Genomic DNA, 60948 nt, shown 5'->3' with positions numbered 1-60948 from the left:
ACTCTTGATCTCTGTGCTGATATTGAGATTAAAAATATCAGCAAAACTGTACTACAAAGATTCATAAACTTGAAAATTTGCAAAAATTTTCCTTTTTGCAATGATTTTAATATAAGAATTTTATTTTGATAACAAAAGTACTTCTTTTTTAGGTTCTCATACTCACCTACTCTCAAAGCATCTTCGATTTTAAAAACCAAGATATTATCACAAACATTCATCTTATAAAACAAAATGCATTTATTAATGCTGTGTGATTCTGCTATGTATTTTTCTGAGGATCTGAAACACTTCAAATAGTTTACAATTCCTCCCACCCACATCAAAACCACCAATGTACAGCAGATATTTTAAAGTGGGGAGATTATTGATTTGTCTAAGGTCACAGAACTAGTTTCAACAGTCCTGACTCTAATGCTCTAGAAAATGCAAACAGTTTGATAGTTTGAGACCCCAGCTTTTACACCAAAACATAAACTTGCTTTAAAATGCCTGATAATACCAAGGATAGGGAAAGAGAGCAAGAAAGAAGAGTATATGTGGTGATTCAGAATGAATAAACAGTGATTACCTCTCAAACTGCAGCTTCAGACCTGCTATTCCAGGCAGACATACTTGGAAGAAACAGGAACACCTGATAAATGGACTGAACTATGCACACACTCTTGTGCTACAGTAAAAAAAGCACAACATTCACAGAAATTCAAATGTTTTAAAAAGCCTGTACGAAAACACTTTTCAAGACTAAAAATATATACATTGATTCCACCTGCATTTTGATTTAAGTTTGATCAGAGAAATTGTTTTGTCATTTCAGTGTTAACCATGGCACCAATACAGGCTTTCAGTCTATGACCGACCAGCTCCTACAGAAAGTACAAACACTTTATATACATTATCAGGTGTCTTTCTGAGGGATATGACCTCAGGGGAAGATATAAATACAGTTATGCTGGCATGGGTGTTTTCGCTGGTATAGCTCAACATGCCAATCTGTTATTAACTCTGCTGGAAAAAGCATCTGTGCGAGTATAACTGGTTTTTATGGGACAAGGCTGGCTGGTATCGCCTGCTGTACCTGGTGTGGCACTACCCTTTAAAGGGATTCTTTCTTGTACTTACACGGGTGACAGCTCATTCCACCCTCTATCTGACAGCCAGTCTTGGCAGCTCCTCTCATGGCACTAAACGAAAAAAATAAAAAGAGAGACAGCCTAGCAAAACCTACATAAAAGTTTCTCTGAAATTTTAAAATGTTTTAAAACTCATTAATTTTTTTAAATTTTATTTTTACTTCGTCTTGTTACCATATTTACAAGCCATTCCTAGCACACACTCAGGAATCACACCCTCATACAAAGAGCCCCGGGAGAATGGATGACCGGAGCCCGCTGAGCAGGAGGCGCCAAGCCGAGGCTGCCTGGGAAAATTAACCCGTGGGCCGCCGGGGCGGCCCGGCCTCAGCTGCTCAGCCCGACCTCCGGGCGAGGGCAGCCGGTGACAGGCCTGGCCCCGCCGGCGCGGGAGGAAACGCCCCTTGCCTCCCCTCTCCTTCGGGGCGGCGGGACTGCCCTATGGCAGGGACTGGCAGGGAGCGGTAATTACCGGCCCGGCGTTGTGCAACCCGCTCCCGGCGCGGCCCGTCCTGCCGGCGGCGCGGGGCCGGGCGGTACCGCCCCCTCCCGGCATCCCTCGCTCGGCTGCTCGGCTCGGCTGCGCTCGGTCGGCGGCTCCGCGCTGCTCTCGCCATGGCCGCCTACAGCAAGTTCCTCACCGCGCGGCACTCCGCCATCGCCGGGGCCGCCGCCGCCTGTGCGCTGCTCTGCCTGCTCGGCAAGCGGCGGGCGGCAGCGCAGCACGGGTGAGCGCGGAGCCGGGCCGGGCCGCGGGGCGGGAGGGGCCGGGCGGGCCGCGGGGTCGGCGCCGGGGGGCTGGATCAGCGGGAGCTGTGCTCGCCCTCACGGCCCTGGGCCCGGCGGAGGAGCAGCCGCGTCCCTGTGCCACACACAGGGCGCTGCCACCGCCGCCCTCTGCCCGGGACGCGGCTCCTGGGCGCAGGGATCAGGCTGCTTCCCCCTCCGCCTTTCCCGGCGTGAGGTCGGTGCCCCTCTTGCGGGAATCCAACCACCGCCGCCTTGTTACCCAAATTATATTGGCTTTTTAAATTTTCCTGACTGCGAACAAGTATTAACAGCTGACTTCTAGGGATGACTGCATAGGCAGTTAATAGACTTAGCTGTTGTTTGAATGCTGCCGTGTGACAATAAGATACACGGACAACAATTTCAAAGTGGCCAGATCCGATGATGTTCCCTGTGAGGTTGCCTTACAGGTATAAGGTGCTCGGGTGTGGATTCGTTAATACCTTGCAAAACACTGGTACCACAAAGTGTGGCCGATGAAAAATATATCGTAGACTCAGTCCTTTCACAGTTTTATTGTATTTGTGATTGTCGGTTGTTGACCATATGCTGGAGACCTGGTATGTTGAGATATTACAGCTTGTAATATCTTGTAGGCCCTACAAAATTGTACTGAAATGGACTTACTCAACAGACTTAAGTAATAACATACCTGAGATTAAGCAACGATCCAATTTTATTTTACCTAATTCCTTTCATACATGATATCTGTAAGAGTTTCAAGAAGTTAGGTAACTGTCACACAACATGGCAGACATTGATATGCTGCTGAAAAGTCATGAATTTGCTACCTTACATTGTTTTCTGCATGAGAGGTAAAACAAGATCCTGCGCTATGGCTGAGGGTTACTCTTCTATCAAACTCAGAGGGAGGGGTGATTTTTTTCAAGTATCTCTGCCTAGTTTAGTGAAACATCACTTTTGAAAAGCAGAAAAGCTGTATGGAAGAGCACAAAAATGATGAGCTCAGATTTTCACACCTAATATAGTGGTATCTGTAAGAAATACTGGGCCATGCAGATGTTCTAGGAGCACCTATGTGTTAAGTCAGACCAAGACTATTCTCTTAAAGTGGACCTCAATTGTCCGCACTTACCTTGCTCTGCCTTCATTGAGGAATGATCTTGGAGCACACAAAGCAGGTTACATTCAGATTGGAGCACGTCTTCAAACACAGATACAGGCCCAATGTAGTTTTGAAGTGCATTTAATATATTCCCACTGTTGGTAGCATTCATTTGATAGAAGCAGGCTAGAACTTGTCCAGAGTAATCTCCCTATACCTGAAATAGTTATTATGTGGGTCCTGGGTTGTCCCCATTAAACTATTTTGCTTTCATGGCTTCTGATGTTGATCTGCAGGACTTGACAATGGCAAGGCATGCATTAGCTTGAGAGTCAGTGTATGGAAAGTAGGTGTTAGCCTTAATGCTGAAGACTGTTTGGAAAATGTCTTTTCTGTGTGGATCTTCAATTTTGCTAGGTACAGTGTTAAAAATCGGAGGCATTTATATGTATTAGATGGACCAAACATTATTACAAGATTAGTGAGAATTGGAAAGGGGAGATAACTTACAAATTACATTCTAGCTCATTCAGCAGATGAATGGGCTTGTGAGAGCCTGACCTGATCTGTCCCTTTTCCTCTCTCTGTACTAGAATCTTTCCGATACCTTGTCCTTTACTTCTGTAATCTTCTCTCTAGTCATTTTTCATTCTTGAATTTGTTAGAAATGCAGTTGCTAAAGTAAGTACCATGCTTGCAAACTTGATTTTTCTCTTGTGTGTACGTGTTGCTTTACACTTTTGAGTTCCTCCACAACTTAGGTCTTATTTACTACTGGTACTGTATTGTGGCCATTGATTCCAAACTCTAACATCCAACATTCGGTTGTTTCAATAATAGCTGTGCTGCTGCTTGAATGCTATTTTGAGGATGATTTTTGCCCACTGGTCTTCGTTCTTTTCTCCATGTTTCCCTGTGAGGCAAACCTTGCCAGGAGCCTTACAGAATGCTACCTATCAAGACTAGGCAGTAGGTAAGCTACATTGCCTATATCACCAGCCTAGACAAAAGCATCTGGTTATTACCATTGCCTCATCCTCCTTTAGTCTCATTAGTTCATGTATCATTCATTTCTTCATGCTTTGTTGCTAATGTAAATTATAGCATACTTTGAAAAGGATTGTCATCGTGCCAAATCTTTAAATTTTCAGCATTCTTGTGCTCGTATATGATGCTGACATATAGTAACAAGTGCACAACCTTTGAAATCTGCAGGGACAGTGTATCCTTTACCTTCTGTGTTGTATATCTCTGTCTCTTTGGGAAGAGGAAGAAGTTGGGAGGGCATGGCTGTCCTAAATTTTTGTACTTATTCCTAGGGAGAAGAATTTCACTTGGCAATCTAGATAGTCTGGAAGAGGACTGGTAGCATATCTGCTGCTTGAGGTTAACTGACTAAAATACGTGAGGTGATTTAGTTTTGTATGTGTGAATTCCTTTGTTAACCTTGGTGTATAATGCCTGAAAAGACTGTGTCATGTTAGTGTGAAGTGAATTTCAGCTTCTTGAATTCTGGAGGGTGAAGTTCTAGTTTTGCGCTTTGTAAGGGCAAAGGTAAATGTTGCAGACCTGAATATAAACAGCAAAACACTGGGCTTAACATTCAAGTGAATCATTGGAGTGTTCTAGGACAGCTGTAAACTTTACCTGCAGAACTTCTTCCTTCCTCACATAGTTTCAGAATACGTACTTACTTATATATACTTTATATTCAAAATAACATTTCACATTTTCCTACTCTTTCATGTGTTTCTGGAGTAACTGTCATTTTTCTGTTTGATTTTGTGTGCTTTTTAAAGTTTTGCTGGAATGTCAGCAATAGGTCTGCTGCTGGTTGAACTTGAAAAGTAAAATAGCATACAAATTGAACAAAAGATGGAAAATCTTTTAGCAAATCAAATGTGTTTGAATGTGTGACAAGAAAGCTATGTGACGGGCTGTTCATGTTGTATGTGTTTGTTTTATATAGAATAACCAGTTGTAGGAATGATACCAGGAAGGAGAGGTAGCAACTTTTACCTACCTTTCTGCTGTCAAACAATAGGGGCAAGGTCCAGTGCAACTCATAGCAAGTAGTGATGTATGAATAATTAAGATGTACGTGTTATGCCAACCTGCCTTTGTAGGTCAAAGATCAGTTAATTAGTGCTGCCTGGATTAGTCATGGATGTTGTTCTCTAAGAGGTATTACACTGCTCATTGATTTTACAGAACTGATAGGTGGTGTCACTTGCAATTTACAATGCATTTTTACCACAATTTTCTGAAATCTTCCAAAGTAGAGTGATACAGAACTGTTTGCCTATAGTAACTTGCTAGTTTTCCATCTTACTTCCTTGGTGTAGAGCACAGAGAAAAATACATTGGTTCTTTCTCCAAGTTGCTCTCAAGAAGTCTGTTTCCTTACAAAAGCTTCATGTCTTCTTGGGAGGGGGGAAGTTGTTATATTTAAATGCAATTATGACTTCGGTTGTAGTATTTGGGTTTTTTAGCGTCATAAGAAGTTCTTTGAGAAACTATGTTATCCTAGGTATATAATGCAGAAAAAAAGCCTGTTTGTTCTCTTTCCCTAAGACTGCCTCAAGCAAGAAGCAACAGAATACTTGCTTAAGATTTGATTGCTTCAGAATTAAAACCTTAAGGGGTGTTACATAAAGGAGCTGGATATTTTTCATTATCCCTCTAATAAGAATTTTTCCTGAGTATCCATGTAGTTTATAATAAAGTACTTACACAAGTAGAGAATGAGCTTGGCTTACTTTCAAAAAGAAGGTGTTTAACTCATACAACTTTCTGCTGGAAGGAGGGACTGAAAGAAGTAAGAGAAGGTAATTAGGGTTAGAGTTCGGAACTACAAGATTAGGGAAAGGGAATAAACAGTTTGCAGTAATAGGAAGGCATTTGTAATGTATGGGAAGGTGACAAAATAAAATTTTTTGGAATCTGCTCCTAGATGCACTGGCCTTTCCTATCACCTAGCTGTGTTCATTAGAATCCAAGAAGATGCTAGGATGTGAACACAATTTAGTATAAATTGAACTTCTAAAACCTATGTGGTGGCATCCCTCCTTTGAGGAAAAAAATGAATAAAGCAAGAATAGTGCATGCTTGGGGCCTTAGAGGTTAGGCAAGCCTAAAGTGAGGGGGAAGGCTCATTGAGGGGAGAGAGGTTGTGTTGTAGACGGTGTATATCAAATAGGATTTTGCACGGTTCATCTTGGGTGATGCATAACCTGTGCTCCTGCCTGTCACTGGGCTTCTCAGCCATTGTCTGCTGACACAGTGGCAGCACATGTCACTCACTCCGTAGATGTCACTGCTTATGGCCCCACAGCCTGTGAATGTGCAGTTTGACAGTGATTGACGTAAGTGCAATCAGAGGTGACAGACACATGTCCAAATGTTTGGAGGCGCTCTCAAACATAACACAGGAGTTTAAATATAGCTAGTGGTAGTTATAACTTGGAACAGATGGTGCATTTTTATTCTGTTTGTGTATATTTAGGATGTTCTTCTGTCATGTTAGTTTGCATAATTTCTTTAGATTCTGAAGATATTTGGGTGGGCTTTGCCAGTGTACTTCACATGGAGGGACCTGTTCTAGTTGAGTCATGGCTGTTTGACAGGAAGGGTGAAATATTCCTGCAGATGAATAGACTGCTTTCATATATGTAAAAGCCTTAAAGGGAACCTGTGTTACTTGGAGAAAAGGTGGCAGGTGTCAAAACCAAAACCATCTTCATACTAACTACATTAAAGTAAGTTTATCCAGGATGTGAATGTGACTGTCCAGTCTGCTGCTTGCAGTAAGTGCTCTAGCAGTGAGGGGGGGGGGGGGGGGGAAACGGACAAAATATACAGATACAATTACTAGAATACATCGAAAATCCAATCTTGTGCGAAAACCTGCCTGGGGCTTAGAAAACCTGTCTTCAGCTGGAGGGTATGGAGGCAGGAGAAACCAGATGACTCAGCCCTAATCCTAGCGTTTAGACTGCCTTTGTTTGGGGCCTGGCTAGCTAATTAGTGGTTTCTCTCTTAATTAAGTTGCGTAAAATGCCTGCAGTCTAAGACAAGATCTGTAAGTGTGTGCAACAGTGTAAAACTATTTTTTTTTCTCATTTTTTAGGAAACTAGCTAGAAATCTTTTTCCACTGCTATCCGTGAGGAAGATCTGCAGCCACAGCTCAGCCCGAGCACAGCTTATGAAAAAATTAATAGCACTAAGGTTTTTCTTATATGTAAGCTATGTTATTGAGATGCATTCTTCTACTGAAACTTAGAATTTCCTCTCCAACAGTTCTGCTTTGTTATCTTCTTCTCAAAGGTTTGTAGAAACTTTTGAGCTTTAGCAATGCAGAGCTCCTGCTTGCAGTGACGTAGCTCACTGTGACCTTCTCAGAGTCCCCTTCTTGCTTGCCTGAATACATTCCACTCACATTATTTTTGGTTATGCTGCAACTAGCCACCAATCTAGAGCCAAGAAAGTTGTGTTCTTGGTTTCTGTATGTGCTCGGAGTGTACTGTGTAAATGGGCATGCTTTTGGACTCTGCCCAGGCTTCTGAGTAAGGTTGCTGCCCTTGACCTGAAATAACTGTGCTGTTGCTCTCTACCCCTCTGTGTGGGGTATGCACTATGAAACGCTGCCTGCCAGTGAGCTACAACAGACTTTTCTCACTACAGCTGTTATTTCTTCACACTGTTGCATTGCATCTTTAGTCATTTGAATTTTATTGTCTTTACAATGTCTCAGTAGTATCTCCAAAACTAACCTGAAAACTGCACAAATAATCGTGAACTATTGCAAAATTGTTTATCTTGTGTGATTTTTTTTTTTTAAGCTGTAGTTGAAAACTGCACAGCGCCATTCCAGCTTGTTAAGGTCTGCAGGATACAAAGGTTGCCTAGAGGTAACAACTCTTTGAAATGCTACACTTAATCCTAAACCAGATATTCTTTCTTTGCGCTGTGTTAAGCAGAAGCAAGTCATCCTAGCTCTGCAGAAGGAAGGTAGCATGACCTGAAATTTGTAGGGTTTTTTTTTTCAGTTAAGGACAATGTAACATTTTAAAGCCCTTATCTCCTCATCACGTCATTAAACAGCAAGTCTTGCTTATCACTCTTTTCATCTGCAATTCCCTGTTACGATTAGCTCAGTGTAGATTGCTTCCTCTGAACTTTGTTCTGGATGGAGACTGGTATTTATAAAGACAGTAATCCTTTAACTTTTTCCTACCTGCTAGTAAATACCACAGAACTAATACTAATACCACTCAGTAAGCCTGAGTTGACTCAGGCCTCTTGAAGGCTTTTCACAGTTTCTCAAATCACTTTCCTCTTCAGTAGAGTTGAGAATGATTCTGATTGAGTAACCAGTTTGTTGCATGTTTCTTTAGAGAGAACAGCCTCACTAGTATGTAAATAGAGTCAAAAGACCGAGTGGTCTGACCACTATTTATTTGGAGACCGGAATTTTATGTTTTCTCCCTCTCCACGGTGCTACATTACTGCCTTTCAAGTTGGATCAGCTGTCAAATGCCTGTACAGAGTCCTGAAACTCTTTATTAGTTTCTTTAGAACATCTTGCTGGTTTGGGCTAATCGTGTTCCTCATGTTTCTCCTTTCAGTGTAGGAGAAAGGTGTTTTGTTGTATTGACTGCTGTCTACTGGGTAATTACTCGCCTATTTACTTCTCTTTAGAGAGTTGCTATTCTGTTACCATGCATGTATGAAGGGCAAGTTTGGTGTAGTCGTGTCATTCCAGGTACTACTGGTATCTTTCTCTGCTTTTTATATCTATGTTTGCTGTAAAAGCCCTGTGCAGTTAAATAATGGGTAGCAGGCTACATCTGAGATGCTGCTTTTCCTGAAACTTCCTTAGGTGATGTATATTCTGTTATACCTCTAGACGCTTTATGTTCTTAAAAAATTTTTACACATTGAGCTCAGACTGGTTTGTTGAGGGCTTTGTGCAGTTAGATCTTGAGAATATATGGTGACAAATTCTACAATTTTTGATTCACTATTAGGAATGTTTTACAACTGTATTTTTTCCTATATTATTTCTGTATATTGTCTGGATAACCCTTTTCAAAAACCTTTTCATAGCCACCCCTCCTTGTCTGTGAGAGCACAAAGGAACAATGGCCTCTATACCAGGGGCGTTATTTTCAGTAGAGAATTTGGCCAGCATGTAGCACTTACCTCCCTCCACCGCTAAGGCCTGTGATGCTCCATCATTAAGTAAATGAGAGGTCTGGAATAATGGAGAGCTTGAATCTATTCCAAGTGTTAGAGCTCTCTGCTGTAACCAGATAGTCTTGCTGTATTCTTGCTGACTAATTGAGGATATTATTTAGTCTTTAAATTCATTGACGATGCAACCACCATTCTCACAAAAAAAGTTGTAAATAGTACAGTGGAGTCTGGAGTAATGCCAGTAGGTATTGGACTGAAAAGGTTTTATTCCAGGCAGAACTATGCCACAGTCTTTATTTGCAAATAAAATGAGAACTAAGTAGGCACATTTGATTGTTGGTTTGTTTTTTTTTTTGCTTCTAGACTTCATATATGATTGTATCCATTCTTTTTACAGTATTAGTCTTGTTTAGAGCTTGCACAAGTTTTTTTAGTAAAAAGAGAACAAAACACTGTTAAAGCTCTTTTCATTAGATTTTAAGTTTACAAATGCTTAATTTTTGTTTAATTTAAACTTTATAAATATAAATTCTAATTAAGTGTGAATTCCTAATTAAATGTAAAATCTTGATTTCCGAGCAATCCTCCTTTCTCTCTAATGGATAAACAGTTTCAGCTCAGTCAGTAATTTCAGCTGCTCAATTTCTCTCAACAGCTACTGTAGGAAAAATGTATCAATAAATACATGAAACATACTCAACTAACTGCCAGAATAATTCCAGTCCTTATCTTCCTAATAGATTACTCTATTAATATATTCACTTCAGATCCTTTTAAAGCGGAAGTAGTTGTGTATTATGAGTGTTGTGACTTCAAACATTGGCAGAACTTGAAGCAGCAAAGCTTATAGGAATTATTACAGCATGTCTGGAAGAGCAGAATGCTTTCATCTTGCATTATGACAAGTCATGAATCATCTAGAGAAATAACCATGTAGTTTGATAAGTACTTATTCATGCTTAAGAATACTACTTTTCTCCTATTGCCAAACCAAATGTGATTGGACTGATCCATATTCAAGTTTTAAAAATATAGGTCAATGTTTTCGACTTTGAAAAATTGCAAGATGTATTGAGAAGTTTCTTGTACCAGAAATACATTGCTCTTGCATCACCAGGATGTAGTCTCCAAGTAGATTGTTTCTTAGACTTTGCGCCCTGTTAGGATTTCCACAGATGTTCTTCCATCACAGCCTGATTAAATGTTATATCTCTTCTGAACTTTCATTAAGTTATTTCTCCTCCAATCTGGCCTCTGCTGCCCATCATGTTTGTCTTTTGCACAAGTAGTCTTACAGGATTTTATCTTCTCTCAGGCTTCCGTCTCTCTTACCTTTAATTAAGTTCTTGCTAAACTGGTGGATCTCCCTTCTTGCTTTCATGGTCTCCTCCTTCCCTTCTCTCATATTCCTCTGCTACCTTGCCTCTTCCTTTCGTAGTAATTAGCTTATTTCTTTTCATTGGTTAGTGACATTCATAGATCTTTCTGATCATCATAAATTAAAATAGGCATGGTTTCATTCTACATATTTTCTTTGCAGAGCTTTAAAGCACAAGTGCGAAATGATGCTATTGCTGAAGTTGTGGGATAGCTGGTTGTGTGCCAGTCTGCTCCTGTTTTGGTGCTGTAGGCTGAAGGAGCAGTGCCTGTCATAGCTGCTGCTTCCTTGTAGTGTCCTAGGTTCTGCCTTCAAAGTGTATGAATGTTGTAGTTTTAAGGCAGCCTGCTCTCAGTGTTTTAATGTCATGTCTAAGAAAGTTGCAGTTTAATATGGTTAGTGGCCACTTTTAAACTACATAAACTCTCCCAACAGCTTCATGTGGGAGACTTCTGATGAGTGAGTGTTCCAAAAGGAAGAAAGACAAACAATAACTGTCTTACATGTCAGCTGGTCTGTCTTAAAAGTAGAGGTGAAAGAATAGCATTGTGCTTTCAAATGCTTGTTTAGCACCAGTTGATAAATATTTTTCTACTAACTGTTCTGTTAAATGCAGGGGAAGAAAAATAGATTAAAAACTAACTTCCCTTTCAATGGACATCTTTGCAGGAACTTGATTTCACAGGAGCTGGCTTTTTTTCCCCTGCAGTACATGTTAATAAACAATCTCTCTGTGTAGTAAAATGTGTTATTTCGAAGTAAAATATAATGCAAAACAAATCTGGTTGATTTATGTAGATAGTGTGAAACATCAAAGTTGGGTTGCTTGGATTGCTGAATCTGCATTCCTGTAGTTTTCATTTGTGGTCAGTGGAACCATGTAGCCATGCTTGTAAAGTATGTGTGAGAAACAGAAAAACACTTGGAGCTTCATAATACAGAGTTCGTGGAGCTCATGATACAGAGCCAAGGTAAAGCAGAACTTGGAGATGAAAAAGTGAGACTTGGTTTCCCTATGTGAAACTGGTTGCTGTAATGAGTGGGGTTTCACTGAAATTGTATAAAAGCAGTACATAGGTTTGACATAAAAGGTAGTCCTGCTGAAAAAAGTGTATTGCTTTGAAAGAAATAGATAGAAATATAATCCCAAGATTTCCTTTCTGTCTTTTGTGTGTAGAGATCAAGACAAAGCAAAATGTGTTAATAACAAATAAAATACTTTTTTTCTTCCCTTTGCAGTAAAAGAAGTGGAAAACAAGTATTGCAGAATAATGAGGTAATTATTTCTTCATGTCAAATGTTCTTTAATAATTTTAAATAAATCTGGTATTTTAAAACTTAGAAGTCATATCACTGTAGTTTAATTTTGGCTATGGTGCAAATATGGTTTGAATGATACTTTCAGACTTGCATTGGTGAAACAAATGGAAGAATCAGGTTAATCACAAGAGGCTGAAGTTTGATGCCTGATGTACACAATGTCCTTTTTTATCTCTTAGTGCCGTATGAATTTGTAAGGACTAGTGTTGTAAGTTTTTCTGTATGCATAGAAACAAACAGCTGTCTTGGTATAACTTGTATTTGTTTTTTATTCAAAAGAAAAAAGTATGGAACAAGATGTTGAGTCTGACAGTTTCTAAAAACTACTTCAAACATCTGGTAGGAGGTTTGGCATTTCCCTGATCTGTGTCTGTTAATTCATTTGTTTGAAAGTGATATACTAAATCCCTTCAAGCCAAGGTTTTTGTTTCATATTCAAATAAAATATGACAGACCAAAAGGCAGAGTCTGTGATTCTGGTGTTACAGTGGTATGAATAGATTCCATGTACTTTCATCTTTGCTGCAAACTTTAAAAAAAAGCTTGCACTGGATAAATAGAAAGGTGTATGCAAGCATCATGTTAGCTTCTAACCACACCTTGACTGTATTATTTATCATAAACACTGATCTTTGGCATAGCTATACCTATTTGTAAAAACCTTAACTAGCTTTCTCTTTTTCTTACCCATCTTGGATACAGTTTTGCTGAATGGGATTAACGGTCTAAAGGAAAAAAACTGATGAGCAAGAAGATACTGGAATGAATATAAGTGCAACACAACTATGGAAATGGGGAAAGGCTGAATAGAGGGGAAGAATAGGTTCAACTCATATCATATATATTTAGTCATTTAGAAATGTAGCCATCAGACATTGTGTTAGTAATTTCTATTACAGGAAAGCAATAATATATGCAGGATCATGCTTCATTAGGACTGGACAGTAGTCTTAGTTGTTTGGATTGCTTGGATTTTTGTGTAAATGATTTTTAATAAAGTGTTGTAATCACCTACTGCATAGCATCCTGTTAGGCTAGAATTTTTATTTGTAGATGTGTTCACATACATTTTTGAAAAGGATGGGAGTATTGTTGACTTTGTGCTATGAAAAACAGGTGTAGGCTTCTTCACAGAGCATTCAGAGTGGATCTTTTCTCTTTTAGGTTTCCTGTCTACCTTGTAATATTGATATAGGCATTGATAGCGTGCTTCACATGAGCCTTGGGTAGCAAAGGCAGCAGGATTATGTTGAATGGACAAGACTTGTTCAAAGTACATGTGCCCTTTTGGTCTGTTTTCAGGACTGAATTCTTCTGTCACATCCTTATGTGAAAGAAAAGAAACGTGGACCATTAATGCTTAAAAAGTAATCAGGTTAGTCAGGACAGAAAATAGGATTACATGGAGTGAACAAATGAAACTGACCCAAATAAAAGGTGTTTGGGTACAGGAGGATTTTTAAGTCTGGTAGATACAGCTAAGTAGGAGTGTGTTGCACCATTTTGTAGAAGTAAAGGAATAAAAAATTGTGGTTTCACTTGAAGCAAGTTTGGGCTGTACAATCAAAGAGTTTAAACCATTGATTGTCTAGACAAATAATGGAAGGCATCTTTAAAAATACTGGCTGATGGTGTCTTTTAGAGACAAGCAATGTTAAGAGATGTTTGCATTACAAGTTGCACTTGGATGTACTTTAGTGCTGTGATCTGCATTGTTTGTGTATCATCTTTAACAGATTTTAAATAAAAAGAATTTTATATCATAGCAGCTACTTCCTATTGCAGTTTGTTTTGATAGCTCTCAATTCTTTATTTAAGTTGTCTGAACAAGTCTTAAGTTGGAGGGAAATATTGTAAATTCTGCAGAAGGAAGGTAGCTGTAAATAAGTTGGATAGGGAAAATATCACATCAATAGTTCAATAATACAAAAAAAATCTCACTGTTCTTGTTTTGTTCTGTGTGCAGCAGAAAGAGGGCAAGAAGGAGCGAGCAATGGTGGACAGAGTGTTTATTGCACGAATATGTCGAATCCTGAAAATAATGGTCCCTAGACCACTTTGCAAAGAGGTAAGCATTGCCTGCAGTAATAAATAAATAAAGCTAGAGTCAAGTTTCTTTTGAAATTATATCAGAATTTAAGCAACTGCATATGCATTACTTAAGTAGGAATAAATTGTGCTATGTATTTTAAAATAGCAACACGTTAATATAAAAGTCTACATTATTTTCAGTTGTTATATCACTAAAAGTTCTGGTTTCAATTACAAGATAAGCCATTTACTGTCAGCTGATAACTACTGTTGTAGAATAACTTTTAAAAGGGCATCTGGGTTTGTCTTGTTTGATGCAAGTCAGTACAGTTCTGTTTGCAAATGCTTCCTCTCTTTAATTAACATGCAGTTCATTCATTATTTTGATTTAGTAATTAATATCTAGGCCAAGCCTTATTAAAAAATGAATTTGTCAAAAAGTCTTTCAGCATCATTTCAGGAAAGCTATGCAGTGTAGAAATCAAAAAAAACCCAAACCCAAAGCATTAGCTGAGCTCAGAAACTTAAGCAATGAACTGTAATAACTTCAACACACATCAGGCACAAGAGCAGTGAATTCCAGTGTACAGAGTGTAGACCAAGCATGGCAGCCAACTCAGCCTGCATGAGCAGCCCAACAACAAAAAAGGAGGTACACGGAAGGTAGAAGCATGGTTGGAAATGCCTGTGAGAGTGCTCACAGAGCTGGTCTTCAACTTCAAAAGGTCATGGCCATTAGAAGAGGTTACTCATAATCCCAAAAAAACCCAAACATTGCTCCCATATTTGAAAACAAGTTTACTGGAAGCTGCAGGATGGTCAGCCTCACCATATTCCTGGCAACACAGTGAGCAAAACTTCTTGTAAGCTAACTGGCCACACAAGGGACAAAAAAGTGATTGCAAACAGCCTGGATTTACCAATGGCAGATCATGCCTTACTAACCTGATTGTTTTCAGTGATGAGAGAACTGTCTCTGTGGATAAGGGAAGAACAGAGGATGTTGAATACACTGGTATCAGGTCTCCCTTAATACCGTGATAGCCAAACTGAATTGGCTGGGTGACTGGACAGTGAAGTGAATGGAAAACTGGCTGGACTGTTGGTCTGACTGGTGACTGGTTCCTGGTGGCCCTGTTTTGAGTGGGGAGTTGAAGTAGATGATGTTCAGAGGTCTCTTGCGACCTTATGGCAGAAAGGCGTCTCAGAAAAGCAGTAACTTTATTCCTGCAATCCTCCATCTTAAAATGTGTGTCCACTGTATGTATCAACCAAATACAGCTTTTTAAAAGGCACACTTTCACCATAAAAATGTAGTAAATACTTTATTAAAAGTATTGTATGCTAATGTGTTTCCAGCAAAGTAGGCAAATACTACATTAGCTAGGACAGCAGGGTAGTACTTTCCTGTTAGATACAGTTGGATGACTTACTAGAAAAAAATGGTGAATTTTATCCATTATTTAACTGTTGCACTTCTGTGGTTGTACTAGACAGGTTATTTGCTGCTTATTGCTGTGATGCTGGTAGTCCGCACTTACTGTGATATTTGGATGATTCAAAATGGAACAGTCATTGAAAGGTACCTGCACATTTGTTATTTTTAAACATTCTCTCTTGTATATAACAGGGAAAGTCGTCTTATCAGAATACATATTCAGACATTTTATAGCTTGCTTTTTTAAAACAATTAGGAAACTGGTGTAGTTGCAATTTGGGGAGGCACCACTATATGTTGGTAAATAAAAATTAAAATTTATTTATTATTTTTGTTCATCAGTAAAATTATTTTATTAAATTAATATTTTTAAACTGTTTAATAAACATTAATTTGGTAACATTTTTACACTGAAGACTCTGAGTGTCCAAGAAGGTACTTCAGAATAGTGGTTTTATGTCTTAGACATAGACATGTTGTGTGGATATTAGGGCTTTTATTTCTTCCCACTGAGCTGCTTGCTCTTTAGATCGATAAAAACAATGCTTTCAGTCTTACTAAGTTAGAAAGTGGTTTTTAGACCTCCAATTATTCTTGCTGGTCTTGTTGCTAATTGAAGCAAGTCAGAATGTGTCTAGAACTGTGAATTCAAAGTGATACTGTGTTTGAGGTGGGACATTTAGTGCTTTGTAGAATGGAAGGACTGCTTTGTTTTTCTTGTGAGAATCTGTGAAAGCAGAGAAGGGGAAGAACTGGTATTCTGTGACTGTGAATTGCTGAGCCCTTAGTGTGGGCAGTTAGAGAGGAGCAGACAGGAGATAACTGCTCAGTCTGCCACTTGCAACTTAGCTTACATGAGGGTGTCAGAGTGGATCCTACAGCTGATGCTACGGGTTTCCGTGATGATTTTTTTTTCCTCAGTGTGGTCCCCTGAGAATTTATCCACTTAAGACATGCAAGTTTATACTTTGCTGTTTCTCTTGTAACTGACTCTTAGCTGGTGGTCATTTGCAGTGCCATCATTGGCCGCAGCAGAAAAGATTTCAAGAAATACTTGTTCAACTTCATTGCTGCAATGCCTGCTGTAAGTGCTCTTCTTGTGCTCACCTTTTAGTAGAACATATTTTGAATGTAAATTAGGAATTGGAGGAAAGGATCTCAAAGGAGTGCCTTAAAACCTATGGAAATTAGTTGTTTTACATGCATGTCTGTATTAAAACACTTTTAATTTTCTGGCTCCAGTGTGTGGGAGACTTTATCACCATATTTCGTAATTGGCTGGAACTATATGTTTAGGTTTTCAGGTTAGTTTTGTTGATGGCAATTTTGACTATAGGTTTGGGATTCTTTCGGCACCATTGATGATGAAGATTTTTTTTTTAGACCTTAATTTTTGTATTTCTTACATTTTTGACAGATTTGTTATGACTTCTTCCATGCTTTAACTTTCCTTCAGCTTGTTGACATTTCTGATCTGCACCAGATAGAATTGTTGCTACCTGATTTGCAATAAATTTTAAAACTAGTTGATACATTTAAGGGAATGGTTGTCAAATGGTGGCTCTTTTCTAGAGTTTATCAGAAGAGCTGAAAATATGCAATATGAACATAATTTTATCTTAAATGGTGAGTTCTACTGGGAACTGGAGACAGAAACCTAAGCAGTGGTCCTGAAGACATTGTATAATTGCTCTTAGGTGTATTTATGGCATTAATGATTTTTAGGGGGAATTAATCTGTTTTAAAGTGTTTACACAATTTATGCTACAAACGGATGTAAATATATTTAATCTTGTTAGCTAAATATTACTGTCTCTTACCTTAGATCTCTTTAGTGAATAACTTCTTGAAGTATGGTCTAAATGAACTGAAACTTTGCTTCCGAGTAAGACTTACCAGATACCTCTATGAGGAATATCTTAAGTAAGTAACACCTTGTCTACAGGTTTTAGAAGTTGATTGAAATCATTTTAAGTACATAGTAAGAAGGTTGCAGGGGGGTTAATAGGTTAAGTATGCTGCTCAGAAAAGGCTTTTGGTTGCAATTAATTTGCACTTGAGGATGAGTGGCTTATCTAGGTTGTATGTGGCATAGATACAAAGACAGCAAAGTTGGCTCATTCGGGGAGAAAAATGCATTGTACTGCTTCTGTGATTGGGTCAGATTCCAAAGTACTTCAGTTGCCTTCATGTGGTGAAGGCTGAATTGGATGCATCAGCTTGAGTAGCTCCTTCTGTCCTTCTGCACTAAATTTTCATTGTCAGATGTGCTGAAGCAGAGTTTGTGAGGGTTTTCTAACTAAGTTCAATAGCAGTGTGAACCTGAGCTTCAGCTAAGACATCCTGGAGCCTAAATACCTAAACAATCCCACAGGATTTAAGGTGGATTTAGTCAGGCAGAAGCACAAGCTATGTTGATTCCATACAGTAATTTAATGCTTGCACTACTTCGCCCCTCAGTTGTATGAAGCAAGGGCCTTCCAGTTATTCCAGATCCCAGGTAATGATTTTTTTTTTCTGCCACTTAGCTATTGTTTTGTTTCAGAGCTTATACATACTACAAAATGGGAAATCTGGACAACAGAATAGCTAATCCAGATCAACTCCTTACGCAGGATGTGGAAAAATTCTGTAACAGTGTAGTGGACCTGTACTCAAACCTTAGCAAGGTAAGTTTTTTAAGAGAGAACTTGGAGTAGTAGCTGTAGACATTTAGGGTGGGGGTGTCAGCTCAAATCAAGTATGTGCATTTGTATGTGGATTGCTTGGAGTATGGTAATAAAAAAACTTTTATGATGTTGTATTGTTTCACACTCTTTGTGGCTTTCATAACCAAAGCACTGTTGCGAGTTGTTACATTTTGTATTAAATTTTCTTTTAAAGAACTTACTGCAATCCTCTGCAGATGAACAGTGATAACTTTGCTCTCTCAGTAGATAGTTTTCAGAAGAAAAGCAATGGCTAGATCTTAGTTACATACGAATATTATTTTGTGTAGAGAGGGTAGTTGAATAAGCTTTTCCCTATTTCTGGTGTGAATTTTAAGGGGATTGGGTAGTGAATGAGATTACTGTTGACATTTTTAGACTAAATTTTTTTGATGCTATGGGTTTCATACAAGCTGAGTGTAAGTAAACTACAAGTTACTTTGTTCAAAAACTTCTGACTACAAAACCTGTAGTTCAGCTGTTTTAGCTTTCAGAGGGAGGTTATAGAACATGGGGATATTCCTTCGATCAGGTACATAGCCAAATATATGGCATTATCTTTTCATTCAGTATTTCTCATAATTACTTCAGTTAAATTATCATGGGTTCTAGTCCACCTTTGATAAGTGAGCAGAGTGTCATTACAGACCTAAAATAGCAAAGTATTCTTTTTATATGGTATGTATTTATATGAAGATCATGATGTTTTTATGTTCAATCCTTGAGCGAGTGTTTTCAGGAAAAAGTCATGTGGCTGAGATTCCTTGTCTTAGCTTTTAGTTTGTACAATAGGCTAGCTAGTATTTTAACACAGAGCTGTAACTGTTCTTGGGGTGATACATGGCTTCTGGACCTTTTAAAATTAGTTTTGTGTTTGTGTTCTAAGGCTTCTTTTCTATGCTTCTCTTACAGCCCTTTTTGGATATAGTTTTGTACATCTTCAAGCTAACAAGTGCAATAGGAGCACAGGTAAATTGAGTGGGTTTTTTAGAATTATAAGCACATTTTCCCTTTGTTGGTTATAGCCTTGTACCTGTTCGGAATCTGAGTAAAACTCTAGGTGGTAATTGTAGATTCATATGTTATTTGAAGGGATATACTGAAAATATGCATTCACACTTAATGTTCCATGTGCTTTAGCGCCCTCTATTTTGAGGCAAGCAAAATAAAACCCAGTATTTTTAGGCATTTGATCAACAATTTGAAGAACCAAGAAAGTTCTTTATTTTCTTCTAGCATTTCTTTGGGAATCCCATTTAGTACATTACCTTTTGACTGCTTAAGTCTTGCATTAATTCCATTTAAGGGTGAAAATAAGTTTTGTTTCTGTGCAGCCTCTATAAAGGGGAACCATTTCTTGCATTGAACTGTAAGACTCAATAAGCTGAATAATTTCAGAAATAATTCTTCAACTTAGTGAAATGATGCATTATCAAGACTGTTCAGGAGTTGAAAAAGAGTAGCTGTGGGTGACATGGTGCAAATTTTGTTGAGACAGACTTGCAGTAAGGCTTAACTAAACCTTGGTAACTTTTCCAGTCTCAGATGTCTTTGTGCTGCTCTCTGTAATAGTTATTATGTGCAGTTTATGCCATTCCACGCTTCAGTGGTATTTAATCACCTGTCATTTGTCTGTGGAAGCTTAGGATCCAAGACTGCTTGAGAGAACAAGGAAATATATATAGATAAAAGCTGACAATGACATTGAAATATTGACTGCTTTGTGACAGTTTAGCAAATGTAAAGAAAAATAAGTAGGCAGAAAGGAGGGAGAAGAAATGAGAGGGGACCAGTAACTTATTAATGAAATAAGCTGGGACAGTAGGAGACAGGTCACACTGTGTGGTGATAAAAACCTGAATAGAAGGCTGGGATGGGAGGGGCATCTGGGAACAGAGAATTAGTAAAATTAGTAAAGCAGTATCTACAACACAAAAGAAGGTGACATGATGGGAATTGCAAATGTAATTGAATTGGCAATGTAGGCACACAGGAGGTGAGAATTAAGGGATTCATGCTTTCTGGGCATTTTGGATACAGATACTATCATTTGAGACCATCTAAGCTTTTATTCTTTTTTGATATTCACAGGGTCCAGCTAGCATGATGGCATACTTGATTGTTTCAGGGTTTTTTCTTACACGTTTAAGGAGACCAATTGGCAAGATGACCATTATAGAACAAAAGTATGAAGGGGAGTACAGATACGTCAACTCAAGGCTCATTACAAACAGGTACACACTTGGATGCTAAGTGACAATACTGTGGGGTAAATGGAATTTGTGTGTTAAAATGTACTTGGGAATTGTGATGCTATCAGGTCTGAGCCAAGTGTTTGCATCTTTATGTATTGTAAAGTAATTTGTATATGCATTATATTCCATAATCAAGACTAAGTGGGGTATTATAAGCCTGTGTTCTACTGTTGTGAAAAAGTACAAACCCTTATTCCATAAGGTAACTGAAAGTGCTGTATTCCCATATTTTATGGCTGATTTTTTTCAAAGACTTTCTTTAAGAAAATGAAATTGCATTATTTTCGTTTGTCTCTTTTTAGTGAGGAAATTGCTTTTTATAATGGAAACTTGAGAGAAAAACAGACTATTCACAAGACTTTCCGCAAGCTGGTAAGCTTCTTTTATCTCTTAAAACATTTTAGCAAAACTTAATTCTGTTGTGGTGATTCTTGACGTGTTCATGTAAATTGACTTATAGTGGCTTGGTGTTTGTGTTGCTGCATTCATTAGATTAAAAAATCAGGTGGTAGGCTACAAGCAGAACAGAAGTTTCTGACAGAATGGCCTTTCTCTTGCCACTTACCTCCTTGTCACCCACCACAATTATTGTTCTCACTATTTAGTTTCATGTGTAGGTTGTTTTGATCTCGAATGCAAGTCCTTGCCAGCAGGACCCTTGTGCAGTGCTTGCCACACTTAGAGGCATAGTAAGGTATCTGAGATACTGAAAAATAACTGTTTGGAACCAAATGTCTAATAAAAGATAATAAAACAGGTACTGATAGAGTTTGAACTTCTTTCTTCTGTAACTTACCAGGTGGAACACTTGCATAATTTCATCCTGTTCCGGTTCTCTATGGGTTTCATTGATACTATCATTGCCAAATGTAAGTGTGTGTGTCTAGTGCTAATGGATATCTATAAATAACAAACTTTTTGCATAAGAAATGTCTTTTTTCTTACTGTTTCAATGAATGTGTAGCTTAATATTTATTCTTAAACTGCAGACCTTGCCACTGTGGTTGGTTACCTGGTTGTTAGTCGTCCGTTTTTGAACCTGTCTGATCCTCGCCATCAGAACAGCACTCATGCGGAACTTTTGGAGGTAAGTAGACCAGAATTGAAACAACCTGTAGATTTTAAATTTTGTTAGTCCATGTAAAGAAACTTTCTTCTACTCTAGGATTACTACCAAAGTGGAAGAATGCTGCTGAGAATGTCTCAAGCTCTGGGCAGAATAGTCCTAGCAGGCCGTGAAATGACAAGATTGGCTGGGTAAGCTTAATAGTAAGAATCTTTCTCATCTCAATTTAAGAAACTAGTTGTAGAATTAAAATAAGCTTATGTGCTTTGTTCCTGCAGCATGCTAAAAATTCAGCAATTAAAAACATTTTATGCTGAAAATGTATTTGAAGATATGCTGATTATGTCCACTAGAAATTTCACATCTAAATACTACCAGCATGCAGTTTGAATGTTTAGTTGAAACCCTGTCAAATGGTCTTAAATCAATTATGTATTATTTACCAAACCTTTTTTTTTACATTGTAAGAAGAAAAATTTGGCAATTACAGAAAAAGGAAAAGGACCTTGTAAATATGATGCATATTAGACAACCTAGTGCAACTCTAAAATGTAAACATTCTGTTTCTATTCTGGGTTGAATAACTTTGTCATTTTAGCAGTTTGACAGAGTGCGCATTAGAGCTTCTACGGATTTCTTTTTTTTTTTAGTTTCACAGCTCGAATCACGGAATTAATGCAGGTTCTGAAGGACTTGAACAGTGGCAAATATCAGCGTACTATGGTATCAGTAGAAAAAGGTAGATGTGATACACTATGCAATATGTGCATCTCAGTGTAGCATTCCAGTCACTAATACTTGTTTCTTTAAGATGCAGATAAAAAGCAGCCTTTGTCTTTGATACCTGGAACTGGAGAAATTATCAACGCTGATAACCTTATCAAGTATGTTTGCAAAGTTTCCACAAGTTCAATATTTTTAATGTAGACTTTTTTGAAGTCTTTCTCTCTACGACCATTAATAGAGGTTTGAGTACCCATTATTATAATTCGCAGTTCTGTTGTACTATAGTTTATTTACTAGTAATTCCACCTCACACCCACTCAGCATTTCTGTTCTGTAAGACAGTCCTTATGCTCTCATATTAGCAGAAGGTATAATCTGTTCTCTGGACTTGGGCTTTTTGGTAACGTTCCTACTGTCCTTTGGAATATGACTTCTCAGGCCATCTTGTTTCCTTTTAGAGATAAATTAGTTATGGATTTTATTCCATGATATAATTCAGCTGTAAAAATCAGGGGCAAGTCTGTGTTCAAAGTACTTGCTTGTAATTCTGCATGCTTAGAGATTTCATTGATGTACTTGTGTAGGGATCAATTCCTTTATTCTTTGCAGTCTGAGGAATGTAGCACTGACATAGTATTACTACTTAAAGGCATAACATACAGCCAGTTAAGAGATCAAATAATCTCAGTCTGGACAGTGTGAAAAGCAGATAGGGAAGTAGAGGGGAAAGAGAGGAAGGAAGGAGGAGAAGAGATGATACAGCTATTTTTATTTTCATCTTAAAAAGAGACAAGGGGGAGGTGAGCAGAGATGTCATTTCATTGCGTGTCCTAGAACTAATGAGATACACTTCACTACTGGGTTTAAAATGACATGCATCCTTAAATGTAGGTTTATGTCCACAAGATGTTTTGGAGACCAAAGGCTTAGAAGGATTCAAAAAACAAATATAGGGGATGAAACCAAACCTGTAGATGTAGATTTTAAAAGTAGAGTACCTTTTTGATTCAAGAACTTCCTTAGCTATTAATAGTTGGAAACTGGGAGAGTGAGTGAAGCACTGCTGAAGTCTTTCCCTGTGCCTTAAATCTCTCAAGGAAACACGCAGTATCAGCTTCTTTTAGGCAACTGGTGGTCTTTTTTTTTTTTCTTTTTTAACTTTGCAATACGTACAGGTTTGATCATGTTCCGTTGGTGACACCTAATGGAGATGTTTTGATTCAAGACCTTAACTTTGAGGTAAGCTTTTTAGTATCATGGGAAACAATATTAATGTAAAGTTTTCAAGGAAAGATGGTAACTTCAAAGGTCATCTGATTTATAAGAAAAGTGCAAACAAATCATCATATTGGTTTAAAAAAAAAGGCAATAAGGTATTTTCCCAAAAAAAGTTTTTATTGTTACAAGTGCAGTTTCTTCCAGCTGCAGTTGGGTGCTAAACCAGTTAGGGAAAAAAAATAATTATTGCTGGAAGTTGCTCATCGTAATGTCAGAAAGTTGTATACAAGCATATGATGATACCAGATTGTCTTATTGTTTGCAGAAGCTTTCAACAATACTTCCTCATTACCATTTTATGCATTGGCTTTGTGATTCTAGGTTCGATCTGGTGCAAATGTACTGATCTGTGGGCCAAATGGGTGTGGGAAGAGCTCCCTGTTTCGTGTTCTTGGTGAGGTAAGGGAACTTTTTAAAACAAACAGGGGAGAATGCAAAGCATGGTTGTTACTAGACTTTTTTGTCAAGTTTTAATCTTTTTCCTTTTGCAGTTGTGGCCTTTGTTTGGTGGGCGTTTAACAAAACCTGTAAGAGGAAAGTTGTTCTATGTTCCTCAGGTGAGACCAAGTACTTTACTTGACAATAGTGTTTTCTTTCTTTCTACTTCGACCATGTTTAGAAGTATTTGACATATCTTTTTGGTTCTGACTGTATCTCAGAGACCATACATGACTCTTGGAACGCTCAGAGATCAAGTTATATATCCGGATACTTTGGAAGATCAAAAAAGGAAAGGGATTTCTGACCAGGTAATGATGATTAGTTCATTAATGCTTTGTCTAGCTCAGGATGAGTAATGCTTCCAATTCAGAAATACTGAAACTGCTATGAAAAGCACTGCATTTAATAGGATTTTAATATTTACCAGGGTTGATAACGTTATAGTATAATCCTTTATAGCTTTTTTCAACTACTTGCTTTTTAAGTTCACGTAAGTTTTATTTGTCATTTCTGTTTCCATAAAAGGTGCTGAAGGAGTACTTGGATAATGTCCAGCTGGGTCAAATCTTGGAACGTGAAGGAGGCTGGGATAGTGTTCAGGACTGGATGGATGTACTCAGCGGGGGAGAAAAACAGAGGATGGCAGTATGTTTCAAAAGCATAAATGCTTAACAAATGCAGAACATAAGTAAAAAATATAACAGAACTGTAAGCTATTTTTGTTTATTAAATATAAATATTTGGCTAAGAAGAAACCCCCATGTGAAAAACCTAAATACTGAGAAAACAACTGAAAACAGTGGGAATTGTACTCAAAATTTAAAAGCAAATACTGGCTTTTAAACATTCTTTCACCATGTCTTGTTCTTTCATTGTATAAACAGAATTTCTAAAATAACTGTCTAGAATAAAAAAAGTATAAGAAAATGTACAACTTTTGGATTTTCAGGTTTCAGTGCGTACCAACTTAATTCCTTATCCACAGTAAATTTTTGGACACTAATTCATAATTTAACTTCCAACACTGCACCACTGCTGGTAATTCTGTATCCACAGTATCTTGTTTTTTGGCTTGCATTCCAGATGGCAAGGCTGTTCTATCATAAGCCCCAGTTTGCAATTCTGGATGAGTGCACCAGTGCTGTTAGTGTGGATGTAGAGGGCTACATTTACAGCCATTGCCGAAAGGTGAGCTCTTTGTTTCTGGAATTATCTCTCTGTACATATAACAAGAAGCACTAAAATATGGTACAAGGTTCACTCTTCCTTGTGCCTTGTGCAGACTAAAAATTTAAAAAAGTCTGAAAAAAGCTTAGAGGGGCATACAACTTTATGCACACTAGAATCCAGTAATTGTTTTGTAGTCCTAGGATAATTTAGACATTTAGCCTAAATGATATGCAGAGAATTCTTACTAACTGCTAAGTAACTTTACTTTTCCAGATAGAGTCTTAGTATGTCATGTTAAGATCAAATAATCTAAAATTGTAGAATGTTTTCTTGTTAAAAGGCTTCCTTTGGCCAGGGAAAAGAAGTGAAAGGCTGGAAGTTAACATTTCCATCTGTTTGGAGATATGAAAAGCCAAGCACTCTAGGAAAATATGATATTAAATATAGCTTTGTGTTTCCTTTTCCTCTTAAACTCACCATTTCAGATTCTCTGTAGTGCCATGTGAAATCAATGAGATTCAATTTTGCACCCTAGTCTTGGAAAGAATGGCTTGAAATAATCTTAGTTATTGAGTAGCAGTATTCTAGAATGATAATGGAGCAAAGCTGTGCTGAAATACGTGCTTCAAACTTAAGGAGCCCTCTGTAGTAGTGAATGGACATTAGGTGAGGACTCTGCAGAAGAGGGAGCATTATTTCATGAGCTGATTTTACCACATTGGTTATCAATACCCTGACAGTTTTTAAAGTCTATTTTCCATATACTACTTCTTCTATTAACTTGAATATTCATTTGTACTTGCCAAGTGGCTAATGCATGTTACTGAAAAATGGAATTCCTGGTTAGGCTGTCCTTGCAGAAAGAAAAAATGTTACCTTGCTTTATCATCAGAGTGATTTTGTACTTGCTGCTACTGTTGGGGATGAATAGTTGACTGAGTTGAAAGGAAAGAAAGGATGGTTATTCACTTTAAATTGTCACTCTAAGTTTATAATTCATTACAGCTTTTGTGGGTTTGGGATTTTTTGTTGTTGTTAGAATTCCTTTATTCACCAGCTTTATTGTTTTACCTGCCTCCTGCCTTGCCTCTTTTATTCAGCTCATTCTATGTTCAACAAACCTTTAGGAGCAAAAGAATGGTGAAATCAGTTAAAAATTATAAATCCCTCCTGATTGCTTTTTCTCCCACCTGCAAAATCTTGTATTAAAAGCTATATATATGTATAGTTAATAATAATGTGGAAGTTTGTGGTTATGAATTTAAGATCTTCATCTGATATAATACTGAAAAATAAATGACACCTAACCCATGAGAAGAATTAACTGTTTTGTGGGTATTTTCATCTTATAGGTTGGCATCACTCTCTTCACGGTTTCCCACAGGAAGTCACTTTGGAAACATCATGATGTATGTAGTCTTTGCTTTATTAAGAATATCTGTGGGTTTTGTTGACTGACTTGATGAAATTGTCTTTGTGATTCAAGGTGTTGTCATTTTACATCCTAATAAGTCATGTTCTGTTTGGTTTATTTTAAGGTTTTACTTTTCATAATCCTGTTTCACTATTTGATATATTCTACTGCTTTTAGTTATGAAGGAATGCTATCCAAAACTTTTATATGTATCTATAAAATATGAGAGGCTTGCTAGATGCTTAAGTCTTCTTTCTTAGACTCAAAGAAATCCTTAAACTAGAATCCAGTAAACAGCATGGAGGTTTTTGCTTTAATTATATCTAATACATTTATGCTTAAAAAAAAAGGTCTCTGATACATGGACATTTTTTATGGCAAACGAAGATTTTACTGTTCTTTTTATGCAGACAGGCTGTACATGTGGGTAAAAATACTGAATTAATACACAGGGATGAATGTGTACCCTAAGTATATTGTCACAAAATATTGTCACATAACCCAAGAGAACAGTGTTAAGTCTAGATGTAGCTGTTAGCAGACTGATGTATGATATGCAAAAATACAGTTTAACATTTTTACAGAGGCAGTTGAATTTAATAAAGTGTGAGGTGGGAGCAGTTTACCCTCTGGTTAGCTGAGTTTAAAGATTTTGCTAAAACTTTATAAATTATTTTAAATGATTTTTAAAAGTACTTAAAAATATAATTTACTTAGGTCTTTATAGACCTGGTAATTTTTGGGTGGTTAATAACATATTGGTTTTTTTCAGTTCTACTTGCATATGGATGGCAGAGGAAACTATGAGTTCAAGAAAATAACTGAAGACACAGTTGAATTTGGATCTTAAAGTCATGAACTGAACTGCTACAGAGACTGATGATTACAGGAAGTGTGTAGAATGTCAGACAATGTACCATAAAATTACTCAGCTTGTTAAGCATTTACTATTAGGTAGGATATTGCTAATTGTGTATATGTTGGTTTAATTATTGATACGTACTAAGAATGTCCTTATTCTTGTGGTTTAAATACCTGCCTAAATTAAATTGGGCTTAAATTAGTGTAACCTGATTCATCCTGGGATGCAAATCATTTGAAATCGGCTGATTTGACTTTTGTAGACCTTCTTTCCCTTCAGTGAAAAGCCCTGTTAAAATTAGGGTTGCTACCTCTCTTGTTCCTGCAAAGCAGTCTTGGATTTTTGCTCTGTTCTACGCATGTTTCAGAGAGATCTCACATGGTGCAGGACATTGTCCCCTCTTCAGATCTGTGCCCTGTTAAATGAAAGAGCCTTTTCCTTGTCCAAGCCTTGTGACGTAGCCAATGTGCCCTTGCTCAAAAAGGATGAACTGAAACTAAAAGACAAAACTAATTCCTTCTGGTGTTAAAAAAAAAAAAAATAAGGTTGTTCTTTGCTGGGATTTGGATTCTCTTTAACATCTGTCTTGCAGTTCTCTCTGCAGCTCAGCTGCCATTCTCTCACAATTTAGCAAAAGCTTCATCCATCCTCCACCCCAAGTGTCCTTTTTCTGTCAGAGAAATATTGTGGTAATGAGGAGTTGTGAGGAAATTGAGGGAGGAAAGGACCGACCCACCAAAAAAAAAGGGAGGGAAAGAAAAGTGATGATCCTTGTATCCAACAAGCTTGTGAATGTTTTTAGCTCTGAAGAAATATTGACTCCCACAAGAAGAAACAGAGAAAAGAATGTGGGTCCACTCATTCCTCAAATCAGTAGAGGTTATAACAGGCTTGAAAATGTTAATCTGTGAAATAGCAGACTGTTGTCCTGTGTTCAGTTCTGTAATACAGCAGTTACTTTTTCCGAGTCCCTCCTTTTCTCCCTTTGTAAAAAAGTCTGATGATCTCACAGTTTTAGCTACCCTTCAGGTCTGAACTTGAAAGCAAGTGATAAGGGTACTCTCTGTTTGGTCTTCTAGGCTGTGAAGCCTGAAACAATGCTTTTATTCTTCATGTTTGTTCTCTTATTGTCATGATGTTTCTTGATTTCTGATATATATTATTTGCCAGTGATTCTCTGTGTTTTTTAAGGATCTCCAGTCCTTGCTGGTTTTCTTGTTCCAGCTTCCAAATCCCCTCAAAGGAAACAAAGTTTTACAACAGTTTACTGTAATTGTTTTTTCCATACAAATGATTACTGTGGTTGTCATTTGACTTTGACAAATGTAAATGTAGCAAGGTGTTTTTTGTGATCAGGGAATAGGAAGGTATAGTTCAAACTGAATTGCTGTTTAGGCTTTAAAACAAAAAAATTCCAATACCTGTTGTACAGTGAAGGTCTAGTAGTTTTTTAGTGTTCCATGTAAGATATAATATAGGAATGCACTACATGAAGGCATGCATAAAATATGCAATACATCTGTACTTTTTGCATCTTTTATCAAGGGTTTAGATTTTAAAAAGCCCCTGCTTTTTATAAAATGGATATGTAATTGGATGTGCTGCTGTTTGTTAATTTTTACCCAGTTTGATTAGTCATTTTCTTTCATGTTGAAATTGCTACCTGTTAATATTTTTTTCCTTTTACCATAGTTCTTGCCCCTACCTGTCAGTATTCTTTTGAAGTACTCAAATGCAAACAGCAATCCTGGTACAAGAATCTAGTGACCACAGTAGAATCAGAATATAACACATCAATGAAAATCATAAAAGCTTCTCTCTGAAGTATAGCATATTCAAGAGAATAAGGTACCAGAATAATTTTTGTGCTTGTTTTACAGGAAGGCAGATAGATGCCTGATTTCACTAATCTCTTGTTTCTGTTCATTTAGATTCTCAAAATCAGCCATACCATAGCAGGTAGCAGCATGCTATGTGTGAGGTTGTAGTCTTTTTTGAATTCTAACCACAAAAGTAGGGATGCCAGATAGGTTGTTGTGTGGGGAGGTTTTTTGGTTTGGGTTTTTTTTTTTTTTTTTTTTTTTGTGGAAGTTCTCAGCACAAATGCAACTTCTTTGGAAGGGATGTTTTAGTAGCCTTTTAGAGAGATAAAGAAAAAAATAATCTCTAAACTGAGGAAGTTGCTATGATCTTTGTGATTAGGGCAGACTTTTGCAGTGGAATAGTGAACTTGGAATACTTTAATGTATTTTTAATGCTAACAAACAAAACCATACACAGCACACTTACATCACCCCCAGCAGCCAATCCCAATTGTACTTTACAATTTTACTGGTTGTAACAGAATTTTGTGTAAACTTGTATTTATTTTTAAAACTAACAACAAGCAAACAAAAAGTCCATCTCCAAAACCAAGGAGGAATAGGTTTGCCTTCAGATGCCATGAAGTTTGTTGAAACTGAGGATGCTGGTATCTCGTTAGGGCCAGGACTTGATGTTTCTAAATATACTGGAAGGAAAGAAATATATTCTTCTGTGCTTGATTGTAAGGGAGGCTTATAAAGAAAATATAAAAAAGAATGTTATTTTAGAATTATATTCTTAAAAGGCCTTACATTAAAGTGTTCGAGATAGACTTGATCTACTGAGAGATTGTAAAAAAATCTAATGAAAATGATCAAAGTCTCAGTTCTGTTGCAGAATTGCACTGTGATACTGTATTTTAGTTATGTTTCTTTAATAGCACAAGTTGGAAGTTCATGACATGGAATTCTGAACTATCTTAGTAGACAACATACTGATGAATACTTTCAGTCTCGAATTGTTGGTGCTTTGAAGATGGTACTGGAAATAGTCAGATGGCTGCATTTCAACGGTGGTGGGAAACATTCCTGTGTGTAAATACTGTAAAGTGTTTTGGAGGGGGAAATGGCGCTTTATAAATGTAAGACATTAAGTGCCTCTGAAATAATAATAATAATAAATCTAAAGATAAAATATATCTATGTTTTTCATGTTTCTTAATGATGTGATGGGAATTCTGTAATAATACAGTGAATGCATATGCAACAAATGTCGAGTTGCTCAATGAGCCGATTGTCTTGTGTTCAGCTTTAAAAACCTGCAGTGCTCTCTGCAATTTGCCCTGCAATCAGCCAGGTGATGCCATCCAGTTTAGGCTTAACCAAGTACATGAGCTCAGTACTTGAAGGACACATAATTACAGCAGTGGGATAATAGATGCATTAATCAGCTTTAAATCTGCACTGAGATTGGCTCAGTTGGCTATAGCGTGGTGCTAATAAGGTATGAGCCATTTACCTGAGAGCTGGACTCGATGATCCTTGTGGGTCCCTTCCAGCTCAGAATATTCTTTGATTCTCTCTGCTTTGTCTGCTGGCCACTTCTTTTCCCTTTGTTGATTTTAGAAGGGCCTGAATAAGATTACCTCAATACTAGTATGTAATTCTTTGGAATGCTCTTTAATCTTTGTAGTTTGAGGATAATAAGTTAATCACTTTCCACCTTTATTGTATTTGTAATTTTTAATTGTTTTCCTTTATTGTGGTAGACATACCAGCTATCAGGATACTTGAAACACAGTAGTGTAAAAGTACAGCCAAGATATGCTTGAATTAACTGGTTTTTAAGTGATCATCGGTTCCTAATGCTAACTACTATGGATTTTTCCTTTTCTTAACTGAGATTAGTTGTGCAACAAGTGTATTGTATAGCATTCTTAAAGGGTAGAGCTCCCTTTGAAGGAAAATGTCTCAACCAAGGATGCAATCTTAGAAATCAAAGTGTCGTTCAATTAGGTTGATGAGTTAGACAAGAGGAAAGAAAGGAGCTTCTGTGTTGTCAACGGGATGTTTAATACTTAAATTTATTTTTTAGATACAATAAGTCAAGGTAGAAGTTAAAAATCCATTACTAAAATTTAAATTTAACTGTCGTCAGTACCGTGAGGTGTCCATCGAAACATCCGTGATAATGATCATCTGAAATCCCACTGCAAAAAATAGTGGGGTGAAAAGGTTGCCTAGGTTTTATAGAGAAAATAAACCACAACTTTTATCTGTCAAGGAAATCAACAGTGTACAAGTTCAAATTTCTGCTTACAAAGCTGCTGTTCAAAGCAGTTATTTCTATGTATGATCTGTTTGCTTCTTTATTAGGTGTACATAGCCAGATGGTTTGTGCCAGTCCCTTTCCTGAGCATGGAAAGAGGTTTCTTGGTTTTACTAATCAGGGCTGTGCAGCTGTGTCAGGAAGAGGTAGGTTGGTTGGTTTTCTCTTCACATGTTGTGGTTTGAGGCTCTTGCCAGTGCTCTGAACACAGTCAGTTTTTTATATGATGCCTGAAACTTCACTGGGAAGTTTAGAGTGGCTGTGCACATTACATGTTCCTATAATATGTTTGTTTATATGTTCTGAGGAAACCCATCCTGTCACGTGCATTCAAAGAGAGGATGAAACTGGTTTTATTCAACCCAAACTATTCTATCGTTCATCTTGAAACAGAAATATAGCCAAGTTAGATTATTATGAAAGCAACTTGTCTTTCATGTTAAAAACCTTAGAAAAATGTCATCTTCAAAGCCTTCTTTGAACTTCCACATCATTTTCTTTCCTTGTATTCAAAAGCAGAGTGTGGTGATAAGCAGCCTGGAACTTCACAGACAGAAGCTGTTTTAAGGGAATAATTTGGAAAGTACAATAAATTCAGGGATTAAATAGGAATAATATGCCTAGGCAAATTCCATGGGGATTGACTTGGGAAACTGAAGATGTTTTGCCAGTAATCCTGCAATGAATGCAATAGTGCAAGAATAATCATCCAGTTGGCATTTTAAAATGGGAGAGAAGGGAAACTTGGTTGCTCCACTCACATGGAATGTATCTTTCACAAACTAATATCCTTATTCCCCACCCATCCCTCATTTTGGGAAACAAGTGGCATCTACACATGATACTGAACCAAAATAGAACAGAACTGGAAAAATGAGGTCAATTCTTTCTAGACAGAACAAAAATGCTGAGACTGGTTTACTTGGGTAGAAATAGGGAACTCCACCTACATGACTAAGCAGATTTTCTCCATTAAAATGACTTAAGAGTTTGGCAAAAATCAAAGCTAATTTTTAAAGCTTGATTATTGGAAGTTTGGGGGATGCTGCTCTGAAAGAGAAGCTCCATGTGTGCAATTGAAGAGACATTCTATGTAACCAAATATACCCTCAGTCTCCTTATCCTGCACAGTTTAGTGCAAATAGGTCCTAAAAAACAATTGACTACTTTTAATCGTGAATCATGACAAGTGTAAAGATGCTCCCCCAAATAAGCTAACCTTTATTTATTTACTTAATTGTAGTATATTACTGCAGGAATATGTTGACACAAAAGCAACAGCTAAACACAGCTATGTCAGAAGCAACTGATGTGACAGACTTGGTAACACACTGAAAGAGGAAGCATCTGTAGAGGGGTTAATAAGCTGCTGTGTTGGGAAAAAATAATGGTTAAAAAGCAAGGCATATGTGCTGGAGGCTTCTTAAAACTTGGACGCAGTATTATATATTGCAACAAGACTTCTCTGAAAAGCCAGGAACCATTTGCAAAAACTTTTTGGAGCTTAGTAGGGAATTAAGGGCCAAGGTCAAATCTACTCAGTTCTCCAGTGCTAACTAAGAGTTAAAAGGGCAGTAACAGGGCTCTATTTTCTGTTTGAAGCATACTGAGGAAAGAAAATCTGGTAAGAAGCTTAACAGTCAGCATGAAAATTTAATTCTGAGCTGCTCCTGAGTTTCTGAGACTAAAGAAGTTTGTCAGGTGAAGGGAATATGGTTTTGTGCAGGGTTTAATACCGACATGCAAACAATAGGTAAGTTCTGATGGATTGTTAACTGGGGCCTTGTTTCCAGCAGTGCTTGAATATTGGATAGCACAGGGTATGTTACAACTGAAGATTCCTGGAGAATCTGTCAGAGGGAAGCACTGAATAGAACGTGGAAGGTGTTCAAGAGCAGGGAGCTGCTCCTACCCTTAATGTCAGATCTTATTGAGCTGTTCAGATTCTCTGTTCCTTTTCATTATTAGAAAAGAGAGGATCTAAAAAATTTCTTGTGCCCTTTGCCTCCAAATTTTGGTGAAATCTGGATTCAAACTGGATCTCAGTGTGTTAGTCATTTAGGAACATTTGGATTGCTAATGTACTGATTATGCCTTTTTTTACCACTTGGTGTCACCTTTTCTAGGCACAAGAAGCATAAAAGCCAGACACGGGTTGCAGAATTCCCGTTGAGGAGGTGGCTCACAGTCCAAGTTGTACGTGCAGGGCCGCTGCTCTGATAGATTACAGTGAGGGGAGGAACGGGGGTGTGGTGTCCACAGTCCCCCTGGAGTGACTCCTGCAGCACTGACATACAGGGCTGTGGTGGCACCCTTGGTGCTTTGTGGAAGCAAGTGATCATGTCAGGAATAAAGTGAAAAGTTGGGACATCAGACTGAGTTTTATGTCTCTGGAGACATACATATTTGGGGTGAATGGATGGTAAAGTATGAAGGCAAGAGAGGGAAAACTTTGTGTGTTAATCCAGAATGTACTCTTTAAATAAAAAAAACCCAACAAACAAACCCACATTTTTCCCTGGAATAATGAGTGCTTCTTATTGGAGTAGGTTTTAAAAATCTCACTTGTCACTCTAACTTTTATTACACTAGCTTTTTACTTGAGTTGTGTAATTACTGAATAGCTAATTTAAAAATTACCATGTGATCTCATTGGGAAATTATTTCTCTGTTCAAAGGAAGGTGGGTTTTCAATTAAACCTCTTTTAATGAAATATATTTTTTTAATTTAACCATGTCAGTACTTTGCTACTTAAATATTTCTTGAAGTAATAAGGTAGAAAACTTAAAAGTAGAATAAAATGCATCAGGGAGTATAAATGAGATCTGGAACTGTAAAGCTTCTTTGTGTTCATATTAATAACTTCATTGCTATTTTAAACAAGACACAAAAAAATACACTTAAATGTAATTAGGGGCAATAACATACTCAGAGTAGTGCTAGTGAATGTTCTGGAAGTTACTGTCTCAATAATAGTGACCAAAGGAAGCTGTAGAGTGTAAAAAAATAATGCTTCCATGCTATTAATGTTTTTGATTTTGATTAGGGATATGGATTTATTGAGGTTCTATATTTTTATTGAAATGAGATCCTGCCTAGCTGTCTGAAGAAATGAGGCAGTAGGTTCATCTCTCTTGAAGAATAAGTAATGGAAATGAGTAGGGGATGGAGGAGAGGAAGGGAAACATCAACAAAGGAGCCAGGGGAAGTCAGGAGCAGAAACATTTCAAGCTTCCTACAGAAGCCAGTCACTGAAATATGTCACTAATAGGGTGCAGATTTTGACAAGATGAGAACAGGCACAATCCCTGCAATTGGACATATGAGACAGGGCCTGGCTGTGAAACCCTGGAGGCAGTCAATGTGGCTGCATGTTTATAACCAGCTACTAGTAGAAGCCATCCCTGAGGGAAATCTTGCTGTGAACTTGGCTAATTCAGGTACAGTTAGAGGCTGAGGACTTACAGGGAAAGATGTTCTTCCTGGGTCCTTTTGGGGGGATGCTGAAAGAGGCTCTGTGGGTTGAATGAGAGCCTGAGCGGGAAGAAGCAGAAGGATCTCACTGGTGGGAAGATTTCTCATTATATGTTGCAAGGAAGAGATCTGCAGCACATCTTTATGCCCTGAGCTTTACTAAAAGCTCAGCTGTAGAGCACTGGAGGGCACTCAACATCAAATAAGGGAAGGCAGCTCTCTGTGGCAGTTTGTAAGGGACTGACTGGGTGTAGACCATGAGGGAGCATATGCCATGGTGAGTAACACCACACCTAAGGGTTGTGGAAAAATTTTCAACTGGCCAGTTCCTGCTTCTGTCTTGTCCAGCAGGTTGCTCTTTTCCTGTCATTCTCAAACATGAACACCCAGATAAACATAAACTATAGAAAGCATGGTTAGTTGTATGTGGATAAATTCTGTGTAATTAGAAGATTATTCAGTTGACTCTTGGGTCTGATAATGTGTATTACAAGGTTCTGAAACTGTGTGGCAATGACTACTAACCTGCAAGATAATCAGCTTTACAAAACTGAACCAAGAGAGTAATCTATCACAGCTGTTTATTCTCACTTCATGCAGAAACTTCGTCCTGAGTTGCCACATAACTAGTGATCCAAGTTAAGCTTATAATCACATTCTTATCATTACATACCTCTCAGCAGCAGCCTTCTCACACTGGAAAGCTGAGTCTGCTAGAAATAGCTAAGCTGTTTGCTGCCATATCCATCATACATACACTTAGGAAGTCCTCTACAGTTGTTCATTATAAGTAATGGCAGTAATTTTATTATCTGTATTGCTGTTAGGGCTGACAGAAAAGTAGCAGAACAGTATCAGCCTTTATTCACTTAAGTGAAGAAGAATGTGGTTTTAAAGCAGGCTTATTACAGTGTGCACTATTACACATTCACTTGTACAAGGAGAGGACATAAATACTGTGTGAGGAAACTATGTGAGTGTATTTATCCACTTGAAATCGTTGGATACCTTTTTCAGATGTCAGGGAGCAAAGTGGAACAGGGGAATAGGGAGCATTAGGAGGAACATGCTTGCAGAAACTTGCTTAGAGGAAGGAGCCAGGGAGCTTATGTGCACAGGAAAAGCCTTCCCTTTCTCACATCCATTCCCTGTGTGTCTGTCTCCACAAACAGAAAAAAACCTCTTCGAAACAGGATCTGTGAGCCCCGTGACTCTGGTTACTCAGCATTGTTGGATGATAACATACTGCAGCTAGGAAACAAGTGCTTCAGGCTTCCAGAACTCGTGTAGTCAGGGGTCACTCTTTTGCCATTTAAGGCACTTGTTTGCATTTCTGTGGGTGTCTCTTCTCCCCTCCTTCCCTCCCCCCATATTCAGAATAAACCAAGAATCTCTTTAAGTAATGAAGTATGATTTATAGCATCATTCTGTGGTTTATGACAAGCAACTACATGGTCTAGTTTAATAAATGCTATGCTGTAACTATAGGCTTTCCTTTTCCCATTAGCTCTTCCCTTTTCTGAGCCCAACACTGAATGAAGCTGAGGAAGCAGAGCGCCACGGGGAAGGGAAGTAATGATGACAACTCTGGAATGTTTTTAAATCTACTCCCACGAGCTCTCATGCTTTTGATTGCCGTTGTAAGATTCCTTCTCCATACAAAGCTTATGCATCAGCAGAAAACGCTTTAAGCATTTATTGCTCAGTATGAAGTAAACAGGGTTCAGGAGGGGGGAATTCTGGTATTTTTCTTCCCTCTGTAAAAAGAGGAATTAAAGAACAAAAATAAACCCCCATAAACCACACTCACACATTCACGGGAGTCTTAAACCATACACAGATGGTATCTATAGCACAGCAGGGATGAAAAATACAAAATACAATTGTGTACATACAGATTGTTAGATTGGGATATTAACTTTGTAAGGTATTTCTTCTCATGAATACAACAGGTATCTTCTTTTAAGGCATGTATGAAGTGTTGAGATCCATAGTCAATTAGTTCCAAGTACAAGATCTTTTTTTTTTCCTATTCTCTTAATTCTGTGTGTGTTTTGTGTATGCTGATCACTAGCATTAGCAGTCCCTATAGCAGGCCCTATAATGCCTTGGTGCCACAAGCACAAGTACAGGCAGCACTGTGGGAATGGAAGGAGAAGCTGTGAATGCAAACCCTGACTAACTGCTCGTGTAAGTGGCCAGCAGAAATGTGACTCAGGACTCTTCAAAACCTCCAGTTTGTGAACTGTGGCTTCTCCTAGTTTTATCCTTACAGGTGCCCTGCTAGTCTACTTTACACACTTGTTAGATTGTGGCAGCTTGCCCACACTGCTGTCACAAAGTAAGTTTCCTAAATATGTATTTAAGTTAGTTCTGGAATGAATACTGTACATTGTTTTGAAAAGGAAAAGAAAGACTTATGTTTCCAGTCACCTTTATTTCACTAGAAAAGTATAAATTACCATCATAAATACAGGTATCACCAGTATAAAAATTAGATTTTCATTTATAAAATAAATACTAAAAGTCAAAGCAACAGGTATCTCCAAATCCCATCACCAAGATGATTTGAATCTATACCACAGAAAACATTCACCAACTGTCTAATTAAAAATGATGCTCAAAATGCAGTAAATACTGCTACCTATTTAGTGCTTGCTGAAGTGAGTTACTACTGACTCAAATCCTGCCAAGCATTTGTTCTAACACCTACTTGGAACTATCAGGTTCCCCTGTCTGTATAACTCTAGGTGTAGTGTAATTGGATATACATTCCAGATAAATAGCAAATACCTGCTTCAATAGTGTTTCTTACAAGTTGCCAGTGTAGTAGTTTCAGTTTGTTTACCTTTATCTACATCCAAAGATAAACAGACTAAGTTAATTTTATCCAGGAAATGCAGAAGTAATAGTAGTAATTTTGTCACATCTGACCTAACAGATTATTTCACCAGTTAATATTGTTAAAAGACAGATAAATACAGGGTTTGTTTCATAGAAACAGAAAAATGTTCCTTTTAGTTAGGTCAAGGACACCTATTTTTCAAAAGTAGTGTTTTTTCCCCTCACAAGTACCGTAAATCTTCTGGCTCAATAAGGCCATACTGATCAAGTCAAACATACCTCTAGTTCAGAATCCTGTTTCAGACAGGACAATAGAAGGGGCTTGGGAACAGTCCAGGAGCAATCCCTCTGCAAAGAGACCTTGACAGTTTAGAGACGGGCAATCACCACTTGTGTGAAGTTCTGCAAGGGAGTGTTGGATTCGGCACCTGGGATGGGACATCCCTGGGCGTACGGGCGGACTGGGGAACGAGAGGCTGGAGGGCAGTGCCACATAAAGGGACCTGGGGGTCCTGGTCAATGGCACATTTAACATGAGTCAGCCATGCCCTGGCAGCCACGAGGGACATCCCTGTCCTGGGGGGCAGCAGGCACAGCATGGCCAGCCTGGCAAAGGAGGGGATTGTCCCGCTCTGCTCTGCACTTGGGCAGCCTCACCTCGAGTGCTGGGGGCAGTTTTGCGTGCCACAATATAAGAAAGACATTGAGCTATTAGAGACGGTCCAAAGGAGGGCAACAAGGATGGTGAAGGGCCTTGAGTGGAGGCTGCATGAGGAGTGGCTGAGGTCACTTGGTCTGTTCAGCCTGGAGAAGAGGAGACTGAGGGGAGACATTGTGGTCTTCAACTACCAAAGGAAGCAGAGGGTCAGGTACCAATCTCTTCACTCTCATGACCAGTGACAGGACTCAAAAAAACCAGTATGACACTGAGTCAGGGGAGGTTTCGGTTGGGTATCAGGAAAATGGTTTTCCCCCAGAGGGTGTTTGGGCACTGGAACAGGCTCCCCAGGGAAGTGGTCACAGCACCAGCCTGGCAGAGGTCAAGAAGAGTTTGGACAACGCTCTCAGGCACACGGTGTGACTGTTGGGGATGGTGCTGTGCAGGGCCAGGATGATCTTGATGATCTTGATTGAGTCGAGTTGGGTCTCTTCCAACTCAGCATATTCTATGATTCTGTGATTGTAACAGGTCACCAGAATGCTCTTCCAGCCTTTGGCCACTGATGACACAGAGCTTCCTGATATGTGGATTTTTCTTCTGGACTGTCTAGTGGAGTTTGTAATCCACGTAAAGTTTGGGCTTCAGAATTCCTGTTTCAGAGAGCCTAAAAGGCTCCACCCAATTACCCAATTTAGTTTTTTTTGTTGCTGGGTTTTTTTTGCTTTGGTACTGCCACTAGTGTCTGCAATATTTTTTCCTCAGACACCATTAAGCAGCTCCTTTTCTCTCACAGCTCTTGCTTTCTTTGCTTTCTTGCGTTTACACAGAACCACTGATAGGACAATGGCAAGAGTGATAACAGCAACTGCTATCACTGCTATGATGATAAAGACTTCTGTTCCATACTCTGTAGGGGAAAAAAAAATCCAAGATTCAGCTATAAGAACCCACAATGCCACAGTGCCACAAACTCTAAGCAGTCGTTCCTCTGAATGAAAAAATGCTTTCAGTGTTTTACAGTCTCACAGAAGTGGAATCACCACTTCAATGTGAACTGAATACATTTTAACATGAATTAATTGAACTGAGGTAAAGCTTTATTTCACCTGGTTCATTCTAGGTTTTATCTACTTAGTTAGTGTGCTAAAGTACCATGCTAATACCATAAGAATAAGTCAAACCATTCCCCTGCCTGTACATTATTTCTGTCCAAGTGAAAATCTATTCTAGGTTATAAGCTAGAAAACACCAAGTGAAGAGTTTTATATTTAAATTGTAATAAAATTGTAATTTATCACTTTTGTGTAAGTTTTCTGGATAAGGAAGTGTCATGGGTCTTTTTCCTTATTTTAGGTCTATTAACAAACTTCTTTATATTCTTTCAAGTTTGGTGCCTGCTTTGCTTTTCACCTAATTCTTATCTCACAGAAGGTAAACAGTAATGAGCATTTTGGACCAAACCACTACAGAAAGCTAATTTGAGTTCATTTGCCATTTTAGAAGAGCTTTTCTAGAGTGCAAATATTCTTACCTGTGGAGAAGAAAGATACAGTACAGCAGTGTGATATTATTTAAATAATATTGATGACTTTATATTGAAGAAAGTGTTATCCAAATGGCTAATCTGAAATGGCTGGCTGATTGACCTATACTTGCTAACTTATTTACCAGTAAAGAAGTCAATCTTCCAACCTCTGACTTTGTAACAGGAAAGAAAGTCTTACTCTCATCATCTGCTTTTGGCATAACTAAAGGTCAGTTCATACAACAAGTAAATGGATATGCAGGTTTCCAGCACTTCTATGTTTTAGAGCTAATCCTTCAAGCACTTACTATAGCACCTGCTATTGGAAGGATCTGAGAAAAACAATGGGAAAGCAAAATGAAGCCGAAGGCTAGTGATGAGATCTGAATCCTCAGACACCAGTCATCAACTCAGACAATTTAACCGAAACAGTTGGGCAAAACCCAAAAACCAGCTCCAACTAACTATGGATGGTGGACTCTTACTTAGTGTGAGTTCCTCCCATGCGTTTCCATGTTCCAACTGTGTATTCTAAGTTACATAGCAAATAGTTTACTTCACAGCAGGCATCACAATGAGAAGATGTGGGGTTTTTATGAGAGCACTAAAGGCTGGTGACAAACGCCACCCGATGCTCACCGTCCAGGATGCTCGTTCCTACACTGGTACAGAGCACCGTGCTCTCCTGGCCGTTCCGGTTTTCTCTGCGGGAGGGAATGACTCCCTGCACATAGAAGCAATAGTTCTTTCCGCTGTCAACGCTTACTTCAAACGTACGGCTTTTTGTTGTTACATCTTTCTGCAAAGGAAAAACGTATTTCAAGTGTCAGCTCTTAAGGTAGCGCAGAAATTGTGTAACTGTACAGAATATAACAATTATTACAGAATAAAAACTAGTTACACCTTACCTTTCCAGAACTTTGATCTTTCCAGTAATAGAGTTTGTATTCCAGGTCATGCTGGAAGATATCCTGAATACTTTGAAAGCTTCCATTAGGAAATAGATATGGTGTAAGTGGATCTTTGAACACGACATTCAGTTTGGAACCTTTTTGTGAATAATCCTTTATCTCTGGTTTTCCAATAACAGCTAAACAAAGATTTTTAGAATTAAAAAACTGATATCATCTTTTATACATGACTCTTTTTCCTTCCTCCCTCCATTACCTTCCCTCCTCAAAACTATGGTAAGTATGCAAAGCCAAAGTAATACAGTGAAGACAAGTATCTTCACCCAGAACATAATGTTAACGAAATGGTCTACTCACTGCAGAGAGAAACAAATGGTAACTAAAACCTTACACCCTCCCCTACAACAGGGAAAGCTTTATACCTGAATATCTTCTCTCCAGTATCAGCATGGCTACTGTAAAAATCTACAGAAAAACCCTTTAAGCTCAATCTAAACCTTGTCTAAATCAACAGAAATAATACTGAAAATAAATTTATAGTAAGATTTAATTGGCAATCCTACTTACTCTGACTATAAGGTGTAAATTTTTCAGAGATTGCAAAAGGTGGCTCTTCAAAGTTATCCATCTCCATGGGCATTACAGACAATATGTGTGCTGTATAGGTCTCCTTTACATTCCTGAGCACATCAGTAACATCACACTCTGTTTCTGACGTCAGTATGCATTTTCTCTTTACGTCAGATGTCCGTCTGAAAAGAGCAAGAAAGAAGTGTCAATACTTTCAAACCAGACACTTACACGTTTAGATATGCTGAAAAACATTTTTCTCCTCAAACTGTATAGATTTCCCTCATCCAGTAGAACAGTCTTACAGGTATTAGGCTGAAAAGGAGAAGAGAAGACCTCAAAAGCCACTGTCCTGTACAGCTGTATTTCACAATTCAAAGCAGAATCAAGTAAATCAAGTATGATCTATATTAACTACAGATATATGCTATAGGACACATATATGAATCCAAAATTCAGTCTTTTACATGAACTGAATAGAAACCTTAACTCATTCTGATTTTGTATTTTTCCGCAGTTGCAGAATGTATTTTAAAAAATATAAGATGCATAAATCACTTTGAAGGTGCTATGCTTGATGCATTTGTAAACTATTGCCTTAAGAAACATCAGTTGTTACGGGAAGCTCTACTGACACTGATTGTTTAATGTGACAACAAAGCCTCCATATATATGTCATTTGGTTTGGCACCTATGCAAATGCCACTAAGCACCAGACAGTAATAGCAAATTTCAATGCAGAATCACAATTTTAAAATATTGACACGACTCATGCAGTTCTCTTGATTTTTAAGTGATAGAAAGCAGGTCCATTTACTTGTGAAATAGCAATGAGACTATGAAAAAAGTGTTAATTTCTCATTTTACTCCCTCACAAGAAGGAATGAAAAAAGATTAGCTATTACTCCTTCATCTTTTCCCTCTTTTTGCTGGTGAATTAAGGAGAAGAAAAATTGGGTGATCTCAGCTGGAAGAGCGAGTGCTGACTGTTTGAATATTAACAAATAGGTTTTCCTCAAAGTAGATCAAGTTTCATTTTTCAGAGTCACCTGAACTCCCTTCTCACTTCACCAGATTTCTTATGTCACAGATAGTTGGGGACAGTGCCACAAGAGATGCACTGAAAAGGGACAGAGGTCTGATCTTTGCGATGGAACAAATGTGCTCTGTAAATGTACATACACAAGAAAGCAAACATTTAAGCACAATTCCTCTGGAACAGCAAGTTCAGTCAAAAGAGGTGCCTCTGCTGCAGAACTACACCTGATTCTATACTGAATCTTGGGCAAACAGATTTCAATTTTTTGCAAGCAAAATGTCTGGAAAGAAACTCCAAATTCAAAAATTTAATAAAATTTGTTCTACTAAGCGTGTGCTTTTAAGTCCATTAATCTAATCACTCTCTTAAAGAATGAAAGAGCACATTAAGCCATTACACTGGTATTTCATCTGTTAGTCATGAGAAAACACTCATTTTTATGCCACGTTTAGAGTCAGTAGAGACTACAGTACCACTTTTCCATTCATATGTAGGAAGTTTGATGATGCATTTTCCCTTTAGGGCATGTTTAATAATGCTCTATGTATTAAAATGGGAGCTAAAACCAGCACAGATTTATTACTGAACTTCATAGAAGGTTTAGTGCAGTTCTGAAAGAGGCATTAGACACTTTACATAAGTTGGCTACGTTTTATGTCCACAATATCTTACAGGTTACATAAAACATGATGACAGAGGAAGTCTGAACAGAGGTAGATGAACAAAGCCCAACAAGACAGAATAATTAATTACTGTGATTCACCGACCAGAATAAAATGCAGACTCATTTATTAGACACCTCCCAAGACTGAAGACACAAGTCCAGACACCTTGAAAGACATAAAAAGGTGCAGTTCTGTCTAATATGTGGTATTTCAGATTGAGCATCAACTCTTTCAAAGTATTCTGGCTGGGTCTCTCCAGCAGCACCAAACCCCAGAACTGAAATACTGATCTAAAGTTCAACTCTCCATTTCTGAAGTGGGCAAAACCAGAAGTCTGAACCAGATATTTTTATAGTTGGACACTAAGAAGTATTAACAGCTGGGTTGGCAATTTTCCTAAATCCTAACATTTGGGCACTTTTCCTCAGAAATATTCCAACATGCTCTCTTTTAATTTTCTTCACTTGCCATTAATGAACAGATCTCGGTGTTATCTACTTACCCGTGTATTTCTACAGTATAGAAGTAGCCTGATGGTTTTGGTTGCCACTGTAGTATAGTTTTAAAATTGATTGAAGACCAAGTTATATTGACTGCTGTTGGCAGTTCTTCATAGCCTTTAAATACAGAAAAGAAAAGGGTGCCATCAGTCATGTTATATATAAATCCTGTTTCCCTGCAGTCACTGTTTAGTTAAATGAAGCAGTTGCCATTTATTGCAACTTGGAAACGTTTTTTCTGGGGAAAAGGCTCAGTCCTGCCCTTACTAAAGGACTGCTTGTCTTAGTAAAGGAATCTCTTCTGCCAGAAGTGAAAAATAAGAAGAAAATTGTTTTCTGTCTTGTAACTCCGAAATTGATGAGTTAATTTGGAGTTCTGTTTAATACTTTCTTTTTGATCCAAGACGTCTGCAGAAGATACAAAAGCTTGAAGATACACATGAGAATGTGCAAGCACTGAACAAATGCGGCGCAGTTCAAAATCATCCCTAGCTGTATCTGCTGCAGAAAGCGTTAGCTCCTACATTCCCATTTACATATTTTAGGAAGATAAAGTCTTTTTAAAAATCAGTGGTTACCTACACACCTACTACATCTGAGCGGGGCCACCCCAGGATGAGCTCGTGTCTCCCTCAAGCAGACGGGAAGCCAGCGACAGCTGCTTCGGGGAAATGCCTGGGACGAAGCCGGATGGGAAAACCCCTCGCACCCTTGTAACCTCTGGAAAACCCTCACCCGCTTGCCTTCTCTACCTCTTCGACAAGCTCAGAGCTGGGAACAAGGGGAGGAAATCTTGCGGCTTCACTGCAACTGCAGCCCCGAAGCCGCCCCCGCTCCCCAGCGCGGCCGCAGGCAGTGGGGAACCCACAGCAGCACCCAGCTCCTGGCGGCCCGGGCGGCGGAGCGCTGCAGGAGCAGGGTCGGCTCGGAGCCGGGACCCGCCACGGCCCGAGGGCGAGTGTCGCTGTCCCCTTCCCGCCAGCGCGGGGCAGCTCTCCTCAGGCTCCCTCAAAGACAGCCTGTCCGGAGGCTCCGAGGGGCCGATCCGAGGGGCCGATCCCTGCCATCCCGCCCGTCCCGCGGGCCGTCACTCACCGGCGGCGGCCAGGCACCACAGCAGCGCGCTGAGCAGCAGCGCCCGTGGCGGGGCGGGGGCGCGCAGCATCCTGGGCGGCGTGAGGGAGCTGCGGCAGGCGGCCGCCGCCGGGCTATAAGGAGCGCGGCAGCGAGAGGCGGGACTGAGGCCTCGCCCGCGGGGCCGCCCAGCGGGGGCGAGGGCACGGAGCGCGGCGGAAGCGGTCGGGCACCGCCGGGTTGAGCAAGCACAGCGGGGGATCTTCGAGGAAAGTGAGGGGAGGGGCGCCGAGGGCCCGGCGTGTCCTGCGGGCTCCGGGCGCGGCACCGCGTCACCCGGCAGAGGCCCACTTGGACGTGAGGGCACACCTGGACGTGCCTGCGGTCCGTGTCCCCCTGCCTGTTTGGTGTCACCAGGCACTTGTTCCACCCCTCCCTTCTCCTCTTGAAATACTGGTGAAACTAGACACCGCTGGATAACCAGCTTCATCCACTGCAAACCTTTAGCTGGCTGTCGAGGGGCACCGCAGCTCGGATGTGGCTGCTCTGTGAGGCAGCCGGTCATGCAGAAGTGATGTTGGATTCATCAACTTTGATCTTGTACATTCTGAGGGGCTAAATATGCCAGTCCTTGCCTCACCACACAGGACACTGGACACAGCTGCTCAGCCAGATCACATCCTCTGTTCCCTCCGTGCGTACATGAACCCTGTCAAGGTTCACCGGTCCCACTAGACAGAAAGTAAGTTTCAGGTGTTCAGGGCTTAGTACCTCACCTCTCCTATAAACCAGGGACTGTTAACCCTTTTCCTATAAGGTCACACTGGAAAGGTATGCCATTTTCAGAGGAACGGGGAATCTGTTTCTGACAGAAGGTTTTCCGCATCTCAACCTCTGTGCCAGGCTCCTGGGCTGTGTGGGGCTGTCACGGTGACCCCTTAAACCTTTACCCAGGGGTTGCATGTTGTGGTTCTGTGTAATATTTAAGCTCTAGAGGGAGCTGTGTTCGCAGGAGTTCAGGACTGCCACAGGAAGGTGGGAAACAGACCATGCAGTAGAACCTGTGTCATAATTCAAGGGGACCCACACATTTACAGTCTTAGGCTGATTCTTCTTTTTATTTTGATGCTGATTTGGTACAATTTACGTGGAACATATAGGTAAGAGAAGAAGACTAATGGGGAAGTTTCATATTTAATTACCTTTAATTTTCATGATTGACGCATACTTGTCTGCAAGCAATCAGTTTTCTCTCATAATGCAAAATAAATGCATATGGAACAAACTACAATATCCATGTCAATCAGAGTCTGCATCGGAATTCATACAGTATGCTCTAAGGTGCACCTAAATCCATGATTCTTAAGTTACTGTCATACTTTCATTAAAATCCAGCCATACACCTTCTCATTTTCCTGCTTTGTTTTTGATCAAATTTCAGTACTGTCTCTGTGTAGCTGTATGGCAACATTACATCAGCCAAAAACATTGCATGCTTTTATCTTGGTGTAGAATACAGATCTTGTGTGTCTAGCTTTTCAAGATGGTGACCTTAGAAGATCACAGTTGATTTTCAAAGGACTTTAAAAAGAAAAACAGTGCTCACATGTTTAAAGAAATAAATGCTTATATAAAACTTTAAAATCACCTTTAGGCTTTAATTCCACTTAATTTCATGTAGTTCAGTCACAGAAGATGAAAAGTGGGTCAGAGGTGGTTTCCAGTTTTTATGCAGGCAATCTCAGGACCCCCTTCTCCTGCCCATTCCTTCGTACTCACATGTCTTCTGTCAAGAGCTCCTACACTTGAGATAGGTGAGGAACCATCCAGACCTTGTCCAGACTAACCAGTGTGATCACAGCTACCTTATTCCAGTTTCCAGCAAGATATTTCAGTGTTCACTAACACTGGGCTTTTAGATGTCCTTCTTGCTCCAGCGTGAGAGAAGGAGGCCACCGGTTTGCCAGAGTAAACTCTTTAAACCAGCTTGCCTACCAGCTGAGGGGAGCTGTGTGGTTGGAGGAAGTAGGATAACTTTACCAAGCTAGCCATTCTGAGGGAAGGAAGTTGAGGGCAAAATTTGAAAGATGGGGGAAAAGACAGAATGCAAGGGGTCAGTGCAGCTAGATCAGGTTGGTGCGATGGAAAAGGGAGAAGCACTGAGGCGAGGAGCTGCTGCTGCCACCTCTGCTCTTCTTTCTCTTCTTTGACCAAAAGCGGATTTGACTACAGAATGAGAACTGCTCAGCACTGCCTGGCTCCAGGCATCAACCAGCATGGGAGAGGAGAGGAACTTCACACAGCCTGACATGGGCTGATGTCTCTGAAGTCTGCTCAGCAGCCAGAGACTTAACTGTGACATTCTGGTCACATTTCCTGCCCACTTTATGGTATCTCAACAGCTCATTTAACACAGAAAAATTGTGCCCTATTTCAAACATATGTTGCTACATGCAGGAGAGCCTTCTGCTGACGTAGAGCTCTGGCAATTTGTCTAGAAACTTAGTATTTGGCTCCCATGGTGGAATGCCAAAACGTAGGCATCATCTCTTTACATGTCTCTAACCGATTTAGTCATCCTGTGCTCATTTTACAATCAGCTGAGAAAAATTTCATTCCTAAGGTGAAGTACATATTTTCCTAGTATAGGCATCTAAAGCAAGTCAAATGAATCTATTTCAGTGTTGAAATAAATGGAACATTTCTATTGATGGAGACCAGGATCTCGCTGTGACTTTTTAGAATACATGAGAGACATGCAAGAGCATAAACCCAGCTGCAAACTTCAGTTTAGACGACCTCTTCCACTCTGTGACATCTTAACTCTAGTGAACTGGATGGAATCACAGTTGCTCCCCATTTGGAAGGTTTGCCAGAATGCAAGCAGATTCTACAGATTTTCTTTCCTTGATATGTATGATATGGGACCAATTGAGAAAAGTGAGGAGAAAATCAAAACTAAATCTATGAAACTCTTTTTCTTTTTTTTTTATAAGGAGGTGCATGTATTTATTTTTACTGTATAACCTGCCAAGTCTCTAAACTGGTTTGCTTAGAGAGAGCTACAAATAATTCTTTGCTTAGCAAAGCAATTGCCACATCATGTTTTCTGTACAGTCATATATAATTGTTGAAGGGGAATGCCTCAGGTGACATCAGTGACAGATTGGTTTCTTTACGCTGATGGTTTTGCAAGACTGTAAGTAAAATTTTGTAATAGTTATTAATGTTTTGAAATTTTGTAGTGCTATAAGCATTCATCACTCCGTGCTAGCATAAAAGTCAGCAATATTGTCATGCCCAATAGTGTAAAATTCATGTGTGAGCAAGATTTGAAATCACTGAGAGCTTTTTCCACAATGAAATTTCACCTGATATTTATCTTGAACTTAAATCTTTGTTTAATTTGTCTAAGTGACCCATATGATTGGGTAAATAATGTAATTATACAATTAATTATATTTCATTAGAAACCGCAGAAATTTAGGTAACAACCTCTGACTTAGTACCTGCTTCCATAAATATCTTAGTATTTCTCTTGCAGAGCTGCTTTATCAAATCCTGTGTTATAAATGCATCCACAGACTCACAAATACCACTGAGAAACAATATTTGTAATTAAGAGGACTTGTATAATGTTGTAAAATTAGTTACTAAGTTCCCTTTTTGATGCACAGAAACTTAATTAGTACAGTTTCCCTGTGGTAAGCAAAGTCATTAAACTAGTGTAATGGAGTGAGGAATCAACTTTTATATCTAAAAGTAGCTGTGTTTATTCCTGAAATCTCCATACCAGTGAAAGTCCCAGTATCATGAATTCCTTGTGAACCGCTGATTTTCTTATTATCTAAACTATCATACATTATTCTGTGATTCTAAAGCTACCATGTGATTTTATAAAATCACATGTAGCTTAACAGAAAATAATAAAGTTTCACTGGGATAGAACTAGTTTAAAATTTAAATCCAGTTCTGACATTAATGGATCTTCCTTTCACTTGATGAAAACAACTAATGAGTAAACAAAATAGACATAAAAATTGAAATTAGCAGAAGAGGTTTCTTACAGGGGAGTCAGAGGTAAAATATTTATTTCTTGTTGATAGTAGAAATCCTGAAGCAAATACTTGTATGTTTTTCTGAAATTCTGCTTTAAAAATTCGTGTTGTTTCCACATTGGTCATACACACATCTCCTCATTTATCATAAGAATACTTTAAAAAGAGACACTAGCACAGGAACAAATCTTGGAGGAGTTTTTGAATCTGGAGGGGCTCTGGGATCCTGTGTGGAAATGATGCCTGCTTGGGAGGCAGGGCAGGCATCCCAGGGAGGGAGGCTTTGAGCCTTTTCCACTCTGAAAATTCTTGTCAACATTGTTTTGGCGTTACCTCCAAGTTCCTGTTTCTTACTCGCAGAATGATGTGTGATATGTTTACTACCCTTTTCAAAATCTTGTTTTGCAGCACTATTTCATGAAAAATAATTTGACCAACATATTTGTGTGCATTTTATTTCTGTGATCTTCAGTGATGTCTTGGGGTAAGTAAGATTGTGTAAATGAAAATCTAAACTACGCTTTGGTTGATTTGGTGCGTGGAAGACTTCAGAAAGCGAGTGACTACAGCAGTAGCACAGCTGTGTTGTGAGGAGTGCCCGGGTGCTGCTGTAGTGCTTGAACAGCTGTGTGTGTTTACTAGTGATGCTCTCCTGCTAGAGGACAAGCAATTACAAAAGTAGTGATAAATGTCTCTGGAGCACAACAGAAACTATGGAGATAGAGACATTAATTGTATCAGTTTCTTCTGTTTGGCTTTTGTTTGTCCAAACCAAAGTGTTCCAAGGTTGAATCTGTTGTCACTGTGATGCTGTCCGTCTTCCCTTTATTCCAGGTGTTCCGTCCCAGTTGTGAAGTTGCCTCTTGGAGTATTTAGTTCACCCTGTTATATCTTAATGACATAAATTAATCCTGTGGTTCCTATACATCTCCCTCACAAGATTTATTTTTCCCAAGTGTTGTTAGGCACAAGCGCAACTACCAGACCTTATTTATTCAGGTTTTCTTCTCGTGCCTGAGTTTGTGAGGAGGAGACCTAACTGAAAAAAAAAACCTAAAAGCAACATAAATATTAAGTGACAATAAAACTTGTTTAAAAGGAGGAAATACATTCAGAGTAGCCTCTTTTTTTTCATATTGAATTCAGTCTCAGCTCATAACTCTTTAAATTTCGGGACCGAAATAAATCCATTTTACTAGACAGTTATTTATAACTGTTAGTAAATCTTATTCCCCTTTCTCACAGATTGTTAAAAAATACTGACTTATTAATATTAGATGAGGCATAAATAACTTCTCAGTGAAGGTAGTGCTAGTCAATTTCAGTGTTCTTTAAAAATATTTGGTATCAGCATGCTTTGAAGGTTAAGCAATTACGTGAGTAAGGTAAACAAAGCTTCAATTTGAACAAATGTGGTCCCTAGACTGTCATTAAACCTATTCTTAGGCACTGTGACAGAGAAAAAGGTAAACAGCATTCCATTTGACTTTGCTATTGTAATGTTTAATCTTCTCGGAAAATGACTTTCTCTTTTGGAGTAATTTGATACAACAAAACCCCCATTCTATACTAACCAGCAAAATTAAACTGAGTTTCTTTAATATCCTGTGTCTTTGTTCTTTGACATTACATTACTTTTTTGATGCTGCCTTTTTTGCTGGGGTGGGAGTGAGTACAGTAAAGATAATTTAAAAATGGATCCGATTAGCTATAGGAGAATAATTCTGGATTTGATAATCGGATATAAACAGCCTGTTATGCCAGTAGAACACTATTCAAATGCTACATTAATTATCTATTTAACTTGACATAATTGCTCACAGCTTACTGAATAATTAAATATCACTGTAAAGTGACATTTAAAAAAAATGATAAAACAATGTAGAAAAGACATAATATCTTCTCAAATTAGTATACTTGTGCCCCTAGTGTCAGACTTGAAATTTTATTTTCAAGGAACAAAGCAAATATCAAAATACATAAAAGGCTAATGCAGAGTGATTTGAGCTGAGTTCATCATCATGACAAGAAAGAGTGAATTTTACTTCACTAAAATGTGAAGTATTTTACTGTGAGATAAAGGGGGATTTGATTCTTACTGTTCTTTGATGCCAGCTAGTATTGATAAAATACTGGCAGAGACCATATCACTTACTAGATATTTTCTGCTGCTTTGGGTTTTAAAAGGAAGTTTTTTCTAGGGACCTAAATGAACTCCTCAAGTTTGCTACAACACATGAAAGGTTGTGGGGAAAAGAGCAAACCTTGTCAACTCAAATTGTAGAAGTCAGTGTAAACACCTTAAAATTTTAGCCCTGACAAAAAAAATACATGCAAAGGGAGGGATATTACTGCTACGAATTAGTTTTTTTTCTGTCTGGTATAGAGGGAATGAAACATCTTAGATCTGATTTAAGGACAAGGTCTGAAGGAGTTTTCTTAAGTATCTCTACACTATTCTTTACAGACATACTCATTCTCTGTCTTTGAATGCAAGAACAATTTTAACTCAGCCAGTTTAAGGACAAGATGATTACAGCATAAACTGGTGCTAACTAAGGCATTACACCCCTGCTTATGAGCAATCCTGTAGCAGCCAGCACCCAAATGCATTCTTTCACCATATCGGGGCTCACGGAGTGCGCTTCTAGTGACTGCGTGAATTGATTTAGGAGTTAGTAAAGACGGGCTGGGGAGAAATGTCCAGTAACCAGTACTGAGCTAGAAAAGCTGTGTGGTTTGCAGCAAAGGGCTGAATGTTGAACCCTGAAAGTCTCAAGGATTTTAAAACAACTGTGTCATTATATTTTGTGTTTTAATGTGTTAAGAGTCAAGTTAGGGTCTCCAGCAAAGCCTGAATGCTGGCATTCCAAACCATTGACTTTGAACATGTAGCTGTTTGATTAGCAGTGCTTAGAGCTTTGGGAGGGTAATTGAAAAGAATGTAAAGTTCATAGAGGAAATATGTTCTTATGTTGAGTGTTTTCCCTAGAACAAAGAAAAAAATATAAACATTTTAATTAAATTAATTAAAAATTAATAACATTGATCAGTTATGATCAGAATGTGTACTTTCAGCTTATTTTATTAACAGCTATATAGTCTAGGATTTTAAGCTTGAAAAACTGATTTTATTTTAGTCCAGTTATCTTGTTCTTTCCCCATGATATTTAACTTCAAAATAACATCAGACCAGTTTTTGTTTCCTGGTATCTGCCTCCATCATCGAAACTACTCTGACTCCTGCTGATACCCACAGGAATGTCTTGGTCCATGTGTCTCTTCCCCCCACCTCCTCATTTGGTTCCTTCTGATTTAAACGGTGTGGTTGGTATCTGATTGGTACAACAGTTATTAGAATAGAAGGAAAAGTACCTTTCAAATGAAGAGTAAATACTCCTCAGCAATCTAAGACATCCAGAAAGTCCAAGTCATCCTCCTGTAAGATTCCAGTTACAAACTTAGGCTCCTCAGTGCTTTGGTGAAGCAGTAGTAAGGAGTTTGGTTGCTGGTGGCAGGTACCCAGGTTAGTGTAAACTCTGAAGCACTAAAGGGTCTTATAAACTCAGAGCTAACTTGCATTTAGACAAAAATTAGAACTATGCACTTTTAAAATAGGATAATGTAGCACAAGACATAAGAAAAATGAAAGTTCTTGTTAAATAAAGTTCTCTACTCATTCTTTCCTACAAAACACAGTCCTGTCCTCTAGGTTTGCACTTTTCCCCGCAATCTTTCATGGGTTGCATTAAACTTGAAGAGTTCATTTAGGTCCCTCGAAAAAATTATTTTTAAAATCAGTTGGGGAATTGGCTTTATATTAATTTCCTGATCTTCTCAGCAGTTTTCAATTCTCTTTTTTTACTGCAGGCTCCTCCTTGTTATGCCTCTCATTCATTCTTTTTCTTCTTCTCTTTTTAGCAGAACATAACGTACAAGACACAAAAAGGACTGGTAGACTTGTATGTCTCCTTTTCTAATTTCTCTGGAAACCAATAAGGTTAGTGTTCAAAAAGTATGCAAAGCAAGTATAGTCTTTGCCTGTTAATCAGTGCAATTGTTATCACTTTGTCTTTTGCCAAAGGGACACAAGAAGGAGAAATAAATAGAACAAGGCTGAGCCTGATAATAATGCAGAAGCATATTTACATTCACTCAGGTATATACAGTGCAGTGTGCCTCGTGCTGAATCACATACCTGTATGTCCAGAAGTTAATCTTGTTGGAGGTAGTTCCACTTTTCTAGTGCAAGTCCTAAATGCAGGAGAAAAAATTGACTGTAAAACTTGCATAGTTTCTGCCTAGAAGATGCCTTTGTGCCGATAAAGGTCAGGGTGTGCACTGAGTATCAATTCAATAACAACTCCCTGTGCTAGCAGCACATCAGTTTTTGAAAGATACAGAAAGATTTGGAACGACTTAGCTAGATATATGCAGCTTTGCCCTTCTTTGTCAATAATCTGTAGCATCTGTGCTGATCCTTTCCTTTATCAAACACAATATTGCACAGTATTGCAAGATACTGGAGGCAGATAACAGTGTACTGATTAACTAGCAGTCCCAAGAAGACTAAAAAATTTGTGAAGCTGGTGCTGCAGTCCTTGTTAGTGTTTCTATTTTCCTGCCTTTTTATTTTTTTTCATGATCAGCCCTGATAATTTTTCCTGAAATGCTTTAGAATTAAGGAGCCTATATTATCATCTAGATTACCCAATTCCAACTTTGTTAATAACTTTGCTGGAGCTTTAAGATCTTCAAAGTACTTCGATTCAAAATGAAACCTGGCTAGGCAAACAGAATCTTGAACTGCATTTTTCAAATGTTTCACAGGATGCTTTCCTCCCTCTCTCCTCTTATTCTGAGAAGCAGGCTTGACATAAGCACCTCTTGACAAACAGCAGAGGCTTGAGCTGAGATTGTATCACCTCGGAATTTTAAAATCTCAGGAGGAATTTGAACTCGAGGTGTTACCTTTTCAAACATGTTGTACTTCCAGGCAGAGACAGACATTCAATGGGGGAGGTGGAATTCCAGTGTGAGAGGCCAGAATTGGCTGAATTTCAGCTTCCAAACTATTTTAATATAGTATTTAGACTCTTACTGTACAATTCTGCTTAAATTCAGACTTTTCTCTCTTGTCTTGAGTCCAAAGCTATGTCCCCAGAATCTGAAAGATTGTATCCAATCCTTCTGTTCTTCTGGCTTCAATATTTCTCAATACTTTATAGATTCATGTCCAAACCCCAAACTTGTTTGAAGTTCAGTGTTTATTCCTTGTTACTTGTTTGAAAAGACCAACTGAATTAATTGGGAAGTCGTGTAGTGGTGTGCAAAATACATAACTAACAGTTTTGATTCTTAACAAGGTTTTTGAATTCTGTGTGCACAGAGAATTTTCTTTCATTGATTGTGCTAATTCCTAAGCCTTCTTACGATAAAGATTATGACACTTCCATTTTCTGGGAAAGAAAGAAGGAAGCACTAAGAACTGATACTCAGACACTTTCAGAATATAAATATGGCCTGCTTTGCTCATGAATTGACTAATGCATTGCTCACTGATTCACTTGAACCAGGAATCTGAGAAACAAAAAATACTAGACTTTTAATAAAGAAAAGCCTTCACAAAGGCTTTTATGTGTTACTTGAAAGGAGGAATGGGGTCAGACACTTTTTTGGACTAAGTCTTGATGACACAGAAGAAATTTAAAGTTGAAAGAAGCTAGCAGAAGTATGCAGGGAAACATACTTCCTAGCTGCCAGGAAAGAAACAGGCAAGTTTTGTTCTGCCTCTTTGGATATTTTGCCAGACTCCCGCTTGAGAAAGGCAGGCAGGGTTTCATTAGTCTCTTTTGCTACCCCCTCCCCTTCACTGTCTCCCGTAACTTACATCCATAACTTGATCTAATTTAATTCTGAAAGAAAACCCTGTTTTTAAGAAAGAAAATTGCAGCTAAAAATGCTCTTAAGTTAAACTGACACTCTAGTTAGTGTCTGTAATAGCTCTATATTTTGCCTTGATCATTTGGCAAATATGGGAATGTTTTCCACATGTTTCCACAGTTGTTGCTAGCAGCTAATTCCCCTTAGTTGTGGGTTTTCATTACCTTCACCTGTCTGGGTTCTCCATCTCCTTTCAGGTTTGTCCTACCAACTCTCCTGCTTCTCTTTCTGTCAGGCAAGTAACAGGGACTGTTAAGTGCAATGGAGATATTGTTAACATTAAGTTATTTTTGTATCCTTGACTTTATTTATCCTTCAGGAGAGTAGTCCCAGATGAAATGTCTTATAATCACTTGCTTTCAGATACAGGGGCAATTAATATATGAAAAAAATGCCGAATATGTACTCATTACATATGTTTTTAACCTGTTTTCTTCCTGAATAGCTTACTTGTGCCAGATAAGTGAACTGACCTATAACAGCTATATGGCTGGAGTATGCAGAGAACTATACAGAAATCCTTTGACCAAAAAAATTACACAGGTTTAACTGTATTACAAACATTTTCATCATAAATCCAGCTTCACAGTCAAAATGTTTATCTGTTCAGAGGCTGCATTTTCTCTTAATGACATTTTTTAATTGAAAAAATTATATTTGAGCTGGATATACCCAGAGACCCAACTCCAGCTTTGTAAGTATTTTTGTCATTAGTCTTGGAAGCATTCTGCAATGTATACTGACCTTTTTTGTTTTGTTTTCTTTCAAGTGTCTTTGATTTGAAGATGAGTTACCCAACCCTTTACTAATTTTGCTTCAACAGTGCTTCCAGAAGAAAGACAGCAAGTAAAAGTCAGTTGCTTGTGTCTTGCTTCAGGTTCAGAGATTTTCCTTCTACACAGAAAACACACTTTTCTTCACACTTTAATGCTAAAGTGCGAGGTAGGTCAAAAACTACTTCCATTACTAAAGAAGCATTAATTCTCTCTAGATCTGAGAGGAGTTGTCAGAAGATTTTTCAATTACAACCTAGATTTATAATTTGATGGTATGTAGTTCATAACAAGTCTGAACCTGTAGAACCTGGAACTTTTAGGTCACCTAGTTCTAATTAATTTGCATTTATTTGTAATCTTTGTGTAGTTGTGCAACTCTGTTAGAAGGACACATATTCTAATCTTGTTTACATAAGCTTTATGGACTTAATTTGATGATGGAGAGGAGAGGAAAATCAGGTTCAAAGTATATGAGATTTAAACGTATAAGACCTGCATGTGTCAGCAATAGTATCTGCCTCTTTAGCAGGCTTAAAACATACACACATAAATACATAGATTTTGTTTCCTTTTCAAGACCAGTACCTCTGTGTCAAGGGATCATCAGCTAATGTCATCTTCTGACAGCCAGCTCAGTGGATATCACATTAATCCTGCTTTAAATTTGCCAACAAATCTTTTCTACTTACATCCACAGTTAAAATATTAGAGCACGATCATTTCCAGATGGGAAATAACTGCATTCCCAACTGCTAACCCTTGTGGGGTGAGAGGGTATGACCACAAAGCATAGCCTATGTCTCGCAGACTTTGTAAGCCTCATGTTGTCTTGTGTGACTCTGTGATAGCATAAAAATACATGAACCTGCCTGTGCATTTTCATGTTTGCTACTACCAGTAAGGATGCACTGCTACAAGTGAAAAGGAAGGAAACTTTCATTCTCATTTAATATTGGCCTGATTATGAGTCTGCATTTACTTTGGGCTAGAACCTGACCCAAGGAGCAGCTCTTTCTCATTTTGCAAGTGGGTACCTATATTAACATAGATTACACTGAGATATTGCTAAGTACCACTTCCAGCCTGACAGAGGAGCTTTGTGTAAAACGTCCATTTCAAATGTTCTGATATTGATGCTCTGAAATTCTACAGCACATATTTTAATGTATTTGAAGAACCAGATTATCTTGTTTTATTCTTGTCAGACTCTAGCCAGAACCAGTAATCAGCACCAGAACTGTGTAATAGAGTTTTGTTTCAAAACTCTGATGCTTTTTGCTTTTTATTTGGTCTCTTTATCTGAGGCCAAGTGAACTTTTTTGTGCCTTTTTTGGAGCTGAAGTGTTGCTTGATATACTTCCTCATGTGCAGTAGCAGGTGAAAAGTATATGAGAGACAGATAAAGGATTTCTGAATAAGAGGATGTGACATCAGAAAAAGAGAAGTTCGGAAATTGTAGCTTTTCAGCACATTAAGACACTCTTTGTCGTGCCCTAATGCAATGCTGGATCCTAATTTAACCTGACTTCTGCTATGCCTGCTACCATTCCCTCTTGTAATCAACATGCTCTCAGAAACTAGTGCATATGCAAACTGTCCATTACTAAGTTTTGAATATGAAATTTACAGTTTTGATTCTGTGGTGTTATCACCCACTTTTTAATGTATAAATGGCTCTACAAGCAGTGAGGCATAGAAGAAATGGGCCTCATTTTATTAGTGCCTGTGAAAATTAGTAAAAAAGTGCATATAGCTAATTCAGCTTGAACTATTTTATTTCTTGCTTTTCTATGAGGAGGAATAAAAACAGGCCATGAAGTCATAGGATTTTTTTTGTATTTGTTGTGTTGGTGATAGTCATTTATTTGCTGAATGATTTTATTCCTTCCTTATTTTCACTTTCGTTTACAACTAGTAGTCCTCGTTCTCTTTTCTTAAAAAGGCAGTTTTTAAACTACAAAGGGGGCAACTCCCCATGAATAACATCTTGATTTATATGGGTATTTCCAGACATAAAAATAAATTTATATAACTCAAAGGCATAAATTCCCAGGAATATATCCAAAAGTGACAGTATCCACATGTGTGATCAATATTATTTAGCTGAAGACTGCCAAGACCGAACTAGTCATTCTCCTTTAGCAGCACTGTGAATGCACAGATAAGAACTTCCCCCCTCCTTGCTTGGATTCTGATTTGATGACAAAGAAAATGCTTTTAGTGATATGGTTTGTGTCATTGTATTTATCTCACTGCTTCTGGTCTTGCACTCTTCTGCAGACTTCCAGACTTATGCTCAATTAACAGTGTTACTAGCACAGGGCCTTCAAAAACCTGGAAGCTGAGCTCATGACTGACTACAGTCCAAGGGATACAGGGAAAACAGCCATTTTTCAGAAGTTATTTTCCTAAGAATTCTTGGTTTTGAGACAAATTTTGTTTTTAAATCACTGAGCTAAGTCTATTAATTTATAAGAGCATGAAAATCTCTTTGTAATATTGCTTGAAAACCTCAACTGATTAATTCAGCTATTATTATAGCATACAGTTTTGAAGAACAAACTTCAAAAAAAGAGACAAAAAATTACAAAAGAGAACAGCTAATACCATCACTGGGAATTTTAACTAAGGAATGTGACCCCCTTATTAAAAAAACACCCATTAAACTGAGAAATGTGCAAGTAATTTGAGAATACAAACCACTCAATTAATTCTTACATGTTTTTAATATGATATGAAAACAGGAGGGACACTTTTTTCTAAGTATAGTAAGCCTTTAGAGGAAGCAAGATTTCTGTTAAAATGAGCATAATGTTTTCCCTTGTCAAGCACTTGACCTCATAGATTTTCTAAGAATCTTAAGAAAATGACATCCAAACTGCAGAAGTTGTGAAGGGTGCATTATGTGTGCAAATGCAATGGTGGATCTGGCCAAGCTGCTGCTGATGGCTCTTTTTGAGCATTCCTGCTGCTGTGGCATACTGTAGGAATGTGTATCAGTGGTAAATTTTCTTAGCTCCAAATCTGCACTGCATTTAACATTATTCTTTTTTGTTTGGTAGGGCTTTTTTTTTGTAAAGAATGCCTATCCTATAATATCCACTAGCACTCTCCTTACCCTCAATTTACATTTAAAAGGTTAGGGCTCAGTCATGTCAGTACAAGTTTTCTTGATTCATTGAGTAAAATGACACAAACTCAAATTCAATTGTAACTTTAAAAATTTCACAATATTAGAACATAGCTTCAACCAATACTGCAGTTACAGGGCTTTTGATGACTTCTGATAAATGCAAATGTTATCTAGGGTAACTTGCTTCCTGAGTGACATTTGTAGTTCCAGTCTTGGCATGTTGATAAAATTGAAAACAAAAATTTTCAGCACTCTAACAGAAATTTTGTGTCCTTGTAGTAAGTCACAGCCAATTGACCCATGTGATCAAAGTATGCTGAAGCCCAAGGAATTACTGAACACCTGAGATACAATACTAAAGCAGTATGACAGAAGAATGAGGTTATGGCTCACTGCTGTAACAAGACAAACAGACCAATAGGAAATATTTTATCTTAGTAAGATAGAGAAATTGTATTTACTTAATGTAGTGCTGGTTGGGCTTCATAACTCCAGTGAGACACTTCTGGGTGTGTACTGTTATAATAAATACACACATTCCACTGAAGAGATTAAAGCTTTTGGCACTAATAAAGAAAGTGATCAAGGTAGCACTTATTGCTTAATGACATGTGTCTGCTGCATCTGTTCAAAGGTACTACCTTGCCCTTCAGTAAAACTTGCAACAGACACTTCAGAGATAAGTATGGGTGGGTACATGGAGCAAGTCTCTCTCCAGTCTTGCTTCATGACTTGCACAAGGACATGTCGCAAAGTGAAGTGTGGGTGCTCAAGAACGTTTTTTTTTCTCAGTGTGTTAGTAATAATGTAGTCCAGAGAGACTAAGGCTTGTCAAAGCCAAGTACCCCGGCTTCCCTCATCTTGGGGGACAGGATGAGAAATAAGGGCTAGTTTCAGAGACTCAAAAAGACTATGCAACTGATGGTGTGGTGACAGTTGCTTGACAAAATGCAGCTAAGTCACACCCTCAACACAGGCCTCTATGTAAATTGTACAGTCTAGCCCAAAATGCCTGGCTGCAGTTTGCTAAATTAGATTCCTTCTAGATTTTATTTCCTGATGGTTTGTTTGTCATGCAGCTCTCCCAGCATATCTTTGCCTCTCTTTCTTCAAAATTATGTGTTTTGTTGCTTGCTTTGGCGCTGATCTCCGTACTCACTGGTATGATTTTCTCTGTATTGTTATCTTTTTCTTGCACATATTGCAATTGTTATATTGGTCATGTGTGTGCCCTTCCTCAGAATGATTTTTCCACTGGGGTGGGAGCAGGACATATTGTGACTTAAAAAGCCTATTTAATTGGTTTTCTTATACATAGTCTGTTGTATTGGTAACTCAGATTAACAACAGTAGATACTATTTAGTTAGCTTCATCATGGTATGTAAACATAAGCAGTCACACCTACTTATACACCAAAAAATCATGGAGATATTGTGGTCCTCAGCCTCTTACAGTCAAGGGAGAACAAATATGATTTCATTTTTAATATAGCTCTCAGATGAGACATACAAGCAAGTAAAAAAGTGTAGTATCCAGGTATCTCACCTCTCCTTGGAGTACCTGAGAGAGACTGATAAAGAGAAAACCAATGAATCAGGTGACTGCTATTTGAGATAGCTGAAAGGTCTAAAGAGAAATAATGGTCAGTGTTTTAATAACAACAACTTGAAAGGACTACGCAACTACAGACCAAATTTAAAATTCTAGAGACGTTTTAATTTAAAATATTGAATTAAATTTTCAGCTCATGTGAAGATGTATAACTGCAGAATACAATGGAACTACCACAAATTTATTTCACCTGAGGATCAAGATGATAATGACATGGGAAAATAACCATCTATGAATTTAGATTTTATGTCATTTTTTGACTCTGATGATGTTTTGAAATCGAGGAAACTTAAAAAAATTTAAATTTCAAAATCTTGAAATATTTTTGCATACTTTGCTTTTATGTGAAAGAATATGGAAAGTAAAAGATCAGTATTTAAATGAAGACACCTTTGCATATTTCTGAGGAAATTGTGCAATTTTCCCCATTTAGAAAGCCATGCGTCAAACTGACAGTTCTTCTGTTAGGAGATGTGACTTCACTGATCTGCCATCCCTATGACACCATTTTCAGAAGTGACCATTACAGGAAAGCAAATTATTCTCTTCAGTTTGGTCTTGGAAAGCTAAACCCAGAGGAGGCACTCTCAGTGCTTGCAGGCAGTATCATTATTGCCTTTGTATAATGTATGCAGTTGCACCATTTACACATCTCATAAGAATCTATTTTCTAATTCTAAACAAAGGAATCTGAGGATTAGCATATCCCTTCAGCAATATTACTATTTTCATTTGAAAAAAATCATAAAATTGCTAT

At 38.3% G+C, this 60948-nt stretch overlaps 2 protein-coding genes across 2 annotated transcripts; one reads left to right on the top strand and one right to left on the bottom strand.

Moving 5' to 3' along the window:
- The first annotated feature begins 1708 nt into the window (after positions 1-1708).
- On the top strand, positions 1709-30266 carry ABCD3 (ATP binding cassette subfamily D member 3). The gene is made up of 23 exons (XM_082287378.1): positions 1709-1861; positions 11805-11841; positions 13852-13953; positions 15410-15498; positions 16369-16438; positions 17180-17277; positions 17900-18023; positions 18975-19031; positions 20154-20296; positions 20620-20689; positions 21117-21186; positions 21307-21404; positions 21483-21574; positions 22034-22122; positions 22195-22267; positions 23285-23348; positions 23709-23786; positions 23879-23944; positions 24047-24136; positions 24354-24473; positions 24912-25016; positions 26351-26407; positions 27185-30266. The coding sequence occupies exons 1-23, from the start codon at positions 1749-1751 to the stop codon at positions 27260-27262; spliced, it is 1983 nt and encodes a 660-aa protein (XP_082143504.1). The 5' UTR covers positions 1709-1748; the 3' UTR covers positions 27263-30266.
- A 6950-nt stretch (positions 30267-37216) lies between these two features.
- F3 (coagulation factor III, tissue factor) lies at positions 37217-45159 on the bottom strand (the record flags this gene model as incomplete). The annotated part of the gene is given in 9 exon segments (XM_082286890.1): positions 37217-39292; positions 40550-40709; positions 40819-41000; positions 41389-41573; positions 43598-43712; positions 44691-44847; positions 44849-44902; positions 44904-44942; positions 44944-45159. Coding segments are annotated over 9 exon segments (1257 nt in total). The 3' UTR covers positions 37217-39143.
- Positions 45160-60948: the final 15789 nt, after the last annotated feature.

The sequence above is a fragment of the Coloeus monedula genome, assembly GCF_965178545.1.
Source record: "Coloeus monedula genome assembly, chromosome: 9".
Lineage (NCBI taxonomy): Eukaryota > Metazoa > Chordata > Aves > Passeriformes > Corvidae > Coloeus > Coloeus monedula.
Note: the sequence above shows the minus strand (reverse complement) of the source record. Positions and strands in the feature narration are given on the sequence as shown.

Excerpts from the sequence above, each read along its gene's own strand:
- ABCD3 (XM_082287378.1), top strand. The coding sequence starts at position 1,749 with ATGGCCGCCTACAGCAAGTTCCTCACCGCGCGGCACTCCGCCATCGCC. Across the intron at positions 24,137-24,353 it reads GGAAAGGGATTTCTGACCAG|GTGCTGAAGGAGTACTTGGA; the intron begins GTAATGATGATT and ends TTTCCATAAAAG. Across the intron at positions 24,474-24,911 it reads GAGAAAAACAGAGGATGGCA|ATGGCAAGGCTGTTCTATCA; the intron begins GTATGTTTCAAA and ends CTTGCATTCCAG.